The sequence below is a fragment of the Anguilla rostrata genome, chromosome 18 (assembly GCF_018555375.3).
Source record: "Anguilla rostrata isolate EN2019 chromosome 18, ASM1855537v3, whole genome shotgun sequence".
Classification (NCBI taxonomy): Eukaryota; Metazoa; Chordata; class Actinopteri; order Anguilliformes; family Anguillidae; genus Anguilla; species Anguilla rostrata.
This window is the reverse complement of record NC_057950.1, coordinates 10,917,593-10,989,681: the sequence shown is the minus strand read 5'-3', so window position 1 is coordinate 10,989,681 and position 72,089 is coordinate 10,917,593. Positions and strand designations below refer to the sequence as shown.

The following is a 72,089-nucleotide window of genomic DNA, read 5'->3' as shown; positions in this document are numbered from 1 at the left end:
CAAATCCCGCAGAACACTATAGTTATTTAGAAAGAAGTGGAGGGTTGGTCAAAGTCTATATATTGTGTGCATTTGTTGAAGATAACACAGATAATGTAGCTGTTTGTTTACAGCATGGGATTTCTCAGCTGTTCCAGCGCTCTTTGGGACATGCGGATGCTGTTGTTTATTGACTATTGCAGGCTATTTTGAAAACCAGGTGATATGTCCGAGAGAGATAATGAAAGAGGGGGATAGAGATACAGAGACACTATAAGACATGTGGCATGTGTATTTTGTAGATTATTACCCTACTTTCAATTAAACAGAAAGTAATTTGAAAGTCCAACAGAGGAAGCTGTAATTATTCACCGCTCTTCGATTGACAATATGGCACGTATATCACAGCAATGGTTATTTGCTGCTGTGAATACTAAGATGGTATTGCAATCTTTAATTAGCTCTTTTTTTATACATTTGTTCTGGTTTTTATCACCATTGAATATGGCCCTGCTTCCTGATTACTTGTTTTCTTGAGGGTCTCCAGTGCAGATTTACTACCTTGTCGGCTTACCGGTGCCTTCAAGCCACAAACAGCAGTGCAGCAGCCAGGCCTTGCAGAAGGCATTCATGGACGGTGTCAAACAGACGCAGAGGCAGCGGTATCACCGGGAAACTCGAGATTAAAAAATGAAAAAAAACGCATAAGGCGCGCAGCCGCTCGTCAGACGCAGGGAAACGGCAGCGTGTCATCTTCAGCGTGCCGCAGTAGCAGATGATGAAAGTGTAGCCCTGTGGGCCAGAGAAAGAATTTTCCCCTCTGTGCTTTGGGGGAAGAGCCAGTAAAAATGCTAAATTAACCACCCCCCTAATAGCTATTCTTCTCTCTGAGGGCAATACCTCAAAAACATCCCAACAGCAGCTCCGCAGCCATCTGGAGCTCTCAGGTGCCAGCTCTGCTTTGGGTTAGGTTGGGCTGGGGATATAGTGGATGGATGCCAGGGATGTTGATTATTTTGGCGCCCCTCTAATCTCAGTGAAAAGTTAACAGCACCAATTAAACTTGTGCGTACATTTCACCTCCATTTAGCCAGTTAAGTTACTGTCTTTTCTGATAGCAACCCCTCCAAGAGGCCAATATGTAGTTTTTGTAAATATAAGTTTGGCAAGTCTACAATAGTGAAAAAATGTCACATATATTCATAAACAAATGAAAGGCTCGCCAAAAGTTTTTTTTTTTTTTCATATAAATGCTAATTTTTCAGTTGGTGCACATCCATCCGCTGAATGAAGGATGTATGCAGAGCGCTTCAATGATGAAGTAATTATGTGTTATGGAGTGACAGGATTAGGAAGCAGAGCTTCCACATCTGTGATTGCAATGCGGAGGAGCGGGCTTTTTCAAGTACATTCAGACCCCAGAATTCAGCTCAATGTGTTACGAACTCATACTCATTCCATTGCAAGCTTAACTTCCCAAATGAAGTCAAAAGTGAAGATAGGGTTCTTACTTATGTTACTTACTTACTTAGACATGTTATACTGTACATGGGAAAGAGAAACCTATTGAGGCACCTTTTAGGGAGGCAGGTATACAACCAATTGACATATCTAACTGCAACTCAATAATGAAACTGGCCCAGCATTACTTGGCCACATTCCTCCGTGCATATCAGAGTAATCCCAGAAATCAAGAGTAAATTCACCATTGAGATGTAAATATCAAAGAAAAAAATATCATAATTAAAAGACTGAAAACAAAGATTAACAGAATCTGTAAGACTTTCCTTCAAGACAGTTCAAATTTGAAACATTTCCAAAATATGTGAAAAAAAAATTCATAGCACTTGTAAAATATGGCGTACGGAAACGTGGAACCAGGGCAGTGATTAAGTAGCCTTTTCTGACAGGTGACTGAGAAGGGGACCTTCTTCCCATGCATAATTAACAAGATTGATATCATATCTGAAGCGGGCTTAAAGCCACAATGTTATAACAGCAGCAGTGTTTTATTAGCCCATGGATGACTAATGAGACTAATAAAGTTTTAATATTTCTCTGCCCCTCCTGGTCCTGTCCCGATTCTGTCCAAGGATCAGAAATTACCAAATCATTCCCAGACATTCCCCAATTACCCCCAAGCATAAAGCATGTCCAAATTAAGCACACACCTGCCTCGACCATACATTACCCATTTCCCTCATTTTGACATGGACAGAAAATGTGACAGGGCAAATAGCATGGACAGATGGCGCAACTGGATCCCCATTGCCGTGATTACACACCTCCAGCGTTAAAACAGATGGTTGACAGGTTTTTGTACCCACTGTGCCACCAGGAATATTCCAGAACTGCTGTCCATTAAACCTTCCTACTGTGCTAGAAAGTATACGCATGGCAGATTTGTATGAAGAAACTGTTTTGGCGAAGGATGATTAAAATCATCTTGCAAGCAGATCCAACTGGTGCCAGCACCATTCCCCCAAGTGTCTGTGGAGAATTCCTGACAAGCTTGTGTCTAATTACAGCGTCTTGCCATTTTCGTATTTACATTGTCGTATTGCATCATTGTATGGCTGAGGACATTTGAGGACAACCATTCATCCAAGACAGAAAAGACAGTATAGCAGGAGGAGATACAGAAGGAAAGACCAGCAGAACAACAAAAAAAGAGATCCTGAGAATACCTCAAAATCAACCAAGAAATTGTTAACTGACCGCAAAAGTGCTATTACCTAGTGGTCATCTTAATCTTCAGACTTGAACCCAACTGGAAATTTGTTGTTCGCACTGAAGAGGGCAGTCCACACAGACTTAAGGGCCTGAATGACCTTGAAAGGGTCTGTACAAAAGAATGGGGACTATAAAAGATGACTCTGTACTGCTATATGCTGTGAAAGGAGGGTGTGCAAAGTACTGAAAACATGATTAACTGAGACCTATCAACTGAGACATGAAACTATTCTGAAAATACTCCTATACAGTTGTATTAGAAGAAAATAATTTAATTTCCCCATGTTTTGCAGCATACAGTATAACTCATGGGCCGTATTACTTTTATATAGCCTTCCCTTTCATCTTTAAAAATGCTTTTTATAAAAAAAAAAAAATTGAGACAATGAACATCAGAAAGAAGGAACCAATGCAATCGAGCAATGCAAAAATTCTGGTTTATGTAAATACGATTTAATGACCATGTACTGTAATTGCTCCTGAAAATGTTTTGAGTTTTAGACCTTGAAAAAACAACAAAAGAGGCGATGGTTGAAAATACTAATAGATCCATGTTATAGCTTCTTCAGACACAGTACTTTAACTTTCTGGATGACTCTATCACCTCTTTGTAACGCTGTTTCAAAACAGTCTCCCCGCTTTTCTATTTCATAAACAAAAATGTTTGAAATTCTGCTATGAACAAAGTTATTCTGCTGCCTTTGTTACCTACTGAGAGAGAGGGACCTTGGGCTTGAGTTCAACTTAAACAACTTACAGAAATGTGTTCTTCAGTTCTCTGCTCTGGGGGGATATTGACCGACAGATGGAGAGGAAGGAGAGGTAGAATGAATAATTGTAACAGTAGGGAGAGTTTGTGCAGTGCGGTGTCGTGGTTGGGGTTCGGGGAGGAGGTTATGGGGAGGGAGGGGATGAGAAGAGGTGCTCCCGAGGCGAACATTTTTCATGGTGAGTTTCAGCGATGTGACCTTTAACAAACGCTGGCTGGAAGAATCTTTCAAGAACACAAGAGAGACAGAGCAAGGGAGAGAGAGAGAGAGAGGGGGAGAAAAAGAAGAGAGATTACCACTCTTCCCTCTCAGCATTCTGTTTCAGTGAAGGCTAAAAACATGTCTCTTGTCCGGATCTTTGTTATTTTATTGGCTTCTCTGATTTATGTGCATCTGTTTAAATAGGTTTCAGCAAGCTTCAACAGTGCATTTCTGTTATTTAATCCAATTTGACTTGACTGCTTTTAGAGCAGCAGTGTTACAAAGTCTCATTGCAGTTCGCATTAAATAACTGCAGATTAAACAAGAAGACCAGGTCATGTTGAAAAACCTGTCATTAAAGTCTTATGATGGCCCTTGACTTCATGCCTTTGTTCTTTGTTAAATTATTATTTTCCATGTGCACCACATTCAGGTTACAAAATGAAAGGCTCCACATTCAACACCAAAGCAAATTTGAATTAGTGGGCCGTGGTTTCACTCTATTTAAAGTGACACATCTATTTTTAGAAATGGAAACCAATTGAAATAGTTCAGGTCAATTAATAAGATTAACAAGGACAATTAACAGTGTTGTAGCCTTAGAGGCTATTTAGCCTTCAACATTTTGTTATCACCTTGCAATCATTTTTTGTTTGTTTGTTTTTTCAAGTCATCTTTTCATAATAATATTACATTGTCTTTTTATGATATAGGCTAAAACAGCCTTTTGTTGTTACTAAATTGTATTTAAACCGAAAGTTTCACAATAACTTCTTGACCTATGTTCAAACTGATGGTGTGGATATCTGTTTGCAGAGCACTGTTACTATGGTAGCTGAGAGGTGGACTGTTCTGGTTACACCCCCGGAATGTCAACAAACATTGCCAATGGCAGCATTTTGCATGGTTTATATGCCTATGATCACACATCACACTTGCCAAGGGTTCCATGGGTGCTTGACATTGATTGCGGATCCCATGGGAAGATAAAATCGATTAGTATCTAAAACTGGAATGCTAATATTGGCCGTTTTGGACAGACACATTTCCATAACAAAGAATATCAAATGATTCAGAGCTAGCTTTCTAGGCACTGTTTGGAAAATAATAATAAATAGATGTCTGCCTAAGCGATGTTTATGTATTTGAATGGGAAATAAATGAGACAATATAAAAAATATAATGATAATTTAGCTTTAAATATAAACTACTTTCAGATTTAAAAGGGATTGTATTTATTTGTTTCACAATTGTTTCACATTTCTTGACTATGCAGAGTAAATCATACTTTCTTCATAAACAAATCCTACTTTCCTCTACCTAATCTGTTCTGAGGTAGTATTGGTTTTCTCTATTAGGAATCACACAGGCAGCAGTGAAGAATGGTTAGCAAATGTATCCTACACTTACTTGCGTGAACATTTTGTGAAACGGTGCATATATAATTTATGGCAATATATTTTATGTCTGATTCTATGCTACATGATGGAAAACAACTTGTTTTCAGTAGCAGATGTACAGATAATCATTATAGTCATGATTGTGTTTATTTTCCTTTTTCTTTTCTTTTCTTTAAAATGGCTACCTATTGGCTATATCACACCTACCAGTACTTTCAGTATTTTTGTGCAGTTTAGTTCATGTAATCAGCAAGATATCATGACAGAAAATTACATCATGGCCACCGCCCATGACAAGCATCGATGAGACACAGTGTACTGGATGGTGACAGAAGCATATGAGTTTGGATTTATCTCTGTCACGGATGCCATAATGTCATTGCATCAATCTGTGAATCCATGTATAATTACACCACAGCTCAAGGCACTGGCTGTAAGCAAGAATTTAATTTTCTTGACAAGTCGACAAATACAAGCAAATCTCAGAGTCCACATTGGAAAAATTCTTCATTGTCAATTACCCAGCATCTATTTCATTTAGGGGTGTGTGGCATAGGGTTTTGAATTCAATTCCATTAATTACTGAAACGCAACAACCAGCTATATGAAGTCATGGCATAAACAATGTTCAAATCAGAGGCTGACAATACAATTTGTCAGAATTAACCTTTTGGCAAAAGCTATATATTGATTCTGATGTCATTTGCGCTTTCTTAATAAGGCAGTAACATCTATATCAATGCTTTCTGTACAATTGTGGGTTTAAAAAAAAAGAAAAAAAAACCGACCAGACACTTTATTTTGAATTATATTAAATTGAAGCTATTTAATGTTCATAAATAATTTTTGTGTTTCTTTTTTCTTCTTTTCTGTTGTATCTCTTTTTAAAATGCTTTACTGTGCGACTCTTGCTTGCATATCCTCCAGACCCTGGCTTTTTTGTTACCTAACCTCTTTTATATAAACCAAAAACAGTACCTGGAATAATTGCCTAGAAGCTTAAATTGAAGCAGTAAAACTTTGACTCAGCTCTCATATTGCCATTCAGGTGTAACTAAAAGCTTTTGACTATGTTTCCCCCCTGGGACATGACTGGACCCACTCTCACAATTGAGCCAGAGTGGAGGTATGCTACACTTCACAAAAGGGGAGAGCCATTCTATATATATATATATATATATATATATATATAAACAACTGCCAAGGTACTATAGAGTATGACTCTACTACGACATGGACTGGTTAGGAAAAAGTCTTGATATGATGACCACTTTAATTCTGACTCATATATTTATTATTATTTGCTAAGTGGTTGATTATAATTTAATTGCAAAAAAATTCCACTGCAGAAATCCTGTCAAAACTGACAACTGCCTTGTCATTTTGTTTTCATAACATGTACAGAAAAAAAAAAATTATCTAAAGTTTTCTAGCATCTCTGGCAGCAAGTAAACAGTGCAGAAATATCTACTCAATGACATTAATAATTAACAAACTCTCGAGCACAAAAAAATAGATTTTTTTTTTAGGGGGGGGTTGGGAAAATTAATCCCTCTCAGCTCTCAGCAAAGCAGAGAGAGAGAGAGAGAGAGAGAGAGAAAGAGAGAGAGAGAGAGAGAGAGAGAGAGAGAGACTCTTGTGTTGTTGCCTTCTTTTACCCTTGAACAAAGAACGGGGCTATTACAGCATTATGTCCTTGCTTTCATCTTCCATTTTCTACTTTGTTGACACGGTGACGTTCTCTTGTCAGCACCATTAAAAAGCTTCCAGTGATGGGATACAAGCTTGATTCCCCCAACCCTGGATGCTTCATCAGCATTGTGCCTTTGTGAAAGAAGCATTTCCTGTGAATATTTAGCTGGGTGATTTTTTTTCGTCCAGATTACTTCAGTGTCGTCACGGTCCTTCAGGTTTATGCCAGTGAGGGAGTGCAGATGAAAAGGTTGCTCGGAACGTTCTGGAACACTCTGTGAGTTCCACGAGGAGGTTATGATTGATATGGTTAGAACTTTATCAATTCTCTCTGACCTCTTCTAACCTTCCAAAAGTTAGAGAGAAACCAGTACACACACACACACACACTTATACTGTATATGTACTGTATATATATATGCAGTGCTGTGAAAAAGTGTTTGTTGCTCCTTCCTGGTTTCCTTTATTATTGCATATTTGTCACACTGAATGGTTTCAGATCGTTAGACAAACTGTAACATTAAACAAAGGGAACCTGAGTAAACACAAAGCACATTTTTAAAAATTATTATCTTATTTATTCAATGAAAATTTTCCAAACACCCAAGAAAAAAAGTAATTGCCCCCTTAAACTTTATAACTGGCTGTGGAAACTTTAGCAGCAAAAAAATGCAACCAAATGCTTCCTGTAATTTGATATCAGTCTTTCACATTGCTGTGGAGTCATTTTAGTCAATTTTTCTTTCTTTTGTAACCCTTTCTAGGCTGATACATTTCAAACAAAGTTTTTCTCATCTCTTCTGGAATTTGCTTTGATTGTGACATCATGTGCTTGTAGAAACTTTGTAGTGATGGCAACTTTCACTCTGTTGGCAAGGTTCAATATGACTGAGGGTTAGATTCAACAGGGCTGGCTGTGTTCAATCAGCTGAATCTAATTAGCAATTATTAAATTTAGTTAATTTGTTGATTGAGTGACTAAGGGAGCAATTACTTTTTCACATGGGTGGTTGATTACTTTTTCATTAAATAAATGAAATAATTTTAAAAATGTATTTTGTGTTTACTCAGTTTCCCTTTGTCTAATATTACATTTTGTCTGAAAATCTAAAAAACAATCAGTGTGACAAATATGCAATAAGAGAGGAAATTAGGAAGGGGGCAAATACTTTTTTCATGGCACAGTATATGCATAAATGCATACATTCACACACACACACACACACACACACACACACCTTCCTACTATATATATACAGTAATATATGTGTACAGTATATGTTTCTATGTGTGTGTGTGTGTGTGAACATGTGTGTGCACACGTGTGTGTGGGCACGTGTGTGTGTGTGCACGTATGCACATGTGCAGGCTTCGTTCACAGAAAATGTTACAGCCTTAAAGAATTATAGGTTTTATATTAAATGAATGTTTTGTGTTGTACGGACAGGCACAGTAATGTAAAAGTGCTCTTTGCGGTTTCCATTCACTCTAATTACTGCTTCTAAAGGGCAGACCCAACATAGTGTAATAGAATCTCAGACCCACCCACCTCCTTCCCCACAACTTCTAACAAACCCACAACCCCCAAGGGATTAGAAACAGTTTTGGCATGTGAGGAAAAAGCTCACATTCTTTCACACATGCTGAAATGCGGAAATGAGAGCACTTTTGTCAGAATCTGATGTAGTCCTTATTTTCAGTTTCATGACTATCTACCATTATATAAATCATATCATAAAATCATGAAAGCATTGGGGTTGAAATTTGCCTCATTATGTCTACAGTTACGTAGATAATATAGATTTTAGTATTTACACTGAAAATGGAAGTCAGCTGACATGAAGAATTCATATTTTAAAGCCACACACACGCACACACACTCAGCCAATGATCCATACATTATGGAATTGCGCTTTCAAAACATTAAATCTTATTCACGCATCTATTAAGTATTTATAAACTGATGTTTTACTGAGCGGCTGCAAAGTATCTTTTCAAAACCCCTTACTGTGACAGGTCGCATTTTATGTGTGGTAAATGTTGGGCTTGTAGCCTGCGTGTTACACACCCCCCCCTCCCCCACACCCCCCCCCCCCACCCCATGACATAACTGAGCCAGAGTGAAAGGGATATGCCCATTGTCCCGTGTTCTCGTACGGCTGCCGTAGCATCGCAGGAAAATGATAATGCGGTCAGCGCCAGTCTGGCCGGGCCCCGTGAAGCGTGTGCGGATGGGGACCGTGAATAACACAGAGGCCAGTGATTGCATTATCATTACTGCGATCTTCCGCTTCTGAGGCCGCAGCGGCCGATGAAGAGACGCTCAACAACAGGGAGAGCGCAGATCATGTGACACTGATGAAGAGGCACTGATGACTTGCATTTGGAATTCTTGCATTTGAAGACTCATATTCGTACTGATTTTGTTCACAGTTGCATTTCTATGCAAATCATTCAGTGCCAAATGGATGCCTGGGTGAATTCTTCACTGCATAAGTCAGAGTGTAAGAACAGGAGACCTCCCAGGCGACCACTTTAGGCTATTCTTATCTGACAACTCTCTCTATTGGCCAGCCTGCTATTATGTAAATAGCCGTGTGAAACCCCTGTTTCTTCTATAATTACTTTGCTCATAAGCATCTAGTACATGGTGTGCCACAGGCTATAGGGGATTATTAGCAGAGGGACAGGTCCTTGCTGGGTTCCGCGTCTGCTCTCCAGCAGTGCTGCATGGCCTGTTGTGTGGGGGATAGTAACTGGTTTGTGGGTGCGTCTCAGATTTGTGGGTGTGTCTCAGATTTGTGGGTGCGTCTCAGATTTGTGGGTGTGTCTCAGATTTGTGGGTGTGTCTCAGATTTGTGGGTGCATCTTAGATTTGTGGGTGTGTCTCAGATTTGTGGGTGCGTCTCAGATTTGTGGGTGTGTCTCAGATTTGTGGGCGCATCTTAGATTTGTGGGTGCGTCTCAGATTTGTGGGTGTGTCTTAGATTTGTGGGTGTGTCTCAGATTTGTGGGTGCGTCTCAGGTTTGGTTGCCAGTGGCCCTGTAAAAAGTATAATTGTAGCAAGCTATTCCTTTTTTTGGTTCAGCTTTCAGCAGCAGCATACTTTAATTATGTACTATAAATACAAAGAGGTTTACATCAGAGAGGCTGTACACTTTGTGCTTCCTTCTGAGGCTGAAGCACAGAATAACGGGCAAAGCGGATGTCATGCTTGATTAGCTCCACCCCCCGCCCCCAACCCTTGCAAACGGCCAATTAAACTCATCTATAAATGCATTAATAAAGTACATAATTAATCTACTTGTATAGTTCACATATTTCAAAATGATCAATTCACCACAGGTGGTCACGATCATCTGTGTCAGGCATAAACTGGGTTATAACCGTTTTTTTTAAAGTTGTCTGTTTTAAATGCAGCTTGATTTATTTGTGAAGATATAAGGTTAATGCGTGATGGCCAAAGCATATTTTTAAAGCAACATGGCTGCAGGGCCTCACAAGAAAAGGGGAGCTTCGGGTTTCTAGCCCAGCTCTACCATGCCATACTGACAGACAGCTCCTTGAATTCTCCTAAGCTGTACTGCTCTGAACTGCACCAAAGGAGACATATCAAACATACGAAAGCTTTTACATTCTGCGCAAAATCCCCATTTAGATTGGAAGAGAGTCTCATATAAATATCCACTCCGGGCTCACGTTTATTGTGCTGTCAAAATATTTTCACTGAGCGTGACGTTGGATCTTTTTGCCGTTGCATTCCTTCATTAGTATGTGACGCTGTGTATTCTGTTATGGCTTCTCTCATTTTCTGTAAAGTGAACTGGATGGATGTGTATTGGCGCATTGATTTGTTTTTCTGTGGTTGCAGATGCTATGTGCTTTGTGAAATTCATCTGTACTCTAATAAAGATTTGAACGATTTGGTACTGTCCACATTTTGAATGCCTATGTCTAGCTGAAGTAAGTAATGCATTTGTAACATTTTAACAATGCTCTCTCTCTCTCTCTCTCTTCCTCTTTCAATTGAATTTGCTTTATTGACATGGCATATTTTAGCATATGTGACTCTTTACAGAAACCATCAGCAACAACAACAACAGCAACAACAATAAAACAACAACGCAACAAAATAAAAACAATTATGGTTATTTATGATATATACTACTGTAAGTATTAAATGACAAATAGTAATAGTTAAAGATCACTCCTGACTCCTGTTTCTTCGGCTGTGGCCAGAAGTTGTGTAATCTGCAGTCAGATTTGTTGGATTCTTCTATACTCCGAGGACTTTTGTTTTGTTGCAGGCAGGTCTGGAAATTTTGGGTAGTGTTGTGAATTTTGGGAAGAAATGTTTTCAAATTTGTCCAAATTTTTCACATTTAGCCTGGAAATTCCAACTAGCTTTTGGTTAAAGTTTAAGCACAACCCCTCTTCTTTGGGTAGCCAGGTCTGCTGATGTCAGCTGATCTCAATAGCCAGACTATCTGAATCGGTACTTTGTCAATGTTTTTTCTGGATTTGCAATTTTTCACCTTGGTCAGATAATCTGTCACAATGAATTTTTGATTTAGAGGAAAATAGCATGCTAATTAGCTTTGGATTTTGTCTGATTTTGCCAATGGTTAATATAATTTTGTTTGTGTTCTGTTAAAATTTGGTTGACTCTCATTGGTTCAGTTGTAAAGGAGGAGATCTAAAGCTGCAGTGAATTAGAGGAGGTTAGTGAACCGAGCCTCGGGACCAGCGGAGTGAAGGGACCCCCTCTCTGGGCTCAGCTCTTGGCTTTTCAGGGCCTTGTGATATATGAGTGGGAGTTGCTGTGTCTTAGGTGTATTCAGAATTTACCGGCTCTTTTTTGGATGTTAATGAGTAGCGGATATTGGCCTAATTCTGCCCTGCATGCATCGTTTGGTGTTCTCATCTGTACATGAAGGATATTGCAGAACTCTGTTTACAAGATTTCAAGTGGATGATAGAATACCCTTTCTCTTTCAGTTTATTCACAGCCATGTTGAAGCTCCCCATGGAGGTCTTTTTTTAAAATCCAAAGTATATGTAATTTGCGGTGTATTCTATACTTTTATCCCTAATGTAAAATTATATAGGATTTCCTGAGATCTGGATCTGTTCAGGAGAATTATTATTCTTCTCTTGGTTGCAGATGCTATGTGCTTTGTGGAATGTATCTGTACCCTAATGAAAGATTTAAATGATTTTGTACTGTCCTCATTTTGAATGTCTATGTCTATGTCTGAGTGTAGCTCTCTCTCTCTCTCTCTCTCTCTCTCTCTCTCTAACACACAGACACACACACACACACCTCTCTACTACTCTGCTACAACTTTTTGGATACAGATAATATACATCATGTATGAGAAAACTCTTTCAGAACAAAAGACAAAAAAAAAAAAAAAACGATGGTCCTCCGAACCTTTGAAGTCAAGATTTCTCCTCCTACGGAATCTTTTGAATTTTCTTTGCACTGTTGTTTTGTCCTCATTAGCCAGCAGAAAAAGATAAAAGGCAGGCCACAAGACAGTTTGTAGGTGTGTGTGGTTACATGCGTGTGTGCATGCGTGCTTGTGTGCGTGTGTATGTGTATGTGTGTGGAGGAAGGGGGTGGGGTGGGTACAGATATGCTGGCCTTATTCCTAAACAAATACAGCAATTCAGTCATAGATAAAAATAGAATCATTCATATATTTCAAAAATATAACAGAAGCAAATTCAGTGTGTTTTATGAATTCTTAGTAAATAATGTTCAGACAAAAATACCAAACAAGGTTTTTTTTGTTCCTCCTACTTTTCATCCACTGAAGGCTAACAAGTCATAAACAGCTCCTCTATTTTACAGAGTGTAAAACACATACAGTACGCAGAAGCACAGCTGCATTCTGCTCCAATATTCTGCTCCAATAGATAGCTCTGTCATTGTCTCTGGCATAAAGCCAGCAGTTTCTCTGCCTCCAGTGCCAACTGCCCATTGATGTTCTTAGAGATCCAAAGTACTGTACGCATTGTATTCCCCATCAAGCTCCATTCTTGATGGACCCAGGCTGGCAGAATTTGGCCGGGACATGATTGGGTGCTACAGGATCAGAGTCAGGATGCTTGACCTCCTTCTGGGCCCAGGAGAGAGGTTCTCTGCTCTCACATGAGTGCTGTCTTCCAGGCAGTGCTTTAGGTTGGATCAAACTTGATTTATTTATGTTGACTTGGAGAGCTGCCCTGCAATAGATTGGCGGCCTGTCCAGGGTGTCTTCCTGCATCTCGCCCAAAGTATGCTGGGATAGGCTCCAGCACCCCCCGGCAGCGACCCTGCTCATAATAAGCGGGAAAAGATAATAGATGGATTGATGGACTCAACCCCCTCTGGTTGAATTAAAGGTAATTTCACAAGTCTGTTTATTATAATAATATTATTCTGAATAAAACTGAGACCTTGAAGTCCTGCCACTTTCTTTTCATTTATGGCTGTAGCTTCACTGTGGTTGATTGATGCATCTACAGACTGTACATAGTTTTAAAATTAGGCCTCTACACATACAATGCTAAATGAAATATGCTGCAAGATGGTGGTAGTTTGCATCCCGAAGCTTTGCACATTTGTACCTGCAGTAAATGTTACTTACAGTAGATCTCTATAGACTGCATTTTAATAATTACTGAGGCAAGCCTTTGTATGGGCCTCATGCTACTAACTTTTAATGAATAATTTCTGTTGTGCAAAATCTGTTGCTTGTAACAAAGACTGATACTTTTTACAATTTGTGCGTTCCTATTTAGTCCATATAAAATCTAATTATCTATTAATTTGAAGAACATATGCTTGCTTTTAGCTTTATTTCACAGCCTCTGTGTCAGCTATTGTAAGCAGTGACTCACATTAGGTTTATTAAAAATTCATACATTAACTAGCTGTGTTTCAGAGAAGCTAACATATGTATAATCTTGAAATGTTAATCTGTAAAACTTTATTATCAGCAATATCAACTGTATCATCATATCATTTAAAATATGCAACAGAGTGCAAGGATACTCCAATCTGGTAAGCTAGTACGTAAAGTAATATATATTTGAAGGTGTACACCTTTGCAGCTTGGCAGTGTATTCAACTACAAATATTTTTATTTTTAACTTTTAGTCTTCAGACATTTTGTCTTGTTTACATGCTCTCTCTCTCTCTCTCTCTCTCTCTGTCGCACTCTTCCTCTTTCATGCACATTTGTGGAGAGAGAACGTGTGATGGAGAGAGAGTGTGTATGTGTGTGACAGTGTGCCATAGATAGAGATAGAGAGAGAGAGAGAGAGAGAGACGGTTCTCTCTCATTATTTCTTAAATCCATATATTCACTTTGTGCCACTCAGTGTAACCTGCCCCCCTCCCAACCACCACTCTATACTCACGCCCGCTCTCTCTCTCTCTCTCTCTCTCTCTCTCTCTCTCTCTCCCTGCCTCTTCTGAGAAGTCCTTTTTGTTGCGCACCCCCTTCTTTCCCATCTCGGAGCGCGAATCCTCTGTTTAGACCACCACAGCGGGACAGGAAGTATAAAAGAAGAGGAGTAATCTAAAGAGAAAATAAAATATACTTAAAGACCGCGAGCTTTAGCCAGTGGAAAGGAGTTTTAAGAAAGAGCCCGTTTCAGGTGATCAGCTCGCGACAGACAGCGCGGCATCTATGGCACAAAGGCTGCTCACCGTGACTTCAGGCTCTGAACTCAATTCCGACCGGTGAAGGGGATTAAAAGTGAACGTTCTGCAGTTCAACCACAAGTTCCTCTCTTGTGATAGGATTTCTCTGTCCTGAGGAATTAAGATCATGAAGATGTCTCCCCCAGATCGAAGGAAAAGCATTCGAGATCTGGCGCTGGAGATTGGCATACGAGTTCTGCTCTTCGGAGTTTTCGTGTGAGTAGAGGCTACGCTACCGAGCAACGCTTGCTCGGGATTAAACGGCGTTTCTCTGTTTATGTCGGTATTGAGCCAGAAAAACATAGGACTACATTATTACTGTTCTATTATAATGTGAATTTAATCAGCACTTCGCTATTTTTGCAAAAGGAAATCCGGTTATTTTCACGATGATGTGGATACTTTATTGATTCACGGTGGTATTTTGGCTGACGTCCATGCCGGTACTTTAACCATATTATGTCGCTGTAGTATAAACCAGACCTGTGGCAACGTTCTGAGACTGCATAGCCGTCTCTCCAGAGTCTGTAGCTACATTGCTATTTTATTATACGATCATCTGCATTCCTCAGTCGACAACCGACACAAATGTCTCTCTGTTGACCGATGGTAGACAGTAGGATATATAATATGTAACTCAATGCTGCTCACGTTACAGTTTCATTAAAAATATATGTTCGTGGGAAGACTTATTTGTACGTTCCATACTTGAAATTATTCGGCAGGAATTGTTACTAAGCATACGAATTATTCTAAGTGTCTTTTGACTAAAAAGTTGGCTACTATTTTGTGCAATGCAAGTTATTGTATTAAGGAATAAACTAAAAGGCATTAATGTACGCTCCTAAAACGGATATATATGACCCCATTAATTCGCATTATTAGAGCATCAATTCAGACCGTATCAAGGATGCATTCAGTGCGCGGGGTGCTGAAGGGACAGCTCTTCCAGCTGGAGCGGATTGCAGTGCCTCGCGACATCTCGATACTACTGTGGCATGCTTTAAACATTCAACAGCTGGCAACTCACTAACAAAAATGCTTGCCTAACACACAGATAATATCTGTATTTCTCCTTCGATTAATTTATATAATGATTTCCTCATTTTACGTCTTATCTCGTATATGTCCTTTAAAAAGGTATAAAACTGTTTATCACGAAGTAGCCTTTCCACTGCACATCAATCGTCTGGCTGCTCGTTAAGAGAGACAATGATAGCGATCGCAATCTAAGGAATTACAGAATTGCTTTTAAAATATTATGCACTGATAACTGTGTTTTTATCTGGTGTATTGTGAAAACGGTGATAACTGATTAGAGAAGAGAGAGAGAGAGAGAGAGAGAGACTGTGTGTGTTTGGTGAGGGGTGGGGGGTGGGGGGGTCTGTGCTAGCTTTTTTTTTTTCGCCACTTGCTTGCAGAAGTGCACTTAAAAATAGCTATAAACGCGCTTGTAGCCCGCACGGCCCCTGCCAAGGGTGATTTCACATGGGATTTTGAGATATGTTGCAATGGAAGCCTTGAATAAGCTTGCCATTCTTCCAGCTGCAGAATTATCCTCGTTCTAGAGCTTCAGACATAAATCTGTCAGCATAATAAACTATACTGTTTTACCAAACGGGCTACTTCTACAGTATTTAGATGAAATTGGGTGCCATGACCGTCAGATCTCCCCTCCCAGTTTCTGCCCCACACATAGATTAAAAGGACTTCCTTTCAATATTCCCGTTGCTATAGCTTCCTATTGCACGAGCGTGATAATCTTTACGATCGATCATATGATTACACTGAGGAAACAGAAGTTGGTAAATCAGACTCGGTAAACCAGAATGATTGTGTAGTAGCCTATAACTGCATTATTTAAATGAAGTGTTTTCGTCTTCATTCAATGAAGTATTTCACCATGGTAGCCTAACCTCAATTGCAAAGCAAGTAGATGCGTATCGTCTGCACATCTCTACAAATTGGTATGCCTGCACCACGTCATTCTACAGTGCTCTAATTAACAAGATTTTAACTACGTGGGTCCAATTATTAGTTGGTTTTCATTCAAAACATTCCGCAGCAATGCATAACGCCGTGCTCAAGAATGATCCTGTGTTAGGCCTTCCCAAAAATGCATGTAGGTAGCCGTAGTATTTCGGCAGGTTTGTAGGTTCAGTTGTACACAATATACCTACTTTTATTCGCCTATGGTTAAAAAGAATACGATATTTAAGAATCAAAGTGTAGACAGACTATACAGTAGAGTCAGGCTTTCAGAGAATTCCCACTTCGCTGGATTACTGAAGATCCACTGATAGCGCGTGCACTAAGGCTGCCCCCCACTGTCGCACCTGAGAACCTCAGTTTCACATTGCTCTACCTCTACCGGGCTACCGATTTATCCCCACTTGTACATCTGCTGAGTCTAGACGTTTTTCGGCTCGGCTGTGTAATTATGCACCACGAGGAGGCCCATCGTAAACTCTTTGTCTCAAATGGCTTGTTAGTTAGCTGTGAGAGGATTTTCCATGAATAATGATGACCGAGCAGCAACCGTATCAACTTGAACGCATCATTCTCTGTACAGGAAACCACAGTCCCCAACCACAATTTAGCAATTTCATATTTTCTTCTTTCATCCATTGTGCTAGATTCCAACCTGATCCTAATTATTTCTAAGTCTAAATATTACATTACATTAATTTAGCAGACACTCTTATCCAGGGCAACTTACAATGTAGAAGAACATAAGTGCTTTCTCTGATTTATAGGAGTAATAGTGTCAGACTTGGCTATTGCCTGGCTGTACTGAATATGGCGATTCATTATTATTTTAAAGGGATGATATGTTCAGTATGATTCCCTTTTATTGGAATCCTAGGACCCAATGCCTTTAATCATAATTCAATGAGCAGGTGTGATCCAGATAACAGATTTAAAATTATCATCAACAGTCAAACCCAGTTATAAGTTTCTGTAGACCAATACACATGATCCACAAATTAGTTTGAGACTTTGGCAGAAAGAGACTTTTAATGGAACCCAATTTTGAATGGTCTGTGTCAGACAAAAGACATGATTTCTTAGACCAGATAGCTGCCTGGGACCCATGGGCAAACTATTTCAATCTAGTTCCTATACAGTTTTAGCAATTGTGACAGTCATAGTATTTATTATTCATTGAAGGTCAAGTGTAAGGAACAGTATCCTACCCAAGGGCCTCAACCACATGTCTGTGAGTCTAATGCCTAATTTAAAATCACTACTCTGCTTAATACTCTAGATTCGGGGGCTCAACCATAAATTTAAAAAAAAAGTAATTTATTAAAACCCTTCCTTTTTTGTTCTTCCTGCAAAAAACTTCCTGTCATTAAAATGGATTAATGGATGTATTCACGCACAATTAGATCTTATGCAGCTGTTTGTGTCCTTGCGAATGTATGAGACAGGGGAAAAAAAAGAAAAGCAGGTTTAAGCTGCATTCATAGTCAGGTAAGAGAGACCAGAAAGCCTGTCCTGATGCTCTTGTGTGGGCTATTCCTGTTCTGTTGTCAGTCTTGACTCCAAGTTGTCGTCAGGGTGTGTTCAGATGACAAACCAAGCTGTGGGCAACTGTGCCTGATCTACTCAGCGGCACCAAAATGCTGTGTGTCTCAGTCTCCGATTGTTGTGTGCTTATTATTGCTGTGAACCTTCGGGGTGCTGTAATGCCTGTCATTTCAAACTGCATTATTCACATCACCTTCAAACTAACCATTTTTTAATTTAAACTTTGACTATTTTTATTTAAAAATTAACCATAATACAAGAACTGTGTGAAACATGCTTGAGGTGATTTGCCCTTGATTAAATCAAAATGGTACTGGCTCTCAGTTGTTTTAATTTGAGAGAGAGCGAGAGAAAGTGAGAGAGAGAGAGAGGCAGAATGGCTTCAACAACACAAAAAGGGAGTAAAAACAATGACATGTAAAATACAAAAAAACAAACTTATCTAAACACTGACAGAATTATGAGGGTAAAAAAAACATTATCAGAGAAAAAGCAGCCCAAGGCAGTTTCCTATTTCAAATATGTCCTACAGGAAAATATTGCCTGGAAGAATTGCTTCAAAGTCACATCAGATTACCATAAATTACAAATGCAGTGTGACTTTGCCTTATTCCATTCCATGTAAAGTATAGCTTTGAAGGGCAGGGTGGTGCTGTGCATTACCCTGCACTGCCTTACACGTACAGTATTACTGTGATGTTCTGTAACGTTAACTCTGCTCTTAGCCCTTTCTGTTTAAATGTGATTTTCCCATTAAAGCTGAAGGTCGCAGGTACAAATAAAAACCATGACTTTGGTCAGAACCATCCTGGGTGTATAATTCCGGTCACATGGGGCCTTGGGTTTCTGATTCAAGCAAGCAATTGGGGCGACAGCCCCAAAAATAAACAAATAAATAAAAAAATGGTATAACAGAAGTTGTGTATCCGGTTACCAGCTGCATGGATACATTAATCTGATGCAATTATCCATTTCCTGTTTGCAGAACAAATTAACAATACACTGGAAACAAGATGGGTCAATATAAGTACCCAGAAAACGCCTCTTAGGCAACATTACTCTTAATGGCATACAGCTCTGTTTCATGTCCAGTCATTTGGCCTTTAATTTCATAAAAGACAGTTAGAATAAATTGCATAGTTTCAGCCCTCCAGTGGAGTTCCAGAGACTTGTTGAATTTATGCCAAGGCACACTGAAGCTGTTCTGGTGGATCGTGCTGGCCCAACACCTTACTAAAACATTTTACGCATCTTTTTCCTTTAATTTGTCACCCACCCACACACCCACACACATATATATATATATATATATATATATATACATATATAAAATGGGGCCAGCTGTGAAAATCATCTGACCACATTGTTGCTGTTTGTCAAAGTCTTTCCCGACGTGCAGAGAATGTGAGATTGCTACCTTACAGTGTGTCTGGGACATTCTTTGGCAGATTTCTCCAACTGAGCGGAACGGCGGGGGACAGCAGCAGTTTTGCTTGGGCAGTGTTTCTGAAGCATAGCTGCACTTCAGGTCCCCTTCACAGAGGACATTTTAACTGTTGTGACAAACCGATGGCAATTTCATGCGACTGTAAAATCTCTACACAAAAGAAAACCTGGTCTTATCTGAACCCAAGGCAACGTTTGTCTTCATGTTGCCTGCTTGAAAGTGACGGGAAAAAGTTTTCACACAACCGCCTTATTAAATCAGTGATGGGGACCTTTGTGCACCAAGCAAGAAACAAAGATGCCGGTTCATGGTTGCATCAGCCACATCACCTGCTTTCAACACCTTTAATAATCATGCACATTGCTTTTTGATCGTTGCATAAACAGCTTTCATTCAACGCATTCAAGGACAACATAAACAGCAGATGCTTTCTTGTACAAATGTGCAAGACCGCTGAATAATCGCTGTCCTTGAAATGAAGGAACATTTTATCTCGAGAGGAATGCGGCGTCCGCCAGTGTGTGAACTGAGAAACGGCTGTTCCGGTGCTGTGGTTGGGTTAAAATCGCATACAGAAACCACACTGTCAGAATATCCATATTTGAGTGGTGATCTGTATCCTTTGCTCAGACCTGCAGTGTGCACATGTGTGTGTGTGTGTGTGTGTGTGTGTGTGTGTGTGTACAGTATACGCAGTTAAATTAAAAAGTGACACAACTTTTGTTAATGTAGGCTGATGATCTGTGTAGGAATTACAGCCTTTTTATACATAGTCTCCCCCCATTTTAGGGGACCAAAAGTAATGGGACAAATGAACATAATCTGACATAAAGTTGTCTGATGACTGCCTGAAATCTGGGTTAAAATTTATCCAGTAAATTTATGTCCAGTACAGAGCCAGAGAAAGAAAAACATTTTTTGTCACTGCCCCAAATACATATCCCAAATACATGTCCCCAAAAAAAAATTGATGAAATCAGTGGTGTCCAATCATGTGCCATGGACGGCAAAGCGTATGCAGGTTTTCATTCCAGCCAATCACCACACCTGCTGATTTCACTAATTAGTTTCTCCACTCTGGTTGAAGGTGTGTTCATTTGTGAAATCAATAGGTGTAGTGATTGGTTGGAATGAAAACCTGCATACCCATGGCCCTCCTAGAATCATGATTGGACACCACTGGGTTAATGAAAAAAAATATATGAATGATCTTAATAATATTCATAATGACATCATCATCTTTTTGACAAATGACCTGCGCTGTAGCTCAGCAAGGCCCGACAGTATGTTAAGGGATCTTGAAAAGAAAAAAAGAAAGAAAGAAGAGAAGCCTGTGCAAGCAGGCTTTGATTCGTCAGTATGGTGATTTTCATCCATCAGAGGTGTGAGGGAGAATACGGAGAATAAGACCTACACAATAATGCAGCTGTCTGTGCAGGAAGGCGTTCTGTGAAAGACAGGATTCCAATTATGAGGAAGTGAAGTGACAGCAGCGCCGTAGTCGGGGCAGAAAAGAAACAGGGCCGACAGGAGGAATTTTAAACCTGACACAACCGGAAAGCCTGTGACATTTTAATCTCCGTGCTTTCTCTCCCTCCCCCCCCTCCCCCCATCTCACATCCCTCTCTGACTTTCTCCCTCTTTAACACATGTACTCTTCGTTTCTCTCCCCCCCTCCCTTGTCCTTCTCTCTGATGGTTATGGTTAGCTTTTAAGAAAGAACTGTTGAACCTCTTGAAGAAGTAACATGCCTTTGTGAGTGCAGTATATGAGGTCAGTTAATCACAGTAAATAATATTTGTAGGCAAAAGACTGGTCGTGCTGCGCAAATGATTCAAATTTCACTTGTTGTGAGTGATGCTGTATATCTGTGATTTGTCTGAAGTCTGAAACAGCCACAGAGACGTGCATGCATGTGTCTGTGTGCACGAGTGTGTTTTTGAACAGCTGTTTTCATAGTTTTTCGTAGTGGTTCATTGATGTAAAAAAAAAGCATTCTTTGGCACATTAACATTCAGCATGCTAAGTACACATTTACTGCATCTTTAAAGTGCTTTATACGGCTTTGTTGTAGTAATTGGAGATAATATCATTACCACTGCAGAGGCACGTCGTTAATTATGCATAGCTCTGAGCACTGTCGAGCACAAAAGAACCAGTAGATTGGAATCTCCCCAAAAAGACATCAGTGGCGCTGGCACAGAGTGGAGGTGACAGATATAACGAGGCGGGGTGGAAGTGAGGCGGTGTTAACTGGCCAGACCGTCCCCTTCTCCTGCGTCACCACTTCCCTTTAACGCGCTATTGGCGTTGGTGTAGAGCAGGGATCAGCAACTCACGGTCCTCGAGGGCCGAGGACTGCTGGTTTTCCACCCTCCCTTTGCCTGGGAGTCAGGTGTGAAGACAGTCTGGCCCATCAGTAGCACTAATTACCCGGGAGAAAAGGAAAATCAGGGCTGCATTTGGATTCGAGGGCCAGAGTTAATGATCCCTGGTGTAGAGACTGCAGCTCCGGGAGGGGGGGGGGGGGATCTCACAGTCATAAGCCAACCACTCCCTGACGGTTTTCTCGTCCTCCCAAAACACGATAACTTTGTCTGACACCTGATGGCTGACCCCAGACTGACAGGCCTGTTTGATGGGTTTCCTCACTCTTCAGAACGTGCACAGCGAAGATAACTGTGCATGCATCAGGCATGTTGACACGGGGATTTTTTTTTCGAGTTCACAATTATGAAGATGTCACCGAAGCCCGGCTAACGTCTTGGGTCTCAGATCTACAATTTGGTGAAAATACAATCTCTTTCATGACCATTATAATTTCATCTTTAGTCTTTCTTAAAGCTTTACTCCTTAAATTTTCCTCACAATTGAATATAATTGTTAATTTGTTTATTCACAGCAAGTTTAGCAATCACATTAAGAAATCTGTTTGGTCGCAATAATAATCAAAAACATTTATTTTAAAGTCAAAGTTAAGGACGAGTGTTGATTGCGCACAAATCATTGTGCTTCCCCAGTGAGCACTTGATTATGTGATGTTCTCCAGAATATGGATATTTATTTGAGTTTAAAACAGGATGAAAACAGATGTGGAAAAGTTTTTCCATGTTTCTGTATTTCAACTCCCCTCAAGCTGACGGCTCGTACTTTAGCACCTAACAGAAAATAGTGGCCTTTGTGTTTTTCCCCACAGCCATGTCAAACAGGAAATCAATACCAACGATCTTAGGGCAACTCAGTTCCTGTGACCTCAGACAATTAATCTCCCATCCACGATCAATATCTTTCCAATTCCGTGGAAGAGTTACTGACCATTCACACTGCTGTAGGGTGAACTTGCATGTACACACCTAGTCCTTCGGAATCACACATGAAGTAACGTGTGTGCTTTTGCGGGCTATAAAGCTACAGGTTTCCTGGTACAGGTGTGGCTCGTGGATGCTTTTGGATCCTGCATCCATGTACATCTGAAACCCAAAGTACCTTGTGGACTTTGTCCTGTGCTCTGCTTTGTCAGCTGACTCATGCTTGCTGAGACTGTCACTTCCTGCCTCAGCTCGTCGTACTTTTTGAACTGTTTCCTGCGACAAACACAGCTCTGCTCTAAATGATGCGTATAACAACTCTTGGAATGGCTTGTGTGTGTGTTTAGATGTGTGTGTGCGTGTGTGTTGGTGGGTGTATGTGAGTGTGTGTGTCTGTGGGCGTGTGTGTGTGTGGGAGGCCTGTTCCCTCAGGGGTTTGAACAGTCTCCCTATACACCCAAAACAGGAAATGAGGTCAGACTCTCAGTAGAGGGTCACCAATAACTTGGCCCCTTTCTACCCTACGGCACAGAAATTTACTTTGGATTTGGCTGACGAAGTAAAGAGGGCAGAATGGATTGAACTCTCAAGCTTGTTTTCGGGTTGATACTGTCATTATTGACATTTCACATTATAAATAATGACCATATCTCTATGAATATTTCAATCGGCATTACAATGACTGTGCATGACTAGGTTTAAGGCAGGAATACCGACCAGAATGAGATTTCTACAGACCTTTTAGGAATAGGTTGGAGGTATTGACTAATAAAAATGCTACTAGCAGTTCATTATTTCTTGAAGTTCATGAAGAAATTTTTGAATTATTCAGCTGAGCACCAACTCAAAGAAGTGTTACCCTGAATGCAAATATGGGCAAAATATGCCTGACTTTTCCATTATCCATTATCCCTTTCTGAATTGATGTTCACCCTATTCATCTGTCATCAATACATTTCTACCCATGGCAATTTAGGCTCTTCAAATTGCTGTGGTTGCTAACATTATGTCAAATTAGAAGAGAAGGAACAATTCTATACTCAAAAGAAACTGCATACTTATAAAAAAAGATAAATAAATAAACAAACAAGCAAATAAATAAATAAATAAAGGTGGGTAGCATGATAATCCACTCATGATTGTGCAATTATCCAGGCGTAACCCCATTGTTCCCTAGTTCCTCCCGACCACAGCTGGAGTCTGTGGACTGTGGATTCAATTCAATTCGGCCGCGAAAAAATCTGTTTGTGCTGACTGCCACTCAGCCCTCGTTTCTCGACTATGGCACAGACAAGCCAGCAGACTGTTTGTCTGCCTCTGATGTACTGTACAGTGTGGTCTGGAAGTTTTTGGACAGTGAAATACTTGTTGTTTTGGCTCTGTAAAAATAAAATTTAAAGGACTGTAATTCTTACACGGATCACCCGGTACAGTATGTAAATACCTTAAAAATTAAACCTGACAGTCTGCAATTCGCCGTCTGCATTGTAACCTCATATTCATAGTTTCATTCCAAATCCGATGTGCTGGAGAACGGAGCCGAAACAAAAAAGATTGCGTGACTATCCAAATACACGGCACTGCAGCCATATTGCGTTAGCTGTGCCAGTGAGCTTTTAACACCAAGCTTTCTTCTGTAATTCTGTGTGTTAGAACAATACACAAATTAATCACAGAGTCATAATCTACTCTCTATACATGGGTAAGGTACTTATTTGTTGAAAGCAGTAGCAAGTGCCTAGCTCCCGCCCTTCCAAACTTACTTTACAATTTAAGTACATTGGCAATTTCACTCTTCTCTCCTTCAGCCCATCCAGCTCAGTAAGTGCTACAGCAAGGTAATTACAAAATGTGATTGGAATAGATCTAGCGAGCGCAATGAGATGCCAGTTTTTAATTCTCCCCGTGCCACCCACCTCTTGCCATTTCCAGTGGGGGACCAGATGTCTCTGTGGGCCCATTGTTGTGCCAGTGTGTCACTCGGGGTATAAATTAATCTCCGTCCCTGCAGGCAATAGAAACCATGTGAAGCGTGCCCGGCTCTGCAATCGACGTATCATGCGTTTGTGCTGATCCATGGTATCTGCCTGTGCGACCGTGAATGCTACTTTTGGGCAACTCTTCAGCTCTGAAGCGCTGGCTAGCTTGTGCTGCTGCTGAGAGTAATGTGTTAACAAGCCAGTCATTAAGATGGGGGGAAAATGAGACGGGTGATGTGATTTCTTACCCAATCAATTACTTGAAGTAACTGTGATAATCACAACCGGCAGTCCAAGGTGACAGCTCCCGAGTCCTGGGCTAGGGAATTATTCGCCACCACCACCCCTCCTACACGCACGCACGCACACACACACACACACACACACACACAAACACACACACACAAGCACACGCAAACATTCACATACAGACACACACATACGCACGCACACACACTCACACACACACTCATTCACTCACTCTCTCTGTTTCTCTCTCTCTCAGATACATACACAAACACATGCATGTGCATGCAAACACATACAGTATATAGACAAACATATGCACTCACATAATTAAAGAAACAACAGTCAGGGATAAAGATACATAGTAGCATAATGACTCACAACAGAGCAATGAAATCATAACAAATATTGAAATGGCTTTTTATTTTTTAAATATATTTTTGTTCTATTTTTGTTTTAGCATAACACAAGCGGTTCTCCGCAATATGCTGGTGTGTCTATCCAGTTTATTCTAATATGCAGCAGTCGCTGTATGTTTGTTGGCACGGTAGATCCGCCCACCTCAGTGAATCTTCGGAGTGCTACCGTGGAGGGCCGCTCCTCAGGCGCCGCGTTGCAATCTGGCCCCTCATTTTGGCTCTATTACTTTACACCCACTACCTGCGCAGCTAGGGATGCCCCAGGGGCCCGGTGCTGCGATTTTCTCACAAACCATTTCAGCTACTCCCCACGTCTCAGCGCCACAAAGCTTTTAATAAACATGCACCTCGCGTCAGTGAGCATCAGGAACAAACCGACACGTTTATTGCTCCCCGCGGTAAATAAAGAAATAAAGAAATAAATAAATAGATAAATAAATAAATACGCCCGAATGCGGTAATTACACGAAGCCGTGTCTGTGTTCCCAGCTCCTTCTCTCCTCCTCAGTGACCTCCCAAAGCCTCTCATTGAATTAAGACCATGTGCCTTATTGAATCAAGGATGCCTCACTCAGTCCCTGATCGCACTGAATTTGCAGGTCTGGGTGAGATTTTCCGGAATCTTCTGACCGCTCTTGCGCCAGCCTGGAAGTTGTGACTTAATTAAGCGTCAGGGCCAATGACTGTACTGCCCATGGCTCAATGACACATAGAGAGTTCCTGCTGGCCAGCACTGGACCATTAAAACTGTAGGCTACGAAACGCTTGGTTTAAATATACTGGATGAGATTAGTTTGCTGCTCAGCAATTTTTTTTGGACTGATTCTTCGACACAGTAAAATGTTAAATATTAAATAAACTCTCACAGAGAACATATTGTCCATTTTGGACCCGTATGTACTCGGTTAGAGTTGAATTTCCCCTGGAAATTATACTGTGTACATGGCTGTACATCTGAAACTCAGCCTTTTCCCCTCATAAGCCCTCCTGGGCCTGGATTCAGTCAACTACGTCCCGAAGTTTGACTTTAAAATTTATAACCTTCCGACACGTTTTAGGGAATCTATTCCGGTGTCTGCTTAACTGCAGATGGCAATGGCGGCGGTAAGTCAAAGCTAAAGTTTAAGAACTGGAATCCAAAACCACAGCTGAAGAATTATCTTCTTGCAAGAGTCCCGCATGCACGCCACAAACTGAGACTCTGCTTCTCTTAACCGCCTGACCTTTCCTCAGAGCCGACAGCAGGAGGTGTGTTTTAAACCCTTGGGGGGGATTTTACACGCAGCATTGCAACTCTTACAGCTTATCATTAGGTTATATAAGTATATTTATGTGTTTTAAAGTAATAGCCTGTAATAAAAATGAATTGTGTCTCAATCTGAATCTCCTGCACTGCATTATAATTGGCTTGCGGTAGGTATCTTGTTTAAACTAAATGTGAGATTTTAATAAATCTCCTATCTGAGAGCCTGTAGATACTAAGTACCAGTTGTTTTTTTTTTTTGCTGGTCAGCTGTTTATGAGATGCTATGCAGTGTTAACATTCTCATTATGGGAATTTGTGGGAAAGAGGCACTGGTGGTTGTTTAAATAATGTATGAGTGGACCTGTCTCACACAGCGGCTGACCCACAGCGCCTCCTGTTAGTAAATGTGAGAGCTTCCATAGACAATCCCTGATTGTTTGAAGACCAGTCTTAAAAATCCACATGCAGTAATATGAACCTAGTGAATCAACTGTTCACATTGTAGGACACGTGTTTCATTTCCAGTTGTGCCTCCCCTTTGAAAGAGAGAACTGAAAAATACAATCCAGGACACTTTGACGGATCCAGTAAAACTTTCTCAAAGACGACGTGTTTTGCAGTCCCCAAAATGGAGGCTGCGTACGTCAAAGGTACGTCATTTTTTCAGGAGACCACTCGTTTCTGCAGCATCTTATTTACTCCTTCCCTTCTGGCTCCCTAAGTAACAGTGATCTTGCATCGACGCTCCACAATTGACAGCTTGACATGTCCATAAAGGAGGGTGTGACTGGCTAGCAGACAACCCTTTTCCCTTGACAGACTGTCTCCAGTAGTGTGTCTGTGGGGATAATTTCCTGTCAGGAGCTGGTGGAGGAAGGTGTGAACGCTGCTCTCTTTTTCCACTGTTTTCCCTCACCTGTTCTGCCATTCCTTCCTCCCTGCTCTATCCGTTACTCTGTCTTCTTCAGTTCTCTCTCTTGTCGCTCCAATTCCTCTCCTCCTTTCCTCCAGTCTTTTTCTCCCACTCTGTGCCCTCTTTCGTCCCTTCTAACTTCATTCTTTCTGTGAGTTGCTCATCTGCCTTCCACCATTGCATCAATAGATTCCAGGCATGTGGGAACAGGGCTTATGTACTGTGACACATTCTTATGCCGGCCTGTGTCATCTCAGAAAATGCATAGTAAAAAATAGTTCTGAACACAATAGCACACGATACTTACAACTCATCTGGGATGCATCCTTATAAATGTCCCTACCATTGCTTCCTATGCATGAAATATACTTGACAGCATAGGAAGCTCTGCGGCATGTTGGCTTCAGTGCATTTATGTTATAATTTCTTGCGAGGTTTATGCAATCTAGGGGGCCACTTGCATTGGATTGTCTTGGGCCCTTGAGAATGCTGGGAAATTCACTGTTAGCAGTGTCCATAGCCCCTAGATACTGTTTTTATTTTAGGCGATGATAAACAGAAATTGACCTTGAATGTCTCACCGTCTCTCAGGACTGAAGTTAATTTCTGTAACACAAAAGGTGTCAAAGTACAGCGGTTCCTTCTGGAGATCATAGAGCCAATTCCGACCTGGCAGCAAATGGTACAGCATACAGTAAGCATAGCTAGGGATTGAACTCACAACTTTCTGATATCAGGGTAAAGGTCCTCTGAGCTGATGGTATTAGTACATGCTTTAAGAGGCAACAAAGCAAATTATTTTATTATAAAGATTCCTCCTGGGCTAGTCCGAAAAATACTAAAACCATGCTTGGATACTTGTTCATATCAATGTTATTCTGACACCACGATGAGGAATCCTTTCAAGCAGTTTTGTTTGGACAGCGCAGAACTTGAAAATGGATATCCACCTTGAAGATAATAGAAGTGCATTAGCTAAATGGAGATCTTTTATTCTATTCTATAACCTATATTCGTCATCAGCCTATAACATGTTAACCTTGATTAAACTCCTACAATTTATGGCAGTGGCATTTTTTGCACACTAGGTAACAACCGCTCACATCTAAGGTTAGTTTGAAACTTGTCCACATCTCCACAAGTCCCTCGAGACCTGGACAGTTTCTGTGTTGCGGTGCATGCGTAGGAACTGGAAACAAAGGCACAGCTAAGAGATGGTTTTAACTTACTGCAGGTTGGGGGTGGTGGGGAAGGGGGGGGGGTGGGTAATTCTCCCGTGGGAACTCACAAATGTGGGAGTGACAGGAAAAGGCAGTGAGAATAAGCGATGACAAATTATCCCTGGCTTTGATAGCTGAAGTGAGGGCAGAAAAGAATGTACGAGAGAAAAGAGTGAATATTATGCCACTGGTTGGGGGTGGGGGGGAGTGCAGTTTATGCATGTAGGGAGGGGTATCAAACGAATACTGTTGCGCACATTCCATGTTCGTTCTGATGTAATCAAATTTGGATGCTGTGGTGATTAGGATTTATGGCTACATGCACACAAGCATGCATCTGTTCACAACATTGGGCCTCTGTTACACTGCAGTAGCAGGAGGCATGTAGCTGGAGACTTCATTGAGTTGAAGGAGACATTTTGGAGCTGTAGCAGACTCGCCACGGGAGACTTTACTGAGATAAAGGAGACATTTTGCTGCTGATGCAGGCTCATTATAGGAGACTTTACTGAGCTAATGGTGACATTTAGGATCTGTAGCGGTCATGGAACTGGAACATGTTTCTTATTGAGGTTATATTCTCATGCTTGAGTCCTGCCAGGATTGTTCTTTCAGCAGTTCACAGGTTATTGATGCTGTTTTCAGGTAAAGTGTTCCCTGCAGTGAGGAGTTTGTCTGCATGTTAGCGGAGCTGAGAGAGAGAAGCCTCTCAAAGCTGTGCTCTGCCCCTGTTCTTTCCTCTATGGGGCCAGACTCATCAATTCTGAGAGGAAATTTTGTCAGAGGAGCCCAGCACCAATTCAGGGCTACATGTGGATAATGGAGAAGAACAATGAACTGTTACTTCAGTGCACACATCTCCCCCTCTTTCTCACTCTCTGTCTGTCTCTCTCTATCATTCACTCACACACTCACTCACTCGCACACACACACATCTCCATATACTGTATACTGTACAGAAATGGTTTGAATTACCATGGTTCTAGAGGGGGCCCTGGCTAAAAAACCTTCTTTAAATGAGACCACAGCCTCAAAAATCATCAAAAATCTAAAGTTGCTAAAGGGTAGGAAGAGGGGATCTGCATAGGTCTGTACTTAATACTTATTCGCACTCAACCCCTGAATTAATTTTTTTATTTATACTGTACATATCTATATATGTAAGTGGAAATACATTTAGGTAGATCAATTATAAAAACAACAAGCATGAAAAAAAATTATCACCCACGTCCTGATGACTCCTTTACAAAATATGAATGTAATACATATTACATTAGCTGAACTTCATTTAAACATTGAGTATTTGTAGTATTGCTATCTGAGAATGCAGCCATCTCTTCCAAAGTGTTTCTGTGAGACTGCCAGCTGTCATAACTTTGTCAAGTCTTTGATGACTACAGCTGAGCGGGGAGGGGGGGGGGGGGGGGCAGGCATATGTAGCACAGTTTGGATGACAAGTAGGACACTGACACTGGCTTCAAACAAAGTATGAAAAACAGACAGGAATAAATTTAATTGGAAGTGCTACTAGCAACACGTCTCAAGTCTTCATGTCTCTTCACTGTTAATGAAATGTAAGCCAGGCCTGCTGTTTAACACCAAGGAAAATAGCTCTTGATGGCTAAATGACACACACACACACACATACACTCACACACTCACACAGAACAACAGACTCTACAATTAACTCCACTCATCTCGTCTAATATAGGTCAGTCATTTTATTATTATTATTATTATTTTAAAATTATTATCAGCAGTTGCATCATCAATAAAGGGAAGTGTTGCAGTAGAGGTCTTCCTAGGTTTACCAGGCTCTTTGTGATTTCTGAGCTCATCAGTGCTCTCTTTCTTCTTAATGTGTTATGGTCTGGGCATGTATGGCTGCCACAGATACTGGCTCACTTGTCTTCTCTGATGATGCAACTGGTGATAGAATTATTTGGTCATAAACTGTAGAGTTGATCCTAAGCCTACCTGGCCTTTTGTGATTACTGAGCTCTCCAAGGCTCTATTTCTTCTTAATGATGTTCCAAATGGTTGATTTTGTTTCTGACTGTTTTTTTTTCTTCATATTTCTCAGACTCATAATGTCTTCCTTGATTTTTATTGGGACAGCTGTGGTCCTTATGCTGACAAATGGCAATAACAGACTCCAGAGGCAAAAGCCTAAAACCAATACAAGATACTAAAAACTGTCTCATAGTTGCAGTAAAGAAGCAGTTGAACACACCTGACTGATCAGACACGTTTGCTGGCTAATTCTTCTTCTACTAGTGGAATCATTCATTTGGATAATGTTAAACCCAATATTTAAATATCAATATAAACATTACTTGAAAATCAACGCTAGCTCTACGACTGAGTCTAACCTCTGATCTGCCTTCGACCATGTTAATTAACTGGCCATTTGATGTGATTCACACTGCAGTTGAGTTGGTACGCGCATTCCTTTTCCTGGCACTCATTGCCGTTGACTCAGACCAAGAGTCATTTGCTTAACGTTATATGCCACCAGTCCAGCAGACGGGCTGTTGGAAGATTGCCTGCTACAATTTTAGATGGCTACTAATGGTTGCCACGAAAGGATGCTTTGCTTATAGGTGATACTGTGAACTAGTCAACACTACCCTTACACAAAAACTGTTAAAACTGCAGACATTGCGCTTTGATTTTCATGTTAATGTTTGCCTCTGTATCTAAAAAATGTCCATGCAAATTTGCCATGAGAGGCTGATGTTGGTCCTTTTTGGGAGAGCAACCAATGTGACGCTATCAGATTTAGCAACTTAATTTTGTGCTCCTGAGTGACTCCTGAGACTGTATATGTAATATATATAAAATGTTATATAAAATGTATATATAAAATGTTAATATTTCACGTTGAATATACCTCAATTGTAGTAATATGTCAATTGCTGTGTGTGTGTGTGTGTGTATGTGCATGCGTACTATATGTGTGCATTTTCTTGGAAAATCTCATGATGAGAAATTTGCAGAAGGAACTGGATGCCAGCGGCATAAGTTTATCTACAGCATTTGGGTCTGAGAATGAAGGTCTTTTTCTTTTTGTCATTTCCCTTAATCCTTTTCTGTTGAGAACAATATGCAAGATAAATCATATGAAAAATACACTTGTATAAGTAATGTAATTACATTTTGAGAAATGTTATGAATATAAGCCACTGACATGTAATATCACAAGGAAGGCCCAAGGCAGACTTACAAAATTAAAAAGAACAAGTTGCAAATAAGTAGGACAACTTTGCATAAATAGCCAAATATTTTACTTTTATGGGTGGATAATATGGGTGGCTTTCTTTACTGCAGACTAAGATGAACATTTGTATTTAAATTCTGTATTTTGCTGAATTTCAGTCATAATGTGCCTTTGTACACAAATTACGGAGATTATCCTTCAAACCTTTCTGAAAGCCGCTCTGGGTAAGGCTGCTAATGAGCTAGCATGCGAACCAGTTTTGCATGCTTTGAAAAGCCTTAATCAGCTGTAATGATATTTCAACCAATGATGTGTGATATTTTATAGACATGCTATGTATTTGTGATGTATTATAACCATCCTGAACATTTTTTTTTTGGCAGCTATGGTATAAGTAAATATAATGAATCAATATTAATATGTACAGTATATCGATCCTCTCTTTTGGAATCGCACATGCCCAAAGGTTTTCTGACCACAAAGACGTACTTAAATGATAATAATTCCAGATAAGGGTTTTCACTACATTTAGAGAAACATTGACTTCAAATGTTGGTTTTTACAGTAAAGTAGCATAATAATATATCAATCATGATATCATGATTACTTTCTTTATCAACCATATTAACACAAAATATTGTTGACATACTGTATATTGTGTACTACCCAAACACCTTCTTTGGCTGTCTTGCCTAGTTGGGGTTGGTTGTCTAAAGTTAAGGTTACATCACAGGGACAGAGAAATGCCTCTGATGTCTGTATCTATAGTGTACTGTACACAAAGAAGAGGGAATGGAGGAGAACTGTTCTGTGAGCAGAATTTATTTATTTATTCACCATCAACTGTGTTTTCAGTGCTGTTGGTTTGTCGAGTGTGTGGGCAAAAGGCAATATTTTAAATTTTTAATTTAATTTTTAGAAAATCTGTTTCTTAATAATCACTGGCAGGTGCGCTTTACGTTCACTCCACCTGCCCACCCCTACCTCCCCGGCAACAAAAGATGGAGCACCAGAACAGCCCCGTGGAATTCTGGGGGAACAGAGTGTCGCTTGATGAGGTCCCACTGGCGGCGGCACGTGGGAGGAAGCACTGAGCGAGCTAATCTGATGGAGCTGAGTGAAAGAGAGGGATTTACAGGGGAAATCTTTTATTTCTAATTGTGCTCCACATACTTTTTTACAGCAAGAACGTGTCACTGCCTGACCTGTCAATGGCAATATTTTAGCGAGTGAACAATAAATATACTCAATGTATTTTACTCACAGCTGCATTTAAAACACAGCTTAGAAAAAGTAATTGATCACACATATGTGTGTGTGTGTGTGTGTGTGTGTGTGTGTGTGTGTGTGTGTATACAAAGGTGGGCAATGTAAAATCATGACCTATGGCTTTGGCAATGTACTTCTGTTTAAATGACAAGTGCTTTATCACGCTGTGCAGTGATTTACAGCTTTAATTACCTTGGGAAAAAATCTATCGCCATTAGTTTCCTTCCTTCCAATGTTTTCCTTGCTTTATATGACTGAGCAATTGATCTCGACAAACAGAAAGCTAAGAAAACATTAATATCAGCCAACAATCTCTGTGATGGAGTGTGCTCTCCTTTCCCCTGAAGGAAGGTGAACATCATTTTGCCATCAATTTAGAGAAAGTTACGACAGCCTTGAATGAGATAAAAACGGTCAAATCTGCCAAACTTTTCCAAGACTTTTTCTGTAGAGTTGAAAATGAGCACTAATTGGATGGAACCCTTTTGATTTAATTGTGCCATGATTAAAACGTTCTGGCCGAGCTATGTAATTAGTTGAGTTCGACATGGTGGCCCAGACTGTTACTACACAGTCCCCTCGATTGACCTTGGTCCTTATTCTACTAAAGGTTTTAGCTTGTGAGAAACAGATGTGACATCAACTGTGAGTTCAACTTCGGCATAATTAGTGTATGGTAAATGGACTGCATTTATATAGCACTTTTATCCAAAGCGCTTTACGATTGATGCCTCTCATTCACCCATTCACACACACACTCACACACCGATGGTGAAAGGCTGCTCGTTGGGAGCAATTAGGGGTTAGGTGTCTTGCTCAGGGACACTTCGACACTTCCAGGGCGGGGGATCGAACCGGCAACCCTCGGACTGCCAGACAACCGCTCTTACCACCTGTGCTATGTCGCCACATGTGTATTTATGGAATTTCGGGGGGTGGGCAGGGACAGGGGTGGAGAAGTGGACAAACGTGAAATCCCACTCTAAGCAAAATATGTGATTGGCAGCTGTCCATCTTTGTGCCCTCAGCTTCACGGAGTTCCTGGAGCCTTTTGAGAGAGTCATTCAGCCAGAGGAGATGTGGTTGTACAAGAACCCACTGGTGGAGTCTGACCACATTCCAAAGAGGGTCATGTTCGTAAGTAGAAACCATTTTTGCTCCCATCATCCCCCAGCACGTTCTACAAGAGACTGTCAGTGAGGCTGAAACCTCAGTTCTGCCTACCACTAGCTCAAAAAACTAACTTTGAGAGAAACACTTTGGAATAAGGTGGTATATAGTATGATTAATGTTTTTATAGATGCTAATAAAGCTGTAATGACCGTGCTATTCATACTTAAAATTAATTAATGAGGAAGATTCTACAGTGAAAATATTTTTGTATCTGCCCCGTTGAATAAAACAGACTTTGTAAAAAAAAAAATTTTTTTTATCATTATCATTAATTAGTAACTCATTTATAAAGTTTTAAATTAACTTAGTAAGTATCTAAACTAAACGATCTGTTTCTAAAACTTTAGAGTACTCCTGTACTGCCACATGAGAAAAGTAGCATTCAGAAACATTCTGCATCCAACCACATGTTCTTCTTAGCTGAATACAAAAGGTCAGCTTCCGATTTCAATTCTTTGTCCATAACACTGCAAGTGGCAATATCCTTAATTTGTGATTACAGTGTAATATGTCACTATCATATTAATCCTGTCAGGGATAATGAGCAGGTTGGTCTGTAGATTAAATATCATTGTGTTCTGCGACCCCCTCACTTCCCTCCCTTTCTGATATAATGAGAGCTAAGTGCTCATCAACCGTGATTAAAAGTGCTATATGCTTATTGATCGCCCGTTCCTGGATCCATTTCAAACGCCTTCAACTTTGAGTACACAAGGCATCAAATATCATTTTCAAAAACGAAAGAGAGGTGATACCTCTGAATGTTGCCGGTATAATGAAAAATAACTAAATTAAATAGATCGATATTAAATGTTCACTAAGCGGACGCTTCCTTCTTGGCAATCTACTGGACATAAAAATTACCCGGCTAACTGTGATCTGCAACAACGCTAACAGTTTAACAGTGTAATCACGATTTAGCATTTTTCAAAGCCAATTAGTATCAATTTAGCGGCAGAGAAAGCAGAGAGAGGAGGCATCTGCTGACTGCGCCCGGCTCAGTGCTCAGGTATTAGCCCGCATTCGCGACAGTGCCCTTAAATCATAATTAAATTTTCTCAATGCTGTGGTGAAAGGGAACGCAAGGGTGTAACGGGGGAGCCTGGCCTCGGTTCCCTCTGAGAGGCCGCAGCAGACGCCTATGAAGAGGCAGAGATGTATTTCTCAGCACACACAATTAAACAGCACAGACCATCACCTTGAGAGCTGAATGGCCATTCACAGAAGTATACACTGGTGTCATATTAGCTGCAGGTTATGAAATGCCTTTTTTTTTTTTGTCTGGTGTTAAAAAAAATGAGGACAGATGTAATCAATGTTGAAGGACTCCTTGATATACTGGAACGTTGGCTAAGAATTTGAACACACATACACATGCACATACAGTACATTCATGGTACACACATTTCATGTCAAGCAGACATTTGCTAGGAATAATGACTCAAGACAATGGCTGCCTGTAAGGTCAGATGCCTCATACTGGAGTTATAAAATAATGGCCTGTCTGGAAAAAAAATTAAAGACTATTATGCTCTTAAATACACATTAAACTCAGACACGCAGACACTCATATACATGTGCACACATCCCAGAAAAACCAGTGAAGTTTGGGGGAGGAGCATTCACAGTATGTGCTCTTCTGAGCCAGAAGAAAGGGGCATGCAATGCATGACTGACTCACTACTCACTGCAGTATTCTTATCTTTCATTGTATAATTTGCTATTCCTTATTAATTCATGATGCGTTATGATTAAAATCAGACCGCAAGGAGTTACAACTCATTAAATAGCAACTAAAATATGGAACAAAGGTTTTTTTAATGGAGCCACAGGAGATCATGCTCTCTGTTCTTCGCTGCAGCTCCGGATTGCTGGCAAACCATCCGATTGGCTCTCTATGAGCCAATCGGTTCATAAGCTCAATCACCTGATTTTCCACAGTTTTGAGGGTAGTGGGTGCCAGATAGGCCAGGTACCCCTGTTTCCCTTGCGAGGATCCAAGCCTCCACCAGTCAGCTGCCAGCACGCACACAGTTTCAGACCCTCACTGCAACACACTGACAAGAAACAAAGTGAAGGTTTGACAATCACTGAACAACTGAGAAAAAGAGGGGGACAGAGAAAGAGAAAGGGAAAGAATCAGACCTGATATGAATTTTAAAAAATAATCTGCTAATTAGATTTTTCAAAACCTAAAAAATTCATCACGGTTATAAGAGTAGAACTATTTAATTTGTACACAGTACCTAATAAACATATCATCCTGTCTGAAAACTGCACTGTCAAGTATTTTTTTCCCCGTTCATTAAAAATCTGGGAAGAGAAACACAATTGCTGACTGGCGGCTGTAGATAATTAACAATTCCTTAAACTGCAATTATTACCCAATTCTTAAGAATACCCAAGCTACCATGTGACAGCCACTGACCAATCAACAACAGTCTTGCCTTTGAGCTTTGGAACTGCGATAAATCCTGCGACAGCTCATTTTAAGCAATGTGAATTAAAACTCCATGCAGCAGATGACAGGCACAAGACTCCCAGTCGTAACAGAAGTCATTCTGAGCGCAATAAAGCCTGCCACTTGGAGAAAGCAATTTGGACAGCGACTTCTCAGAGAGACAAGCCTGTGGTCTAATGTCGGCCATATTAGAATCCACTTTCCTAGCTTATGTATTGTCATAATCACTATACAGTAAATGTTGTCTCTTTCCTTCTCTATCCAGGCCATTTCCTTTCTCACCCCACTGGCGGTGATATTTGTGGTGAAGATCATACGTCGAACAGACAAGACAGAGATCAAAGAGGCGTGTCTTGGTAAGGCACACACACATACGAACAGGAAATTAGGTTGTTCAGAAAAGTGAAATGTTCGTAACTTCAAGTTTATTCTTTAGAATACATTGTATTCTTTTGAGTTATTGCATTAGACAAAAAATCAAGGATACACACCCCTTTGTCTATTTCCAGTTTGTTATTAATAGAAAGTGTGACTCATATACAGTCAGTCTATATAGTGCTGGGATTCATACCTCTGATATTCTACTCAATGTATTTATGGAACAGATTCCTTTGTTAGCAAAATGTAATGTTCTATACTTCACCAGTGTCTTCTTGGTGTCAAGCCTTGATTCAAAACAGAGGAAGTGTGCTTGCAAATTTTTTTCCAGTGCAATTATGCACATAAAATTTGAGGCTGTTTGTTTAGTCCTGTTCACAGCCCTGCTGCTTTTCAGACTTTCTTTGCAGTCTAGTGGGAGACAATACAGTGAATGTCATCAATGAAATATGATTTAACACAAATCCAATTAGACAGAGCAAGGGACACATTCATATTTATACTGAAGCTTTGTGATGTTGCAAATTGCATAATTACTGAGCAAAGCAAGCAAACAGTGAAACTGGTTATTGATAGGAATAAGAAAAGTATCATTTAAATGAGACAAGTAGACTTCATTTATTTAGTAGATATTACTGTAAATGTATTAAATACATTAAGTATCTTTGTAGGTCTAAGGGGAGAGAGGGATAATTAGTGTTATTCATGATTAGATGAAATTCAGTGTATAACACATATTCATGTGCTGCTGGATCTTAAACCAGAACATGAGTCAATGAATTGTAAATGTAAAAAATTCACAATGTTAACAGAGGCCATGTTCAATAAAACTGATGTATAACCATGCATGCTATTTGTGGAACATCTCTCATAATCTGGAATATATGAAAGGTGAATTGATACCAACATATAATCACCTTAGACTGATAGAGTAATGATTAGACACGGGGTAAAGCTATTTTACAGCAGAACGATCTACCTTTGCCCAGAACTACCTATTAAAATAACCAAAGTTCACTTAAACTACACAAGTTCCCAAGCATTGAACTGTTTTGATTTGGGTGGTGTCCATGCATGAAAATGTGAGACAGTAACCATATGCAAGGCATCACTAATAACAATTCTGCGTTTGCGCTGACGCTTCAAAACATCTATTTATGCTGAAAGCTAGATAAGTAATAGGAACTACAGTCCCTGTGTTTTTTAATCAGACAACAGCTAAACCTTTAGATTTTAATTTCAGGAGTATCATTCTAACTCTTGTTTGATCGACCAGCATAAAGTCTTCTCCTGAAAACCAATCTCCCACACCATTTGGCATTCACTTCGGCACTCCCCACCTAAATGAATAGCCAGGATCGTCAGAGCGGTAAATTTAATCCCTTTCTATTCACCCTGTCCAGGAATTTGGTTGTTGGTAATAAGCCTCATTATTACACAAACAAGTCCCTGGGAGCCTGTTCTATTGAACACCAAGAAAATTGCCGTCAAAGTGCCGAAGAATTTCTGCTTTCGGTTTTCATTAGAGTGCATATTTACATTGCTTTTCTTAAAGAAAAAAGACAGGAAAAAAGAGTAAAATTGGGACATTGCAAATAATCTATGGGGCTTGCCTCAGTTTAAAAGCTAATTGAATTCTTGGTCGTGTTGAACTGGTTCTCATTACGTTTTTTGCCTCCCTTTGACGCGTCGAGCCGCTCCGCATAACAAGCTGTTTAATGACCGTGCACGGTTCCAGTCTGCTGCCGTCAGGATCGGGAGATAATTCCACTCCGCTCCAGTGGCCGCCTGGGGAGGGAGAGAGCGGGTTATTATGGTGAAAACCGTCACCGTCATGCAGTCTCGCCAACCTCAGCAGCTTCTAAATGAGCTGTTTACTTCGTCTGTTTTTTAAAGTTTGTGAGAGTTTGAGCACAAAAGAGCGATACCCGACTGAAAATGCAGCTTTCGCTTTTCTATCGATCGACGGCCAGCCTGCTTAACGATTAATAGAAAAATGTTATTTAAAAACAAATGTATAATTAATGCCAGCTTTAAATGCTTTTCAGTTGTATTTCAAAGTCTTATTTATCAGCCCATTTTCATTATATTTTACTGTCAGCTTGAATTGGCCCGCTGATGCTTTCACTGCTGTGGGCAGAACTCATTAAAATATATGTTCAGCAATAAACATGGCACTAGCTTTGCTGTTTCACATAGTAACAAAGGAAGGCTGTCCACTTGGTTTTATTTACAGCTGGCCACTTTGTTGCTACAGTAGGCTTCCTCCACAAACCCTGGTGGCTCTGTGGCTTTCTATGCTGCAGAATGATGGTTGTGGCCTGTTTGAAGATGGCTCAAAATGAGACTGGACTCTTTTGTGGTGAAACTTCTCACTGGTGGACATGGAGGGAGAGGAGAATTATTCTGCTGTCTGTTTGATGATAGCAGTACAGTGGGGCCACATTGCTTTTCCTTATAATATTATGTCACATTTCGTGACTTAGTTGATATTAGACCAGACGAAATTCTTTAGACCAGGAATGGTGGATGGGTGGTGTGTGTGTGTGTGGGGGGGGGGGGGGGGGGGGGGGGGGGGGCAGAAAAAGAGCTGCTCCTCCCCCTTTGGCTGCCGCTGTCACTCAAAACCTGACAGACCTGCAGGTCCGTACACAGGGGCTGGCTCAACCCACAGTGGAGGGATGCACACTGGTAATCAGCCCTGGTGTTTCTGGTTCAGGGCCTTTATAAATGCAGTCTGCAGTGCCATGAAGAAAAGGGACACATTAATCAGCAGAGCTGCAGCACACTATTTTATGAGCTGCCTCTGTTTTCTGCTTTCCCCCCGGCCTCTAGGGCAGTATATTTGCAGCACTTCCTGTTTCTTTTGTTGTTGTTGTTGTTGTTGTTACTTTTGTTTCTTATTGTATGTACTTTTTACCCAATAAGGCTGAATTAAAGAGCCATTGGCCTGAGAGGTCAGTGGTTTTGAATCTTACCCAATCTTCTGTCCGGCACAGTTGCCTTGTTCATTGCCTTTCCCCAACTGAAGACTCATCTTGTCCTGTCCAGTCACCTACAGAGGAGCAGCCATCATAACAGTGAAATATCGAATTAATCGCTGCACGCCAGTCCGTCTGTCCTCATCCTCCTTCTCTCTGTATGTGTCTGATATACAGCTGTGTCTCTGGCCCTGGCTTTGAATGGAGTCTTCACAAATACCATCAAATTGATAGTGGGCAGGTAAGAACAATATATATATATATAATACATACATACATGTGCATATACACATGCATGTATACCTGTACCTTATGCCACAGTAATAATTAAACAATGGTTTGTGTACAACATGATTGTGGGTTTGTGCTGCCCCCTACAGGCCGAGGCCCGACTATTTCCATCGCTGTTTCCCAGATGGACAGGTCAACACGAAGATGCTGTGCACAGGCGAGCCAGACCTGGTGGCTGAGGGGCGCAAGAGTTTTCCCAGCAGCCACTCCTCCTGTGAGTCCCCAAAATCGACAGCAACTATCCATATCAGCTGTGACGCTGACTCCAACACCAACACAGACCCTAAGATTCTCAAAATCAGCATCAAGACCCTCTCTTAAGAGTGACATTCCCCAAATAACACTGCCACTGAAACCCACTACTGACAGCAGAACAAACACTGACGCAGATATTCTCCTGTTCAACACTGATACTAATATCAACATTGAAATCATAATTCCTAGTGACAGCACTGATATTGAGCCCAACTCTGAAAATGAAATTTCTGAAAACAGAACTGATACACATTTTGTCTGTCTCATGAAAAAAAGTTGAATTCATTTCTCATTTATTTATTCATTCATTTAATCAGCATGGCATTATAATAAATAATACTGCTATGTCCTAACACTGAAATCAGAATTTTATTAAGACATTTGACGATTTTCTGGCATGGTCACACAAGGTTTTTGTATGACTAGTACAATTCTCACTTTTGGCACATTTTTGTGAGCTTCTTTCTCTAGTCTTCAAAAGCAGTGAAACCAATTATCCCTTCTTGCTTTACTTCTGACTGGTTGCCATTTAAGGTCAGCAGCACAAAGCCTGGGCTGAAGTCAGAGCTATCAGACACTGTAATGCCCAGGAGAACCCTTCCCCTGAACCGTCTGAACTTGCACATAAACCGGCCTTTAATGGGATATGAAACTGGCTCCCCAAACTAGCAGCGAGGACCCTTCTCTTTGACCAGGAAAGGTTGTGAACCTGCAGGTGGTGAGCTTATTGGGACAATCTATTTCAGAGGACGGGTTTTACGCACGGGAAACTGTTGTGTCATGCCATCACTCAGTGGACACCTGACTCTGTGTGACCGTGGGACGCTTATGTATCTCTAAACCGTGGCGTTTACTGTTCTGGATCAAGTGAGTTAATTATCTCTTGTTTCTGTGTGCTTTCAATTGCTCTTTCATTTGCATTGGGGTATATTGTAGGCGGTTGACCGATCACACTTCTGGTACCGTAGGCTATAAAGTATTTGCATCAAGAGAGCAATTTGAAAGTTCCTGTTTTTAGTCATTTTGGTTTCAGGATTTTATTTTTTTTGCCACTCTCCACTATTATTTTTTCTAGGGCCCTTCCTGTCTATATAAACAATCTGTCACCTTCATTTATGTCCCATGGCTTGCTAGTATTAATTGTGTGCTTCAGATTCTAAATCTATATTTGGTCTGAGGCTCTCTTATGAACAAAACAAAAAATGGCTGTAGGCTGCATTTCATCATCAATTGTGAAACTCTTGTAGAGTATCTGAGCCACACTTTGGTCAAACCATTTGTTATAAAAACAAAGATGAGATTCGTGTTCCAGGTAAGAATTGAAATGAGTGGATATTCCTGAAGTGTGATGCGTTACTAAAGTTGTATGGAAAAACAATTAAAGTCACAGTGTGGGGATTATGGTGCACTAGAATAGTGTTACATTGTTAGTCTATGATAATAAATGCAAATTAATAAACAAACATCCCCAAGGGAAATTATTTAATGATTCCCTCTGAATTTATTTCGATGGTGATTTAATCAGGAAGATGGTAAAAGTTCGGTCATAGTAAAGTGAGACCCGCCTCAAATAAACAATAGTAACGGTGTTCTCAGGAGGCTTGTTTCTCATCTTAGCGAGCCTCTCCTCTCCGTCCTCTCGTGTCCGGATCAGGGAGCTGCTTCTGCTCGGTCTCATGGACTGTGACTCGTGGCAGCCAGGGACACATCCTCCACAACAGATGGTTAGAGCGGGCCTTGGTGTTTGAGTGCAGATTGCACCCTCTGAAGCCGTTTAGTCTGTGCCGTAAAAGGCCTCATCAACCCTCCGTCGTCGTTATGGCCGGCGATACTTACCCTGGATACGCTTCCCGTTGTACCCAGCAGCACTGACCTCAGACACATCTGCTGTTATAGCTGCAGCGTTCACACACGCCAAACTCCCGCACGGGCCCTGGTATGACCTTGCAAATACTTCTGGCAGGAAGGAGTTGAAATACATTCATGTGCAATCTAGTTTGTATGAGTTTGCTGTTCTTCTTCTCCTCCTCTTCTCCTTCTGCCTGTTTTTGACATACTCCTTTGCGGTCTTTCTACCATGTCTGTTTATCAAACCTGCAATACTGACCATGGAGAGACTCCATTACATTTTGGCAGCGCCAGCTATGGATAAAGCCTCCATTATATCTGGGGGTGCTGCTGACAGAGACAGACTCCGATGCATTTGGCAGTACAAACTATTGATGTGGACTGCATTATATCAGACAGCATGGATCATAAATATAATGCTCCTGTCTGCGGCACAGTTTATCTTAATAATGTATCTCAGAATACACCCTGGGCGGTATTTGAACAGACCTCGATAAGAACATTCCCACGCCACATCCTTCATCTTATTAAACAGACAATAAATCGCCTGACTGTCTTGTTTTTCAGACATTAAATGAAGGGTTGTTCTCTGGTGGAAAAGTGTAGATTTTCCTCTCTCCGGGATCTCTGTGCAGCTACAAAAAAACACACCCTCTGAGTTTCACATCCAGCTTACCGTTTGAATTTAATTTCCGTTGGCTGTACAATCATCTTTATTGTTCTGTCCATCGGCGCTCAGGTGGGTGCATTTCGGATGCAGCTCTGTGGTGTGATATCAGTCCTGGGCCTAATTGCTTTATGGTTTATTATGTAAATGCAAAATAAACGGTCCTTCTGGGGGGGGGGGGCAGGGGGAGGCGGCCATATGCCACACAGTTTGGTGTGAAGGCCACTGATTCCCCCCGCGCTCTGAAACACCTGTCTGTGTCTGACAGCGCTGGAGGCGTGCCCGCGTCCCAAGTGTGCCCCAAATCACTCAGGTGTGCGCCCACATCCCTCAGGTAACTGAGTGTGTCCCGTAGGCAAGTCTGCATCACACGCCTGGCGTCCCGCGTGTCACGAGGTGGTTTTCCTTTAAGATCCGCCTGTCAGTCACATCAGTTCTCTGGCGGCTCACTTCTAAGATGCGAGACACCCTGTGGCGGTCCCAGCCCTGTGGAAGGAGATGCTTCCTAGACACACCTAATGACAGACAGAGGCAAATGATGGAGCTGACATGACAACAGAGGTTACATTCTTTGCAAATGATGCTATACCCAGCTTTTCATAGAAATGAACATAAGCATATTGATTTGGTAAACTAAATGTTCAAAGCAGAATTTCAAAAGTAAATTAATGGAATAGTACAAAGTGTAGTGTTTGATCCTGATTTCACAAAATCCAGGCTTGGAATCAATTTGCGCTTAAATCATAAATGCATTGAAGTTTGTAAATGCATTAAAGTGTTAGTATTTATTTAGTTTAGAATTCAAAATCATTCCTAAAAAAGTTTACACAACAGAACTCTTTAAAAGGGTCTAATAGACCCACCAATCAGCTACGCTTCCGCTTTTTCAACACATTCCCTGAGGGAATTCAGGATCAAGGTGAAATATCACACATTCAGTTTTATTTATCTAAAATGTAAAAATTCAAATGAAGAATCCAAGGGCACTGCAAATTAACATGCAGCTTTAAGTGCTGCCATCTTTTCAATAATCACTTTGCTTCATGGTCTGGAACAACCAGCACATTTCTCTTTCAATTTGAACACAGAAATTAATTCAGGTAATTTGATTTGCATGGCATTGAGAAATTGCACACTGCAGGCACATCGGAGATATGTTCAAAAGACTTCACACAAATGTGTGCAGAAGGTGCTATTAGGACTTCAAGTTCTGAGATTACGGCTCGAAAGTGTTTTTTGAGAAGCTCTGAAACTCTGGGCTTGTCTGTCCCAGTAAACTGACCGGGGGTTGAAAAACAAACTGCTTGCGGCTGTTTACTGTGAGGGTCCAGACTAGTAAGCAGCAACATGAGGACGAGTTACACATTACCATAAGCGCAAATTCAGAAAATTTTAAATGCAACAATAATATATTGAGATTGATCATACAGTACCCAGTTACATAGCCAATTTATGCACACGTGCACGTGTTAACAGCAGTATTGGATACGTTTGCCTGCTGCTGTATATTTTTACAAGGTAGAATGTAATTGGCAACATTCCAACGACCGTGTTATTTTGCTCAATTAACCATCTGCGAACCATATTGAGAACTAAATTGAGAGAGTAATGCAGCCTAGTTATCAGTCATAGGAAGAGGTCAGGTTTCAAATTTAAGAAATACCAAAGGAAGCAGTCCCAAAGGTCCAGGAAATTTCTGAATTATTTCCATTATTACTTATTTATATCATCCGGCAGACTGCCTGGGTTCATGAATAAATTAATACTCCAAAGAATTAACTTCTTAGCAAATGTGGAGGATATTTATAAGAATAAAAAAAAAATTAATGTGGCCTGAATGCATCAATATGTATTCCACCCCTAAACTCAAATGCATTTTTCTAACTTTGACCATTCTCTCTTGTTACTGTAGCAAGGTGTGTGTGTATGTGTGTACGTGTGTGTGTGTGTGTGTGTGTGTGTGTGTGTGTGTGTGTGTGCACGACATTCCGAAATGAATTGGCACAAAATCTGCTCGTGGTGTTTATCCAGAAGCTAGAGAACTGCCTTTGAAAAATGTTTTCCTGAATTCCTCAGTAGACAGCTAATTATATGACCCATTCATCTAATTGGACCTCTCCACTGGCTGTTGAGGTGTGGCTCGTTGCTGAGGTGTACTTAAACTTGCAACTGCGGTGCCAGACTTCAGTTCCCTACCCACTACACAGGACATCTCTCCATCATAGGACTGGGCCATCAGAGCCCAATTATACAATTTCTCCATTACCATGTACAACTGCACAATCAATAATGAAATGCTAATTCTTCACATTGGCATTGTGGAGTGGGACGGGGGAGTGCTCACTGAATTTCGTTGATCTTACTGCCTGTCACTCACTGTGTGCCGGGCCAGAGGGAATTTAATATTCAAAGCAGAGCCGCAGGCAGACAAAGTGCCCGTCTCATGGCAATGTAAAGGGTCAGCCGGTCCAAAAGGGCACCGGGGGCAATTATCCTGACGCAAGCTATTTATAGAGACAAGCCGCCTACCTGGGGGTTTTGCTTCAGTAATGCAGCCAGGGCACTGGAATGGCACTGCCTGAGGAACAGATCATATCTTCTGCATCCTAATTAGCCTGAAATAAAATCAACAGTGAAATAATGGCGGAGTATAGGGCTGACACTCTCTGTGTCAATGCATGTAACCTTTAGACTTTGTGTCTGTATTTGTATCTTCTGATAGAAAATCAGGTGTTGAGTCAATGAAAGAAAATAGGCTACAAGTTTTCTGGCAGCAAAGTTTTGTTTCTTAGCGGCTGTGATCCAAACAAACCAGATTTACCTTTGATTTCATGGAAATTGAAGAACATAATCATCACAAAGAGTGTCTTTAAGGTTCCTGGAACAAAGAATTGTGATTAGTGGGGAATATGCCAAAATAGTCCAAAATAGGAGTGTATCCTGATATTTACAAAGCATATACATATGTCCACTGCATCAAAGGAGCAAAGCAGACAAAAAGCAATGGGTCTCAAGTTCATGGTGTGACATTCATGAGGAGTTAGGCATAACTGATGCACAAACTTAAAATGAATTAGCTGGTGATTTAGATTATTTGAAGCATAAATAATGATACTGTCTGTTGTCTGATATCTGTTGTATCCCAGCACACCCTCTCTCTTGTGCTATCCAGAGTCTGTGTCCCTGTGCCAAATCGTTCTGAGTGCCAAGGACTTGCTAATGAAAGAAAATCAAAGATGGAAGATGCTAGCCCACTTGTTTCATCTTTGACATTTAAAAATGTGTGCAGCGGATGAACAAGTAGCGTTGAACTCCAAGGTGCTCTGCAGACCCACATTACAGACATAGACATGAACAATGAAGTGAAAACTTCAAACAGCAATTTGGCAATGTTACATTTCGGAAGTTGATTTTCATTGAAGATGTTATGCAGAATATTTATGCTTCAATTTGGTCATTAAAAATAGGAAAAACGAATTTTGGAAGTATGGCCATATGACAAATCCTGTAGGTGAGCATTTATGTAATTTTAGAGGACAATGTTTTTTTTTTCTTCAATTTGAACAAATTCTGTAGCGTTTCAGAGGAGTAGTTTAATTGACAATAATAAAAGATGTTAAGCAAAGTGGGGATTATATGGAGAGTAATTTCCATATAAAACAGTATACCATCGGAGCTCCAGAAGCAAAGAACAATCTGTGTTTTCCGATGAAAGTTAAACACTGTTTTATGAGCACATAACACGCTGAACAAATGCGGCGGTTGTGTTTCTCTGGTAGCTTATCGCATATATCTGGGGTTGTAAAACGAGCCACTGAACAAAGCAAAGTATTTTTTTTTTTTGGGCGGGGGCTTACGGAGATTTGAACATTTCCTGGCGTATTTTTGGAGATTGAAACACCCCAGGCTGGACAGCGGCGGGGGAGTCATTTTGAGGAGAGTCTTAACCTTTGGTTCCAGGGGTGTGGCTCGATGGCGCTTCGCTAATGAAAAGCGGTGGCCGTTAATGCGTTCGCGGGCTTATCAGACTTCACTGCAGGGGATCGAGCTGGGGAAATTTCAGCAGGGCTGTCAAGCTTAATGACCTGTGCAATGGGTGCCCTGTTGGCGAGTGCTATCTCTCAGCTCTCCCCTGTGTTTGCTTACCCTGGCGATCGCTGATATGACGGCGGTAGGTGTCCCAGGGTACAGGACCACAAAGGATGACATTTATTTATTTATTTATTTATTCAACGTTTGTTTCCCTTTTAAAAAAAAAAGTAATATTTCTTTCAAACTGCTGATTACTCCTGTTCAGTTGTTGTGACCTGTACCTCATGGAAAAAAACACTGAGGCTAATGTTGTTGCGAGCCAGTGATGATTGACACCTTACAGTTCATACAGTGCTAGGGGAGAGGGGTTTATCTCTGACTGATGATAACAGGTAGCCTGTGGCTGTCTGGCGTTTTACTAATGTAGCGGCGAGGTGATGAAACCCCGAAAGGCTTAAACCCGCTGCACCCCTCGCATGGTTTGGAGGGGGGCTGAGTACAAGAGGAACAACAGAAAACCCCGATAGACCGGCATTGTGAGGGAGTGGGTTTAATCCGGTCCTATCTGGTTTTATCCCACTGAGAATATACAGGACCTGACTGGATGGCTGTGGTCACCGTGAAGGGATGCGCTACCATAGGGATTCCTTGGTATGTCACAGGTCTGTGACATTACCTTTACACAAGGCTTTAAAATGTATGAAACAAATCATTGTTTTATTGTTTTCGTTATGTTGTGTTATGTATTTTTTTTTTCAATCTAGTTTTCCGTAAGCAATTATCTTTCATGTGAGTAATTCCTTTTCATTGCTCATGTTTTGATATTGCCTTTTCGGTGTTTGAACAGAGCTTTGTTAAAATGAATAAATAAATAAATAAATCATCTGCCTAGGCAGCATATTTTTTTCCACGCATTTGAATACAGCACTGCTTTGTTCAAGATATTACATCAACATTCGCAGCGAAGAAAAGGTCACTCTCGCAGGGTGAAATCTGTTTCCAGCTTTGGAAACTTTCACAATAACCCTGTGCTCATTTGAAGATAAGATAAGCAATCAAAGTTTTGGTTAATGCCCCAGAATCTCATTATTCTCCCTCCCTGTTTATTCTGGGAGAAATGCTTTATTGTGGTATAAATATGTATGAAGCGGTTATAATTATGTTCCCCTTTTTTACGGTTCTCAGATTTGAGCTCTCATCCCTTAACTCCGGTGTGACTGTGGGGACTGCAGGGGATAGAGCCAGGCAGCCGGGGCGACAGCTTTGGGGGGGTGTGGGGGGGTGGGGGGGGGGGGGGGGTGGGGGCTTGTAACAGATGTGGGGGGTCACCTCATCGGCAAGGACACCCCCCCCCTTCTTTTATTCCAACATTTTCAGCCCTCCCTGACAGCGCTCTTTGGGTTTTACGACCGTCACATGAGAAACCATTTGAGTCGGAGGCACAAATTAGGTTCTGGGGCGAGAATGGCTCGGAAAGATTAGCCCTACTGGGAAGGTGCAGCTTTTTTGTAAACGTCTCGATTCTCTTAACATCAACCAATTGTTTAATTAATCCTATCAGTTTTGTTCTGTTGGATATTTTGTTTTGCTGTTTTATGCAGTTAACCGTAGGCAGACTGTGTTCTGTGCTCTGTACAACAGGGAAAGGCTGGGGTTTGAAATGTATATGGATAATTGGAGACAGAAAGCCATGGCAACTGGCTAGAACAACAAGGACAGTGTACACATGCACAACAGCCCCACTAAGAGGGGAGCCAGATGCCCCTGGATTACAGTATTAATCTGCAGGGCAATGCAGAGAATAGGGTCCCCTACATAAATAAATGACAGAATTGGGCACCCCTTCTGTGTTATTATCTATTTTTAGAGGCTTTTATTGATTCTTTCTTTGTTGCTCCCGTGCTTATTTTGATTCTGTGCCCCTTTTTTTACAGGTAGGCTGAAAAGGCCACAGGGGTGTCGCTGGTTTGTGGCTGGCCCCCGGGGAGGGAACGCGTGAAAACGAGGGGGGTGGGGGGGAACGCTCGGCGAGCGTGACGATCAGGAAGCGCTACCTGCGCTCTGTCCGCGGGCACTGCCCTGAATTCTGATCCTGACCCGACGCCTGACCTATAGCTGGACCCCGCGTGTTAATCCGGCGCCATGGGAACCTGAGTGTCAGAGAAGGAATGACCCCCCCCCCCCGCGCCAGTGCAGTGTGAACACACAGCACAGCGTGCACAGTGCTGGGGCTCCGGTTCTTAGCTTTAACATCTCAGCCGATCTGGTTTATGCAAATTTTGTGAAGGAGCTTGCTCCTGTTCTCACTGGAGCATTCGCTGATTTACATACAGCTGCGAATATTCTCTTTTCCAAGCGCTGCGAAGAAAGTGTATCCGAGATGAACAGGCTGCATTTCTTGTTCCTGTAGATGTTCCACTGCTTCGTCGTCAGCGCAGAGAGAGAAAGTGGTATCTGCCACAGTTAATTGTGAGAGGACAGACAGATGAGTAGCTGAGAAGAGAGCATTATTCAATACTGCAGTGACAGTTTTCTGTTCGGCTGTAGGTCCCCTGTATGTCAGGGTGTCTCCCACAGCTCTTGAACTCTCATGCAGTAAGAATGCAGCAGGATTGCGGCACCTTACACATCCACTCAACCGAACTGTCTCCTGCAAGACCTGCAGGAAATGGCCTCTTCTGTTGCTCTGCCATTTGCCATTTGCAAGTGAACATTATCCCTTTGCTTGCTCTGTGTCTAGTTGATGAAAAATACATGTCTGTCTGCCACCTGCGGGACTCAAGGAATATTTATTAGATAGAGGTCAAATGAACTGAACTGAATGAATTATTTGTCACCGGTAAGATGAGTGTTTAGTTTATCAACGCTCTTTTGCTAAGAGACACTTGAATAAATGATTTCCGTGTCCTCCGAGATGAAAATTATTTGTGAACGGGGATGGTAGAGTAAGCCTGAGTAAGTCAGGGGAATCGTTTCCCTGGTTATGCTGAATCCACTGCCTGAGTCGGCACATTCACTGTGCCATGTAATTATCAATGGAGGGCTGGGTTGCTTTGCTGTGGATTTAGACATTGCACCTAGCATTAGAGACAAGAGAGTTGTGAAGGAAGGGGGAAACTCCATTCACTGTGATAAGAGTTTAGCTTGTAAAATGATTACAATGCACCAGGCAGATTACAAACGAAGCTTAATTGCCATGCGTGGTTGTTCTAATGAAGGTAACGGTTGTTCAATGACATCCAGGGAGGATTTCCTTGGCACTGTCACCTTTGGCTTGCCTTCTGGGGGTTTAGACAGAGGTGTACTGTACAACTTATTACACATAAATTCTTTGTAAAATGCATTACATGGATTACGTTTGATTTGATGCGATAAGTAAATGAATGGCAGAACGATGGAGCATGTTCCGTGCCATTTCTGGACCGAAGTATCACTGTGGCCTGTGGGGATCTGGTTCTTGAGATCCGTTATCAAAGGGACGTGTTTGCAGAATTTCTGCAAGGTTTTTGACAAGGTTTACATAGAAAGGTCTACAAGGTTTCCAAGGATCTCGCATGATTACATCAGTTCCCCCTCCCGCCAATGTGCAAGCGGTAGCTGTGAATTATACCAGACCCTGCACTGTGAAGAGCAGTCCACACTGCAGAGAATGTGATTCACAGAATGTGATTCATCTGATTTATATATATATATATATTTTAGCAATTAATTCAGCTCAGTATAACCTTGATAAAGCGGTAATGTGTTAATGGGGATAAAAATGCGGCCAACTCCACACTTCTCATATGTGCTTGTGTTTGATTTATTGCAATTTTGCCCGGTTTCGCATTTTAATTTGATACCGCGTGGCAGTTCACAGCTATATCCTTGGAAATGAAGGCCATAATGAAAGCTAGGAGAAACCAGCCGACTTAGCCTGTTAATTTAGTTCCAACGTTTTTGGTTTGAGGCCATGTTTACATTGCATCCTCAAACCAACGGGGAAATGGTTGCTGCCGGAGACAGCATCGGCCTTGTTGAAACGTGTTATTAATGAGGTTTGGGCCAACTGCAGATTCAAAGGGCTTATTGCGGTTTATTATTTCTCTACGGAGTTTCCAGGGCAACAGGTTGAAAGTAATAAAGCAAGTGGCGTGCACTTCAGGATTTTGGGGTTATCATCTGCACTGAGTGCTTGTGTGTGTCAGGAGGACTTAGAGGCAGAAGAACCAAAAATACACAGGGGAAGAGAAAGAACATGTATCATTATGGGAGAGAGAGAGAGAGAGAGAAAGAGAGAGAGAGAGAGAGAGAGAAACCTTTGACCTTTGATACTCCTTTATTGCAACCAATCAGAGCATCAGAAAGGTCGATACATACACATAAAAATTAAATAAAAACACAAAAGGATAAAAATAAAAAAAGTAGAAAATAAAAAAGACAAACAAAATGAAAATGAAAGAAAAATAAACAATTCTAAACACTACAGTACCTTAAAGCGAACACATATAGCTCCCCTCATCACCAACACGGATTGCAGAGAGACAGAGAGCGAGAGAGAGAGAGATCGGGATTATCAGAACACATTCTGCCTGGGTCTTTCCATCACATATCCCCTATTTTAAAATAATAATTAAAAATATAATTATCACAGCAGTTATGAAGAACTGAAAGATTTCTGAATTACTTAAATTTCAACCCTCCTTCTAGGTCTCTCTCTCCATCTTCTCCCATCTTCCTCTGTCAGACTGGAATTAAAACAGCAGCTCTCACTTTGGGAATGATATTTAATGCATTCATCACGGGGAGACAGATTTGTGGATCATAAAGTATCGTATGCAAGAGCAGCTAGGCCTGGAGAAGTCATGCTGGGTGGAATTATGGGTATAGCGGGAATTAAAGATGTTCATGGCTTACCTGTAATTCTAGGGGAAGCAGAACATGCTGGTGATGTCTCGCATTTCTTTCTCTCTCAATTTTTAAATTCAATTCAATGCGTTTTATCGGCATGAATAAAACATACTATAGTAAACACTGCCAAAGTATTATTTGCAAATAAATTTATATAATAAAAAACCAAGTACTGTAAACATTTTAAGGAACATCGTAATTATAATATTGCTAAGGGAAACAGTAAAATAAGTTTAAGTATGAATAAAACTATATAAATAATTATTATATGGATAGTATATGCTCCTGCTGTATCTCTTGCTGGGTGGTTACACATTGTCCCTCAGACTGTGACAGGCTGAAATAAATCGTGCTGTGAGTGTATTTCAGTCTATTTAAAATATTGCAAAGTGTACAGTAGTACACTTAAACATAAATGCAGATGTTGAAATTTCATATGAATGGTAAACACCATATACTATGACTACGAATGTGACAACTATGATGTTTCATATAATAATCTCTCTCTCTCTCTCTCTCTCCTCATAAGTTGCGTTCTCTGGCCTGGGCTTCACCTCCTTTTACCTGGCCGGGAAGCTGCAGTGCTTCACGGATAGCGGTCGTGGGCGCAGTTGGCGGCTCTGCGCCATGGTGCTACCCCTCTACAGCGCCATGATGATCGCCCTCTCCCGCACCTGCGACTACAAGCACCACTGGCAAGGCAAGTCGGCGCGGCAGGCGCTCAGCGCCACTCGCAGAAGAGTAACTTATGCCCGGCGTGCCCACCTGACGCTGCGCATAGACGCTGAGTATCTGATGGTCCCAGGCCCGGGCAAAGCCGACGGCGCCGGCATCTCATGGCCGGATGTGTTCGGCTGCCTTTCTCTTTAAAACTCCCCGTCCCTGGATGAGGAATGCCGGAACATCAATTAATGTTTCAGTCCAGGGTGCTGAATGTCAGCGCACAACAGCACAGGTGTGTGAAATGAAGTGTCTGTTCTCAGTCTCAGGCAGGTGGGAGAGAGTTTTTAATAAACTCCTTTTTGGTAAGTAAGGGCTTTACGCCGACTCTTGTAAGCGGAGCCTTAGGCTTCGTCTTCATTAGGCAGGACGCGACTTCTCTAAAGCGCATTTGGGCAGACGTGCGCAGTCAGACAGTTTAGGTCCCTGTTTCATTCGGGCTGTCTGCGGCCTGTCTTTATTAGGTCTGAGCGGACGTGTTCAGCGAGACGGATCCGGTAACTCTCTCGTAAATTGCGGCTCTGAGTGGAATGAGTTTATATTCCGTAGCGCCATTTGAGGAGGAGGTGTGCTGCGCGCGGCGGCTGACGCGGGCTCGCAGACAGGGTAAGCGCGTGGAAGCTGAAGCCGCCCGAGTTGGTGATGTCACAGTCATGTTCAGACATGTTTGCGTGGCAGTGGAGATTTTCAGAATTTCACTGGAGGAGACATATCCAGCTGGTCTGCTTGTATATGCAGAACAGAAATACAGGATGGCGCATTCAAAGGTTCTGAGGAGCGATGCCATTACCGCTGCCTATGTGCTTTTCCTCACCGCCACCCACCGCCAACATCAGCGAGGGCTTTTTACTCAGTGTTTGCTTTTCTTTCTGTCAGTGGAGTCAAGCAATCAGCATGACAGCCAAAATTATAAGCAGGGAACTGTGACTGTCAGGCTATTCATTATTCCCCATGAGAACGTCATATACTGTCTATCACTATTATATAAAAAGCCACTGTGTTGTTACAATTTTTCACCTATTTATACATCCCGTTACTTAGAAGATGTTTGAAGAGTGTCCCAGGGAGTTAATTGAGTTCTGCACAGTTTGATAAATGACAGATAACTTACTAAAAGCATCTTTAACACAGTTATGTTTTATAAAACCATAATTAGCCTCTGACTGTCTTCCCTGTTAGTCTGCTTTTTGATGATCAAATTCCTAAGGAATGAAATGAAACTGGTGCTTGACTGTCCGTGAATTTTAATTTTCACTGCTCGGTTTTTTTAATGTCTGTTTTAGCATGGAAATGTTTTGATATTTTAAAATGTAGGAGTAGTTCTCAATTCACAAATCACACAAAAATAAATGTATGGGGCAATTTAAACCATGAAAAAAAAACTAATAAGCAGTGAAAAATGAACTCACTTCACTGGATCAACCAGCTGCATACTAATTAGCAACAGAATAATTATTTCAGAGATCTGCAGATTGAATATAAATAAATTGCAATGGCCTGTGTGCAGCACAGGGGAAGTACCATGATTGTAAGGTTCCCTGGGCTAATTTATTTATTTATTTAGGATCCCCATTAGCAATCTTCAGCTAATCTTCCTGGGGTCAGAACATAAAATACATACAATACATACAAGACAACAGACTGCACCAGTCCCTGCACCAGTCATTTCAATATAAATAATAAAATGAACAGTGCTCTGACCCATTGAACACGATGGGCACAGTCTGGGCCGTCAGTAAACACAGGCTGCAGGCTCGCATTAGCCTGCCCTCTGATCCGTGCTGATTGAATGAGAGTGATTTCCCACCTGGCGCTGGTTGGCCAATATCCTGCCAACTCCACAGCCTCAAAAAATGAGGGCGGTCCCTAGCTTCAGCGCTGGCTTGTGTGGGGATATTGAGAAAAATAGTGATACTGTAGAAAATAGAAAGTGGAGTATTAGTAAAGTAGAAAGTACTTGAAAGGAAAATCAACAAAAGAATTGCTTGCAGAGTGCTGCAGAAAGTCTTCTCTGGGATCCGATCTTGTGGTAAAGAAAAATATGCATAACTAGTAGTGCGTAATGTTGAGGGCAGATCTTCATTTTTCTATCATGCTTTCTTTATGTCAGAAAACATTATAGCAGCAGTTGGTGTAGCATTGAGATTTCAAGGAGGAGTTGTCTCCAGCAATATGCTTGCAATATGGGTTCAGTGAACCCTAACGACATTGTCTAGATTCTTACTTGTTCTTATAATGAAGCCATTATGAGAATATGAAGACATAAGATTCAAATCTCAGCCAAGTTATAAAAATAAATGTATAAACAGAACTATAGATGCCCACAGGCCCACAATAATGTACTGTTTTTACAGAGCTGAGACATTGTGTAGCAAATTCAGTGTCCCAAACCCTCTGGCCTTGTTTCCCTACTGCACGAAATATATGCACAATATCTGTGATGGAAAATGGTTCAGATGTCTTGGAGCAGCAAACAAACACTTAAAGAAACTCAATGTCATTATGAGTACTGAGTATATAGAATGATATAGAGAATATATCTGTCTGTACAGGTATATGACAAGTATTGTGTGTACTGTTTTCTGTTGCTGTATTGGTTTTAACTGTATTCCTGATGACACACTACTTTGATAAATTATTAGCTAAGTATTTAATTATCTATAATAAATAAACATACTTAGATTGCCTAGCACTGAGTATTGGCATGATTTGAGTAAAATAATAATAATTGCTGATCTGATTAACTCAGTGCCTCAAATGTAAAATGTAATTGCTTATTGAAGAGAAAAGGGGATTTTGATTGGAGGGATATTTGGTGATAATGTGTTGCAGATTTTCACAAAGACTAGAAGAGATGTCTGAGGAATTCTGATGAAAAGACCTTGCTGGGGTTCTGCTCCCATGTTATGCAATTCTCAGAGCAAGGCCACAAACCATAACCAATGCTGTTGTGTACACTGCACTAATGTCAAAATCAATGAAGTGTTTTAGGTTATTCACAGGATAATGGCAATTCCAGGTACATGCCAGTCCTTTAATCAGCATTTGTGCTGAATTTTGACTTGGAAATAAAGGTATACCTCTTTGGCAGCCAACACAGTTTGACAGGTTATTTTCGGTGATCGTATTTGCGAAAAAGGAAAAACAAGACTTGCACTTAACTGTGTGAAAATTGACGTGAAATATTGACTGAATCCAAGTCAAGATTTATGTGTGTCTGTGTACATTTAAATGCCTCTGCTACACACAAGCAAGTGTAGGAAGTGTGACCAAAGCTGTCTGTGTCCCCTGTTCTTGGGCAGATGCCTTAGTGGGGGGAGTGATCGGCCTGGCCTTCGCCTACGTCTGCTACCGCCAGCACTACCCTCCGTTCTTGCACATAGACTGCCACCTGCCTTACGCCAGCCTGGCTGCCACGCCCAGCACCGCCCACGACGAAGCCCAGCCCACCGACAACGCCACCGGCCTCCCCATGGAGGGGCTGACGGAAGGGCCCGTATGACTAGCACAGACCCCCCTCCCCTCGTGGACTACGAGCCACCTGGACTAATAGCACTTAAACATTCCAGTGGACATGACTCCTCATGCTTCTCCTCTCACATCTTCTTCATATTTTATTTAATTTATTATTTTTTTTAACATAGTGTGCATGCACAATGCAATTGGGGCGGGCAAGGGGAACATCTAAACACACACACACACAGGCATACACACACTGGCACACACATGCACTCACATTCGACAGCAATGTCACAATATTAGCAAAGTAACCAAGGAATAAAAGTACTGTATCGGTACCCTGCAGATGATCATGGGACCACATCTGTTTTTGAAGCCCCTTTGTCTCAACTCTGCCATTAGCATGATGCTAACATTCTAAATATTTACAGCAGACAAAAGCTCTCCCAATGTCACCAGAGTATTTGGACAGATATTCCTGCGCAGTTGCCGAGTACTGTATTCTGTATTGCCCTTGACTTCTTGTGTGAGTCCTGCAGGGAAAATGAATGGACTACCGTACACACGCGGTAAATGTGGGGTGGCAAATTGCTTTTATAAATCATTCATGCTGAAATAAATCCAAAAGTACATTATGACACTGTCGATTTTCAGAGCGCTAACCCATCATCACGAGGCAGAATCTTGTGTTTCAAACCAAACCGTGCTCTGGACGAGCGTGTCCAACAAGCTTTAAGATAAAGTCAGGACCCCCCCCCCCACACACACACCCCCCGTCCCTCACACCCGTTGTACTGCTTGTCCATAGCGACACAATGATAAATACTGACCTAATCTAATCTAGTCTAGTCCTCTTCAGAGGATCTCAGTCACCCCCCAACACACACCCACCCACCACACACACACACACACACACACTTTTACACTTCCACATTTTATCTCCTGCTCTTTCTCACTTTGTCTTGGACGCTATCTGTGACATTTCCTCCGCAATTGCCAACCTTAAATTTAAATGCAGATTAGAGGTTACGGGGAGGAATGAATGATGAATGATATATTCATGCAATCTGGATGAGACAACACTTTTACACTTTCACTCTGAACCGGAATGAATCTTCATTAGGTGAGGAGGGTGGGAATTGACACGGATAGAGTGAAGGCCAAACAGAAATTAAGCACCCTAAGTCAGCCATGGCAAAGAAGGCGCACTTTAGACTTGTGCTTCATTTCTCTCTAAAGAAACACAATGTGGTGGTGTTGCAAATAGACACTTCAGAAAGGTCAAATCTTGCATGAATAGTGTGGCATTTCTAAAATGCTATTTAAACATTACTGTCCCATTATAGCTTAATCGTGTTCACATTGTGGCAAGCTCACATCGATTTGCCTCTTCAATAAATACAAACACTGAATACAGCAATTTATAGATAATGGATAAAATATTGAATCCACCAGGGAATTCAGATGGTGGGAACTACTTAAGGACACAATTTGTCAAAATAATTAGCGCATAATTTAATATATTGGATTGGTCAGCCTTCTATCGTATGTAGCAGTAGGCCTTGAAAGCCTGAATATCACTTAAAATGAATTGCGATAACATTTGGACAATGTTGTGAGATCATCATGTTTTCACCTGATTGTACTTGCCCACGAACCTCAGATCAAATAATGCCTTCATATTTGGCTGTTCCTGAAGCCTGTCCCTTACATAATGTCAATCACTATTATGCTTTGTGTACCTAAAGTCTGCACTGATAGAACAACCGGAGTCTGTTAAAGGAAAGGCTAGAATGTCGTTCTCACTCTCTTTGAAAGAAAACATAACTGTATAAGCGGGAATTTAAAAGCTCACCTATGCACCTATTATATTTAACAGCAATCAAGGGCACCATTCTGCAATATGTCTCAGTTTGCACAGAGAGGAGGATGGTTTCTGAGTGTTCATCATACTGTAACTCGACTTAGGTTACCTCGCTTCTATTAAATCTTCACATCACTAGATTTTACGAATCCCTGCTGCCCATCGTTTTCAAACTGGCCACTGTTTTTTTGTGGACGTTGTTAAACACGGCAAGGTTTCTGGTGCAAGGCTAAACTGATATTTGTATTTTAAACAAGAGCACGAGCTTTCCAGAAAGAACCTTCACTTTCATGGTGGATGAATTGCTAAACACTTGAGGATCGATTTTCTTCATGAGAGGCATACTGCATTCTGATGATTTATGTTCTCACAGCATCACAGTAATGTTGAAATCACATAACAATTAAAATTCAACCCAGAATTCTGCCCCCCAATCATAAATACAGTTCTCTTACTGAAATCGTTTCCTGCAGCGTGAAATGATGTATTGAAATGATAAGATTACAGCAAAGTCGGAAATGCATTTGCAACAGCTTGGGTTTCATTCATGCCCTGCTATGTAAAACACAATCATATTTTACTTGTTCTGAGGAGTTTGCTTAAAACGAGTCTTTGTGGGAAAAAAACAACGTTTAACTGTCATCCATAAAAAAGAAAAGAAGAATATGTCTGATAGCGTATAGTGTCATTGACCATGGCATGCCAGTACCATTTGTGAAAATAAGAGTCTATTTTATATAGAAAAGCATGTCTGAGTGTAAGAACACTTAAAATGGTGCGTTGCTGTTTATATACTGTATGTACATATAAAGTAAAAATGCAACCATCTCAGTATGGTGTATGAACAGAGAAATCAGGAGGAGATTTTTGCACTTCAGTCAGTGTATAGGACAAAACTGTGCTTTATCTTTATGGAAAGAGATGAAGAAAAAGACATGGCTGCCATTTGGGATCGCTGTACAAACCCAGAGTTATCCTTTTATATAGGGTTGTGTCTAAAAAAACATCTGCACTATCCCATACACTGTTTACAAACAACAAAAATTAACAGTGCACTTGATGACAATGTGAACAATTTGCATTGTATGGCAAAGTATTCATGACAAGGTATTTGATATATGATTCAAACTATTAAGTTGCTTTAAAAAGGTTAAACTTCTATCTGGCAGCTATTTCTTTTCTTGCAGTGTGCCGACATAATTTAGTATTTGATGTTTATTTAAATTACCATGACCCATGATCTGGATTAAAAATCTCCTCAGCTATCTGCTGTAAGTCTTTTGTGAAATACATGTTTGTGCTAATAATTTAAAATAAATATTAGGAGGAAGTTAAATGTTAAAAGCCCTAGAAATAAAACTAAAGGCATATATGAACAAATGGAATCACCTGTTAATATTTGTCATTTTTGATGAATGCTCGTATTACCTATTATGTTATTGGACAATTATAAAACTATGTCAGAATTAATTCCATGGGCCATTGACAACATTAGCACAAAATCCACCTGGACACTTGTCAAATTTCTAACTTTGTCCTGGGCAAGTGGAATATATTTTGCCTCTACCTGGATTGGAAATACCGTGATCTGCAATAAAGGTTTTTGCATTTGTGACTGTTTGGTGATTGTTAAGGGAGAGTCTGTACACACATGAAATTGTGTAAGATATGTGTTTGTTGAATAAATATATATGTACAGTCGTTCAACTTAGATCTGGAACCATAGGCAATGGAGATTGATAGCAGACCTCTTCAGGTCACGCTACAGGATCTCGATACGGTTAAGGGCTGGACTCGGCCATTCCAAAACATGAATTTTCTTCCACCATTCTATTGTTGATTTAATCGTGTGTTGTGGGTCATTGTCTTGTGCCATCACTCAGCTTCTATTAAGCTTCTGGTGACAGACCACTACCCTGACATTCTCCTGTAAAATTTCTCGATACAATTTTGAGTTCTTTGTTCCCTCAATGACTGCAAGCTGTTCAGGTCCCCGGGCAGCAAAGCAGCCCCAAACCATGATGCTCCCTCCACCGTGCTGCACAGCTGGAATGAGGTTTTGGGGTTGGTGAGCAGTGCTTCTCCCCCTCCCAACAGCATTTGCTATTACCCCAGGGTTCTTTTTGACCTCTTTCAGCATTGCACGCGGCACTCTCGCTGTGATCTTTGCAGGATGTCCACTCCTCGGGAGAGTAGCAACAGTACATAATTTCCTCCATTTGTAGACAACTTGTCTTATTGTGGACAGCCCTTAGAAATACTTATATAGCCTTTTCCAGCTTTGTGCATCTCTATAGTTCTTCTTCTAAGGTCCTCTGAAATTATTATTATTACTTTTTTGATCAGGGCATGGTTCACATGAACAAATGCTTTTTGAGAAAAGCAGACTCTGTCAGTAACTAAACTTTGTGTGCCTTTTTATAAGGCAACCCACAACTCCAATCTTATCTCATTGATTGGAACACCTGACTCCAGTTAGCTTTTGGATAAGTCATTAGCCTAGAGGTTCACATACTTTATCCAATCTAGACTGTGAATGTTTAACCGCATTCAGTATTGACAAGAAGTACAATTATTTGTTTATTATTAGTTTAAGCACATTGTGTTAGTCTATTATTGTGACTTATATGACTATAAGACCACATTTAATGAGTAATTAACACAGAAATTCAAGTAAAGGGTTCACATACCTTTTCTTGCAAATGTACCTTTAAATTAATCAATAATTATACCAGTGGTAATTGGCCTCTCATTACAATGTTTGGAATTCCAAAATCAGCTTTCTGAACATACATCTCATTTTCAGTGACCTGCTATTTTTGGTTTTGTTTGCATAGTTCTGGTCTTTATATCAGAAAGCAGTAAGGAGTTTAATAGTTTAATAGTACTAACCAGTGTTAAGGTACCAAACAGGATTATACAATGACATGCACAAATGCTCTCAACAGGAAAAATAAATTAAATACATAATACCCTGAGGAATTTAAAAATATAAAAGAGAGAAGTGGCAAAGTGTTTCAAAAATTACAATTCTTCAGGCAAACGGATTTACCTCCAGTTTCAACTGCAGAATAATTACAATGCTTGATAACCATCTTGGGTCAATATTTATTTATTTATTGTCATTTGTTTTTCCTGCTCTGTACATTCAATCTCCTCTACCATGTAATCACGAATAAATTTTTTAAATTATGTCTTGGATTCACCCTTTGAGAAATTCAAACACTATACTTTTTCACGATCGTAGTCTTTTGCAGTAAATAGTATACTTTTGCAGTAACGTTTATACATACACACTTTGTCTAATTTTGGTATTATTTACATATCCAACCAATCAAGGCAACTTTATTGCAACCAACCTAGATTTTGTTTAGGCATTACTGAATATGCTGCTTCAAATTTCTCACAAGTTCAGTAAAACAGAATCGAGCAGCTGATGGTAGCAGAGCATCGTAAAGAAGGGCACCAATGAAATGTAACTGAAGTGGAGATTATGTATTTATGTATTATGTACATGAATTAAGTTTGTTAAATAGCCTGGTAAACAAGAAAAGTAATACAGTCAATAAACGACTCCATGATTTAGAATACACAATTTTAAAAAAGAAATAAAAATAATAATAATAATGAAGCAATGTTTTAGGTTAATATCCAGCTAAGATGAAAATATAACATCTAATGTCTAACAAGTGTCATATTCCTCTACATTCTCAGAAGAAAGTTTTCCAAAATGGCTTTGTGTCCTCATTTCCTTTTTGGGCAAAATGGTTCAATCTGGGAGCTTTCACACTGTTCACACCTACCATAGAAGGTTCCAGAAAGAACTAAAAAGGGTTTCCCAGTGGAGACAAGCCAAAGAACCCTATTTCCTGAGAGTGTAGTGTGCAGCCTATCTTGGCAGCATCACCTGAGGTGCTTTTGAGGCACCAGAAATGTGCAAGCGGTGACTCCACATCTCCAGACAAGTATATCAGATATGCTAAAGCTGACAGTTTACTGTGACTCTTGTTCACTGGTATTAAAGTGGAAGAAAGCAGCTGATCTGATCTGTGACAGTTATACCACAAATTATATTTCTGTTTAATGGTTAACAAATAACTGAAAACAGCAAATCCAAATTTCAATCAGCAGAACAATTAAAAAATATTTTACTTGAATACATTGATGTAATGTAATCAGTAAAACTATCATATTACACAGTGGTGCAAATGGGAAGGTGATGGATAGTAACCTGAGCCGCTGGGGGAACACAAACAAACACTAATGTGCACCATCACTGAATGATTATAAACACAACAGGCCAAGATAATAGCAGTGTGTCAAGATGCTAGGATGCATTCCTCCCTGTTCATAGTGAAGGTGTATGTAGTGCTCTGAGGCCTCAGTACACCAGATTCCAGTGTGGTGCATCTGAAATAAACATGGTGATATGCGCCATCTTGCGCTATATTTTATCTCAGTTCACATGCACGTAAAAAAAACACTCAACATTTCTCAATCTCATCCAGTCACTTCACACACACACACACACTAAGCTCAACAGACTTCCCCACATCAGGCTTCCCCTGATATTGGACTTTGCATGTGATGTTTGTGAGCATATGTGCGTGTGTTTGTGCGTGTGTATGTGTGTGTGCATGTGATGCTTGTGAACCTATGTATGTGTGTTGGTTGCGTGTGTCCATGTGCGTGAATGTGTGTGTGCATGTGATGTTTGTGTGCGTCTGTGTGTGTTTGTGCCTCCCAAGGCTGATTGGTAGAGCAGAGAGAGTTGGCTCTCCCCCAGACCAGCTGACACTCATTACTCTTCATTAAGCATTTCAGCAGTGAGCGATGGCTTTGATTACCAGCTACAGGTCTTTGCTATCAGGGAAAAAGGAAAGGAAAGGGGAGGACTTGTTGCTACGGTAGCTTGGGGTCTCTCTCTCTCTCACTCTCTCTATCTCTCTCTCTCTCCGTTCATCTCATAGGCTCCATTGATATGGAAAGCACCACTATTATCAGCATTCCGAGCAAAGTGTGGCCATTTATGTCCAGTAAAATCAGTCGCTTGATTCGATGTTCTCGGTGCCCCGAGGGAGTCGCTCGCAGGAGCAAGAGGCTGATGAGATAAGGGAAGGGGCTGTAATGATTTAGCCGGCGTGCTGATGGCGAGAGTACAGCGGCACTGTCTGTGGGTCTCAACCAGACAGGGTTCCGGATAGATATGCACCGTGAGGATTTTTATTTTATTATTATGTGTTTTTTTTTTCGTCTTCGTTTTATTACAGAATAAGCGTTCAGTGGAATGATTCATTTCATTAAAAAAAAAAAAAAAAAAGATTCACAAGATAATAACACAACTTTCAATATTCGCTGCTTTTAAAATTTACTGCCATATTGAGAGCACTAAAACCTCTCTCTTCACTTTTTTACCTTTATGCATTATTTATCACTTTTAGAAATGAGCAGGCGATGCAAATGGGTCTGAAGCAACCCGTCTTTTGTCTGGCTTAATGCTCCACCAGGCTCCCAGCCCAATCACTGGGGGCACACTACGCACCTCAGGCTGCCCTGTTTTTTATTGTGTTTTTAGGGGTCCGCGGGACAGAAACCGCAACATACATCTGCTTAAATGTGCACAGGGCAAGGATTTGAGGGAGGAAAGGAGACCGTTGGAGAGGGAGGGCGAACAGGAAGGCTTCTGAATCACTTGTTTTACGCGCGCGTTTGCGAGAGCATAGCCGGTTGAGAGATTGTTAGTGTTATGCATCCAAAGTGCATGGCTGCAGCAGGACATCTCTTAGGATAAAACTGAAACAGGTGCACAGTAGTACCAACAAGATAATATTCATACACAAAACCAGTTTTTTCTTCTATCCTGCTCTTCCTTTGTGCGTGTGTGTGCCTGTGTGTGTGTGTGTGTGTGTGTGTGTTAATGCGGGCAGGTTGTCTGCGTCCATAAATTTAATCATGTAACCCCTATAATAACTCCCCATCAGTGGGTTGCCTGAGAGCAAGAAATCAATCTGCATAGGAAATGTACACCAGCTAACATATGTGGATATGATTCCAGATAAATATCCTTTCTGATGACCTGCAGTGCTGCTGAACATCTTACCAAACAGGAGGTTGAAATGAAAGTGCAGTGGGACATATTAAAAGGTGCAATATGCCTCAGAATCACTCCCCTGAGAAAGTCCCCGCCTCACTTTCCGTCCATCCCCTGATTGGTTGATATACGCATGCTTCATCATCCAGTTACAACCAAACTCCTGTACAAACTCACCGTTCTTATAGTGAGCTGAAAAACCTGTATAATACCCCATTGCTGTTGTTTGGGCTTTTCCCTGAAAAAACGCAACAAATAGATATGGCCTTTCCCTTTCTCTCTCCACTCCCCGATGACTCATTGCTTCTGTGTCGGGCGTTTATTGACTTTCAGTTCACGCCAGAGATTGCTGCTTGATAGGCGAAGTAAAAATCTATTAGGGTCTTATTTATGACACTCGGGGAACAGCTCAGCCAATATGCGAGCGTAACTAGGAGCTAGATAGAGTGCTTGTCTTGAGAATGACGGAGCAATTGAACAAAGACAGAGCATTAGAGGACGGGAGAGACAGCGTGTTTCCATAATTATTCTGCATTAGGATGTGCAGGCACTGCTCTTAAACCAAACTCTTTTTTTTTTAAAAAGCGCTTTAATTCATGATTAACATAGAGGCTATTTATTGTACTATTGCTTTAGCAGACCACTGGCTCTTCAAATGTACTTTGAGAATTCATAGGAAGAGCGACAATCTTCTGGTGTTTTGAAATAAAGGTTGGACGCAGCGCTGCACTGTCTCCTTGGTCTCCTTGAACCCACACCTTCACAGCACATAAAACCTTCATCCTCCACCTCTGCGCCTGAAGACCATTTCAAGACGTGGCATGGCCCCATACATCACTGCTTTATTTTCACACCCACCCCCGCGCTCTCTTTCTCTCTTTACATCTGGAAGGTGTTCAATAATGAATGACCTTCAAGGTTCCAGCAAAATAAAAGAGTCATTGAGAAGTGAATGTGAATTCTGCTCACCTGGTGTGGCCTGTAGTACAATGAGAGAGGTGGGAGAGTTTTGTTTTTTGTTTTGTTTTGTTTGTGTGTGTGTGTGTGTGTGTGTGTGCACGCGCGTGTGCATGCAAGTGTGTTGTGTGTGAATAACTGAAAAACAACCTTAGAGAAGAACATCAGAAACAAAGGCTATAAAAAAAAAATCCTTATTTTCTGATTTATTATTTAAAAACACTGGTCAGAAAGACATTGAAGTTTGTATTTGTACTTTGAAATATGTGGTGTGGTATTTTTAAGTAACAGACAGTTCTACTTTGTTTACCCTTCTGTATCATTTATCTTAAGAATTATATCAGTGTAACAGAACCACCTTTCATAAAATGTTGAGCAGCACTTTCCCACAAAGAAACAAGTCAATAGACTTGTAAAGTATTTTTTAAATATTTTATGATGCTCATTTAAATCCTTGCAGACAGTATGAATTATGTTTTTTTTTGTCATTTGCTTCCCTTCTAAACAACCTTTGTGAGGATGATCGCATGACTTACAACTGTGTTTTGACTTCTTATGCCTAATTTTTTAGGTAACCTGCTTAAAAAATATACAAAAAATATTTAGAAAATATTGGCGTATAAATATGCGCCACTATATAAACTTATGCAGTAGAGGCCTTTATTGTAAAATACTATTGTGTAATAATATTTAAATGCTGTCTATTGTAAATGGATCAATGGACAAAATAACAGTATGTGCTGTGTTAGCTTTTTAAGGTTATTTTCTGAAATTGTTTCCTATGCATTAAAAAAGAGTCAGCACCTCAATTACAGCATGACAAAAGTAGTCATTTCAGATCCAAAACGTCCCTACCCGGTATTATTTTTTTGTTGTTGCCTAGAACATAACATTGCCTTTATATCCCAGGAACTGGGGTGTGAGGGAGTTGGAGTTTTGGGAGACCAACCGCGACTGAACAGGGGGGTTCTTTAAGCTATTAACCAGAGGTAAAATAGCCACAAAGTCTCAAGAGACAAGGGAAAGGAAAACAATACTCCTTCGGGAGAGTATCCCAAAGAAAAGCTCTAAACAACCCACGTACTGGGTAAAAAAAACTAAAGCTTAAGGAGTATGAAAATAAAACAAAACTGCCGGAGCAGAAAACGGGGCAACTCAAAGAAAACAGACCTCGAACCGAGGCTGAAAAAGTAAAACCCTAAAGAAAGAATACTGAGCTTAGATTGTGGCACTAACTTGTTGCCAACAATCTAAAAAAGCTAAAGACTGTTGTGCTAATTTTATAGCCACAACAATCCAATATCGCAACTCAATCCTTTACCTTTACCTTTACCTTTACCTTTACCTTTACCTTTACCTTTACCTTTACCTTTACCTTTACCTTTACCTTTACCTTTACCTTTACCTTTACCTTTACCTTTACCTTTACCTTTACCTTTACCTTTACCTTTACCTTTACCTTTACCTTTACCTTTACCTTTACCTTTACCTTTACCTTTACCTTTACCTTTACCTTTACCTTTACCTCGCTTGACAGAATACCGGCTTTCGTGCAACATAAGTGGCACTGAAGCAAAGCTTATCGGCTTGCTCAGGGTTTAAATAGAACACCAACAGGTGCAAATTGTAAAAGGAAATTTGCACGTGTATAATTCAATCAACTCAATGGCCGTAATAACTGAAGAAAAGGTGCATGAAAAAACCAATGGCCGTAATAACTGAAGAAAAGGCGCAGGCAGGAAAAGAAATGGTGGCATCAGCCAAAACCATGACATGGGGAGGATAGAAAAAAAAACTATAAATATAAAATGATGTCATATTGTGCTCACTTTATCAGTTGACCAATTAAAGCTGTTCATTGAACAGTTCATCAGCATCACCTGGTCACCTGGCTCAGAGCTGGTTATGAGTATGGCTCTGAGATTTCCGATTTTAGGGGGAAATCGTAAACCAAAAGGCCAGAGCAAGTGACCTCTGCCTTAAAAGTCATCAGGCTTTTTGACCAATCAGAGATGCAGATATTCAATGTCTCACACCAACCAGACCAAATGCTCTTTTAATTTTTGTTATTGAAGTAATTTTCAGATCTGAGGAGGTGACACACACAGTCACTGCACCTGAAGTGCTTGTTACATTCACTACCCTATTCTTTATTTCCTCTCATTACATAAATTATCTGTTTCCTCTTGGTTAGTCACACATTCAGACATAATTCAGCTCCTCGCAATATAGACTGAAACTGCCAAGGTTGTCAGTTTAACAGCACAAAATTCAAAAATGACCTTGGCACTGTTAAAAGTCAGAACCTACAACTAAAAGCAGAAGCTAATTCCAAATAAAGGGATGTCTGCATGATTCAATTCAGAGGCTCTCTGCAATATGTCATCGGTCGTACTCATTTATGCTCGGAGACTGTGCTCGTAATTTTCGGTAAATAGCCTTATTTTGTCGGATATGTTCCGAATCCATCACTCTGTTCTGAAAAGTCCAAAAAGGCTTACCGTGAGTACAAGATAATCCCAGCACAAGCATTCTGTCTCCTTGGTTTCTGGATGATTACATTTGATAACTGTGTTTGATAACAGTGTTTATATCGCCAAAATAGGGTGTTATATTTCAATAGAGCAGGAAAGATTGACGATTTCTACAAATAAAGAAAAAGAGAGAGGGAGAGTAAGAGAGAGATTTTGAAGAAAGGCAAGAGAGAGGTAGAAACAGAGATGCACAACCTCCTTATATTGCCATACATATTCTGAAATCGTAACAGTATATGACTACATTTTGAAATCTACAATTACACAAAAGGAAGAAAATGCCAAATATTATGGTGGGGACACCCCTTGTTGGCAAATGTGTGACAACACACCATAGCCCAAGAGACAGTGAGTAGCAGGCCACTCAGAGATAGCAAAATGATTATTATTATTATTTACAACAACAACAACAATAATAATAATAATAATAATAATAATAATAATAATAATTTTAATTAGCTTTAGCTATATATCACATATTGTGTAGCTATCATTATTTCTGATTGGCATTTTATCTAAACAATTACTGTGGAAATACTATAGCAATTTGTGGTCATGGCAATAAAGAATATTTGAATTCAAAATGTGTGTGTCTGTGTGTGTGTGTGTGTGTGTGGGCAGGGATGAGGGTGGCTTTGATCTTTTTAGTTTGTTGATTTTAATATTTCATCCCAAAAGAGACTTGAAAGAGCTCCACACCCTGTTTCCTCCTCATTAACCAATGCAATTTTCTCCTAATTTAGGAATGCATTTTGAGAAGAGTGTTGAGTCTTCCGTTAGAGAACAAAAGCTGCACCATTTCCAAAAAGAAATCACTAATATTTTTGCTGTGTCTCCACTTCAGGAACTCATCGCCACTGTATCTCAGAGCTGAACTCATGAGAGATTTAGCATTGATTTTTTTTCCGCCCGGTTCTCTATCAGGGAAAAACACACAACAGGACAGGCAGAAAGCTTTAACTGTGACAGATGACACAGGAACACTGTGAAAATGCACCGCTGTGGAACATGTTTATGTCCAGGGATTTCTTTTAAAGATAGATAACATCAAAGAATATAATTAACTCAAGGCCCCCGATTACCTCCAAAAGAATGCACCCCACACAGGTTTTAGTACTTATGATGATGAATAACAAGAGTATCGTACAATAAAAGTATGCATAATTGTGGTCATCCATCCTTGTATTTCCCTCAGCAGGTCTAATTGCAGCGATCCTGCATTCTGATTGTTCACCAAAGCATACAAAAAGCAGTAGATGAATTAAAAATGGTTAACTGTGACTTATTGCAACTATTAGTTCTAAATCTTGAAATATTTTATCTACCCTTTTGAGGTTGCCTCGAGTTTTTTGATACAGGAGCCCAGTCTACTACAGGTTTTTGAATGTGATTTACTATTTTTGAGAATTTTAAAGATGGTGATGAAAGCATTATCTCTCTTACTCTCAACAGAGATGAGTGGGTGGGGTTGGGGATGGAGGAGGAAACTTCTTTGATTGTAAACGCAGGAGAACAGCTAGGTTAAAAATCATGCATAGTATGCCTTTAACTTCTTTGAAAAATTAGTCATGTCAATCTGCTATTTTATCATTTTAATTAATATGTATTTGCATTTTCGGCATTTACTTCTATTTACTATTTACTGTGTGTACAATTTTCTGCTTTGGGCACAAGACCTGGTAAGGAACTAAATCTACTGATTACACAAATTACAACAGCATATTAGTGGATGCTACAGTTTTTTTTTTCATGCAGTCTGTTGATGGTTATTAAAACACATGGGGGGGACCCATCTGTGTTCGCAAACAAAAGGGATTAGGAGAGAGAGAGAGAGAGAGAGAGAGAGAAAGAGAGAAAGAGAGAGAGAGTGAGAAAGAGAGAGCTTTCTATTGGTTTGGTTGAAAGAATGCCTAACCCTCAGTGGTGAAGGTTTTGCCTGTTTTTGAGGTTTTATGTTTGAAGCCATCATGTCTGCATGTTTATTTGGTCCTGCAATCAGTAAAGCGATGAGCTTTGTGCTGTTTTGCTTTTAGTTTGTGACTTAGCTGTCCTCGGCAATTCTTCATTCATTTAAGAAACAGCTCTATTTGGAATTTGTTCTGTCCTTGCTTCTGTGGATCTCTGATCCTATTGATATGTGTGAACTGATTGAGCTTTATGTGATTAATGCGTCCTCTTAAAGGTCCCTGCAGATTGACTAGGCTACTTTAGTCAATTGCGTCTCACCCTTGTTAACCACCATAGTACTTGATGCCGCCGCATAATTTAAATTTGGCATTATATTTTAACTACCTTTGCTGGTTTCCCATCTGCAGTCAATTTCTTTTCACAGAAGTATGTGTCTATTTACATTTGAACTTTAATGCTTTTATTATTTCACAACTTTGTGACTACTAAAGACCTTTTTCTGCTCTGCATAGTCAGCATTTTGCAGCTCTCATTATCTCCCATAGTAGTTTGGCTTTTCAACAGAATATGTAAAAGTCACACCTGATCCCGAGTGCTTACATGGACTTGAACCCATACTTGTAGTTCAGTCATATCTGGATACCTGTGTTATCAGGGAAAACTTACACGTTTTTTTTTTCCCCTTGTGAGTGTAAGTGGCGTTTTCAGATCTTAAAATAGAATAAAAAGTGGAGGTATTTCTTATCAGATGGCTTATATTTCTGCTTTCTGCTTTGCCCAACTTTCGTCATTTATTTACTGATTCTCAAACCAAAAAAGAAAAAAAAAGCAATTGGAGTCCCACCAAGGTTTCTGAAAATACACAATGCAATGTTCACAGGATTGGAAAGTAAATAAACGAACACATCCGAGATGCATTGCTAACCGATGACATTGTAATCTCTTGCGAATTGGTTAATTCTTGCTGGAGAATTCACTATGTCTCAATGTCACTTATTAATTTTTAAAAAATGAGCAAAGGGAATTGTGACTGCTTCAGAAGACGCTCACTTATCCAATAGTTGTTTTCTTTCATGAAGGAAATCACGCTGAAGGAGTACTTGAGATTTATGAACGGATTTCTCTATTTTTTTCTGAGCTCTACCACTGTCAATGTGTAACAGAACAAGAGTAAGGAAGAGGGAATACTCTTGTGTGCAGACCAAAGACCCTGGTGGTACTATGGTAAATACAAGGCTGTGTACAGGTTGTGGTGTAGTGTGTGAGAGAGAAAAACTGCTTGTCAGAACGAGGGAGGGAGTGTGAGCTTGTGTGTGTGTGTGTGTGTGTGTGTGTGTGTTTCCGTGGCTTAATTGCTTGACCTCTCACAGTGGGACAAACTTCCATATTGGCCTGTGTCACATGAATTTATTTATATTACTGTCAAACCATTTCTCAAGACTCATTCCATCTTGACACAAATCTGAGCAATATCTCAGCAATTTGGAAAACAGGCATCAAATGTCACTGCAGCATAGGCTACTGAGTGGCCCATCCGGCTAAGTCACTGATCTACTACATGAATGTACCCCGCAGTCTGTTATTGGATCAGGACTATGCCAGTGCTGACAACAGTTGGCTCCAGGGGTGGGGTTTCAGTTGGATGGCATTACACAGTGTCATTGCTCACTAGCAACCCCCACTGGCCAATTGGCTGCCCAGAGGTCCACCCGTTGACCTGCACATGAAGCGCCATCCTCCGACTCCCCCACCTGTATGAGCCTGATTTAAGAACAGGGGAATGATAAGAAGTAGTGGTAACCTTGCCTCCTTCAGATGGAGAGATCATGCCTGTTTGCGCCTTCCTAAATTAATAAAGAGATCGCAGCAAGCATATATATAATATATATAATATTGGTATCTCAAAACAGGGAGAAAACAGGAAAAAGCATCAACAAAAGGTCACTGTTTCACAGTTATTTCTAAGTAAACTTTTTCTTTCGTCTTTTTCAAATTTTTGCTTCTACTCTTCCATTTTCTGTTATTTTAAATTGAAAAAAGGAATAACTGTAGCGCTTGAATGCTCATGTTCGTTCACATTAGTCGTAGTGAATAGATAAATTTACTTAGTCATAATGAACTCTCATTCCCAACACACACGCACATGCACGCACGTGCACGCACACACACACACACACACACACACACCATGGAGGCCTGAAGGCAGCACATAGTGATCTCAGTAACTTGATTGTGTTCTGTTAGCAGAACTTGGTTTCATGAGGATTTTGTTTATTGTGGACAAATCGATATGAAGATTGACTGCAA

General features: G+C 40.6%; 1 protein-coding gene across 1 annotated transcript; it reads left to right on the top strand.

Moving 5' to 3' along the window:
• Positions 1–14,074: 14,074 nt before the first annotated feature.
• On the top strand, positions 14,075–59,904 carry plpp4 (phospholipid phosphatase 4). The gene is made up of 7 exons (XM_064317753.1): positions 14,075–14,688; positions 34,302–34,410; positions 37,173–37,263; positions 40,444–40,507; positions 40,647–40,771; positions 52,779–52,949; positions 56,272–59,904. The coding sequence occupies exons 1-7, from the start codon at positions 14,600–14,602 to the stop codon at positions 56,469–56,471; spliced, it is 849 nt and encodes a 282-aa protein (XP_064173823.1). The 5' UTR covers positions 14,075–14,599; the 3' UTR covers positions 56,472–59,904.
• Positions 59,905–72,089: the final 12,185 nt, after the last annotated feature.

What these genes read in the sequence shown, in the direction of transcription:
- plpp4 (XM_064317753.1), top strand. Translation starts at nt 14,600, where the DNA reads ATGAAGATGTCTCCCCCAGATCGAAGGAAAAGCATTCGAGATCTGGCG. An exon ending in ATCAAATTGATAGTGGGCAG is followed by an intron (nt 40,508 to 40,646) that starts GTAAGAACAATA and finishes TGCCCCCTACAG; the next exon opens with GCCGAGGCCCGACTATTTCC. An exon ending in TCCCAGCAGCCACTCCTCCT is followed by an intron (nt 40,772 to 52,778) that starts GTGAGTCCCCAA and finishes TCTCCTCATAAG; the next exon opens with TTGCGTTCTCTGGCCTGGGC.